Here is a 60,843-nt window from a genome sequence, read left to right as displayed (position 1 = left end):
TCACGCAGGACACAGACAGCAGTGGGATTAAGATATCCACCATCTGAGCCCTGGACTGATCCAGGATCAGCACATCATCACATCTTTCAGGCTCCTCTATAACATGAAATAGAAAAGCTAGTTTTAAATCACCATAATAATATTTAGCTTGTCAAGCTCTTCCAGTTCATCAGATGCTTCTGATAATGGAGGATAGAAGCTGTGATTGCTGGCAGAAAAAGCTCATTATAATTTTCTATGGATGATCCTAAGGAGCCCTGAGTGATAAAGTCTTCAGTCAAATTACTATTTCTTACCATTCAAAGTGGCCTGACATTCACAGACATAATTTTGTCCTCCAGATTCACATCGCATTAGTTCTGTGCATATCACAGACAGGCTGACTTGCCAGTGTGTCACATTATATTGATGGAGGAGAGTGTGTTTTTCTGTGTGGCTCTTTGTTTCTGTTCTTGCTCTGATACTTTGGCACGCAGGTTGTGTTCTTGTGGACAGGCAACCTCTCCCTAGACAACACAGCTACCCTGTTCTTGGGAAAGCTTCATGTTCACACAAACACACACACAGACACACACACACACACACACATAAACATCCTCGCTTCAGAGCTGGTCCATGTGACCAGGCGAGCCAGGCAAGTTAATGTCTTGCTCCTATAAAGTCAGTCTTCTTCAGTTGAGAGGATAACATCAGCCGAGGGTAGAGTCTCGGGTATCCATGAAAGGATTAAAAAATAAACAACTGAGAATTTGAGCCAATCCTTCTTTAAGGAAATACACGTTTCACCAAAAGCAGAGTGTATACCTCTCTGAGGCCCTTGATAATGATAGTATGGGAACGAGGTCAACTTCATTCATATGTAATGCATCTGTTATCGGTCATTCTCTTATGGACATGAGAGTAGGGTTTTTCCAGAAGTTGTATATTAAGATCTTCACATTAAAAAATAATAATAACATTGCAGCCAAAAACACTGCTTTCACAGTAATTTCTAGACTGGCATTTGAGTGTGTTACACCATTAAGTGTTTGACGGGCAGACCTGCTGATTACTGACTTGGCCTACAACTTGGCCTTAGGGTGGGAAACTGACAGGGCAATCCAGAGGGAAAGGATCAATAATCAGCAGCAAGTACAAACAGATTCAAACCTGCCTTGCTGTGCATCATTAAAAGCCCCCACAGCACCTGCACAATTGCCAGAAGATATAACACAGTCACAAGGAGGGAAGAAAATGTGTACACCTGTGTAAATGTAATATATGTTTTATATGATATAAAGACTGTACAACACATATAAAAATGGGATACACCGGATAATACAAAAACACAGTGTAAGCAGTCTACGAAAGAACCAAATTATCATTATAAGACAATATACTAATATCATATTATAGATAACAATGTATTACATTAACAAACTTATGCAAATCAAAGGATTCATACATTCATTTTCAGTAACTGCTTTTAGAGTTGGGGTACTTGATCCCGGACTCAAACTCGAGTCCAATTATGAACGAACTCAGACTTGTCACGCACTTGGGTAATTTTGTACTCAAACTTGAAACGGACTCTGAAATTTTGGACACTGAAATTTTTCTGAGTACAGTCGAGTCCGCACCATATGTAACATGAAAAGAAAGATAAAAAATAAATAACAACATAAAATTAAGATAATAAGAAATTAATTAAGGTCTCCATGCCTCATCATGCAAGTAATGAATTGAGTTCTCTTTAGCGGCTTATTAAAGTGGCTTGGACAGTCAAATAAATACACACACATCATGTTAAAATGCAGGTCTGGCTGAGTATGCATTCAAACACAGTCGGCTATATCTTAAGTGAATGTAAACAGTTGGGAAAAAATGTGAGGTGTGTCAATACAGTATATTGGATCTGTGAATTAGGTCTTAAAGTGACTGTCTGTGTCATTAATGTTAATCAAACAACAAAACACAAAGAGAAAATCCCTCACTCACTCATTTGACTGAATAATTTCAGTAAATTTAATAAGATTCAGTGTATATGTCATACAGTGAAGTTTAGTTTATTTTATATTTAATTGCTTTATTCAATAACACTAACTGCTTTATCCTGGTCAGGGTTGTGGTGGATCTGGAGCCTATCCCAGGAATATTGGGTTTAAGGTGGAAATACACCATGGATGGAACACAAGTCCACCGCAGAGCATACATTCACACCTGGGGACAAGAGTAGCCTAACCAGAGAACCTGAATGAACCCTATGCAGGCATGATGAGAAGATGCAAAAACTTCACACACACAGTAACCAGAGCTGAGGACTGAACTGGGAATCATGGAACTGTGAGGTAGCCACGCTACCCACTGCACCACTTTTAAAGCATTTAATAGTCTACAGTTGACCATGCACACAAAACACCTATCTGTCACCAGTAAAGCAGAACAAAAATTTATCTGTTACTAAGGTATATAATTGCAAAGCCTTTCTAGATAATATTACATTTAAGAAGTCTATTAACTTATACAAGATGTGGCTTACGATGACTCTGCATGCTCTGTATCCTCCATAATGTTCTCTTGACATCCTGCTCTGGAAAAAGAGTCTGTATGGGTGAGCTTGTCCCTGTGGACTTCTGAAATTACCATTTGGATCAGATAGCACATTTACCTTGACTGTATCCTTGATTCTGAATATCTGTTGCTCCCATCAACCCAACAGCTCTGTCTCAGAGTTTCCTCTTTTTAGGAAAAAGAGAAGAGGGAATAAATTGCCTGTACAATGGTATCATGAGATTAATGGTAAGAATATGTACTATATTGTATCAGTGTATATAGCTAGATTATACCATGTAAAGCCTACCAGGAGGTGCAAGGTTTATTTTTCAGGGCTCTTTATGATTTTAAACTTCTCCCTGTTTCAACTGTTTCCTCAAATATCCAATGTTTCAAATTGAGAGGAGCTCTTTCTGTAAGCTAGACTCTCTCAATCAAACACGAGATTTTTACAACATACCCACTCAGTTCTTTATGCTGAGTCCTTTGTCTGAACACTCTAGCTGTGGGGCAGATGTTCCAGTTCAGGGTATTGAACTTGGTGTAGTGAAGGCCCCATTGCATATGGTTTATCTTCGTTCTCAGGTTGTGTCTGGGTTCGTTAAGGTTGCAGTTCGATCTCAGTTGCCAGTTAAGGGAGTTTCGTTTATTTTGGGTAATGATTTAGCTGGTGGAAAGGTTTTCCATTTACCTCCTGTAACAGACGCTCCCGAGTTGCATGAGAGCGATGAGCTTTTACGTGAGTTTCCCTCTGTCTTGAGCTCCTGTGTCGTGACACGCGCCCAAGTTCGCAAAATGAAAGGTGCTGTCGATATTTTAGACTCTTTTATGTGTAGTGACGATCCCTTGTTTGAAAACCAAGATTTGTGCTCTAGTCCTGGGGTTCTTCCCGAATCTAAAACTTTTTCAGTATTGGAAGAAGAGTGTGGTAAATGGGGTGGTGGTCGAGAACAGCTTGTGGCTGCCCAGAAAACAGATGTTTCGCTCTCTCACTGTATGGCTGTTGCTGTAGATAAGGCACAGTTACCTCAATGTTCTACAGCGTATTTCTTTGATGGGGATGTATTAATGCGTAAGTGGACACCCCCAAACTCTGAGCAGGATTGGAGGTCAGTTTTTCAAGTTGTGCTTCCAAAACCATACCGAACCCAGGTGTTGAGTATTGCCCATGACCATGATCTCGCTGGTCATCTCGGTGTGAGGAAGACGTATGACTGTGTGTTAAAGCAATTTTTTTGGCCTGCTATGAGGTCAGAGGTTGCCAGGTATTGCCACTCCTGTCATGTTTGTAAGGTTGCAGAGAAACCAAATCAGGTCGTTCCCCCTGCTCCACTTCAACCTATACCTGTTATGGGAGAACCTTTTGAAATAATTTTAATAGATTGTGTGGGTCCCCTTCCTCGAACCAAGTCTGGTAATTCATACCTACTAACTTTGATGTGTGCTGCTACTAGGTACCCTGAAGCTATATCCCTGCATAGCATAAACTCCCGTGCTGTCATCAGAGGTCTTGTCAAGTTTTGTACCACTTTTGGTTTGCCAAAATACATCCAGCCAGACCAGGGTTCACACTGTATGTCTGCTCTGTTCAGGAAGGTTATGACACAACTAAACGTGCGTCATCAGGTTCCAGAGTCCCAGGGTGCATTAGAACGCATCCACCAGACATTGAAGTCTATGCTTAGGACCTACTGTTTAGGTCAGTGAAAAGATTGGGATGAAGGGATTCCCCGTTATTATTTGCTATCCGTGATGTTGTACAAGAGTCACTTGGTTTCAGTCCGGCCGAGTTAGTCTTTGGGCACTCTGTTCGTGGACCTTTAAAGGTTTTACAGGAAGAGTTCCTGTCTCCAAGTCCGGTGAAACCCCTAACTAGGAATGTCCTAGATTATGTTAGTTCCTTTCGTGAGCACCTACATACTGCTTTTGAGTTAGCCAAAAGTTCTCTGGCATCCTCTCAGGCCTGTATGAAGGCTCGTTTTGATAAAAAGGCTGTGGTGCATACATTCCAAGCGGGTGACAAAGTTTTGGTTTTACTGCCATTACCCGGCTCTGCTCTCCAGGCTAGGTTCTCAGGTCCTTACGTTATTGAGTCTAAGTTGAGTGATACAGACTATGTTGTGAAAACCCCTGACTGGAAACGAAAGTCTCGTGTGTGCCATGTGAATATGCTCAAGCCTTATATCTCTCGTGCTACCATGGATGTTGGCTCTTCAGTTCCAGTTGTCATGTCAGTAGCTGTTGCCTCTATGAGAGTGCCACCGTCTGAGTATTCTCCTGAGGTGGATGGTCTCAGTTTAGGTAGGGCTTGTTTTCCCTGTGCTCAGTTACCAAACTCTGAATGGCTGGAAAATATCCAGTCTAAACTTGTACACATGTCCGAGCCAGCCCAGGGTGATTTAATAAGTCTTCTAAAGAAATATCCATCACTTTTTTTCTGATACCCCTTCTCGTACTACAGTCCTCAGACATGACATTGATGTTAATAATAATGCGCCAGTTAAGCAAAATTCTTATAGGGTTAATCCCACTAAACATGCCATTATGACAGAAGAAACCCACTACTTGCTTGAGAATGGTCTTGCTGTGCCTAGCTGTAGTCCCTGGTGCTCGCCATGCCTACTAGTTCCAAAGCCTGACAAAAGCTATAGGTTCTGCACAGATTATAGAATTCAATGCTTTAACCAAAGCAGACTTGTTTCCCCTCCCAAGAATGGAAGATTGTGTTGACTGAATCGGAAATGCAAAATTTGTCACAAAACTGGACCTTCTAAAGGGTTACTGGCAGGTTCCACTCACACCAAGTGCATCTGAGATTTCTGCTTTCGCTACACCAGACAGGTTCCTCCAATATACGGTCATGGCTTTTGGTCTGAAAAATGCTCCAGCTACATTTCAGCAGCTAATGGCACAGGTATTGGGAGATGTAGAGAACTGTGAAGCCTACCTTGACGACGTGGTCGTTTTTACAGACACCTGGGATAGTCATATTTGTGTGTTAGCCCGTGTGTTTGCTCGTCTCCAGACAGCTACTCTTACTCTGAACCTCACAAAATGTGAGTTTGGTCATGCCACCGTAACCTAACTCGGTAAACAGGTTGGACATGGTACTGTTCACCCACTGGATACTAAAGTTGAGTCCATTACCACTTTTTCTGCGCCTAAGACAAAAAGAGAACTTTGACGCTTTCTTGGGATGGCTGGGTACTATAGGAGTTTTTATAAGAATTTTTCGGATGTTGTGTTGCCTCTCACAAATCTCCTCCGTGACTCAGTTTCTTTTGTGTGGTCTTCTAGCTGTAAGGCTGCTTTTGAGGCTGTTAAGATGTTATTTAGTGCACCTGTTCTTTCTGCTCCGTCTTTTGTGAAGCCATTCAAACTTGAAGTAGACGCCAGTGGTACAGGTGCCGGTGCTGTCTTGATTCAGGAAGATGCTCAGGGCATAGATCACTCAGTTAGCTTCTTTTCGCACAAGTTTAACCGTCATCAGTTGAACTACAGCACTATTGAGAAGGAGGCCCTTGCCCTTTTGCTTGCGCTACAGCATTTTGAAGTTTATATTGGTTCTAGCGCTGACCCTGTTACTGTTTTTACAGACCACACCCCCGTAATGTTTTTACATCGTATGTCAAACAGCAACCAACGGCTCATGCGGTGGTCCTTGATTGTGCAAGGGTTTAACATAACCATTCAGCATAAGAAAGGGTCTGAAAATGTTGTGGCTGACTCACTATCTCGGTATTATTTTAATGACAGTTGTGAACCTGACGTTCACTCTTAAGGGAGGGGGTGTTACGTTATCCAATGTATTCCTGTTTGTTCTATGTGCCATTTGTGTGTCTGTCGGTGGTGGGATGGGTTTCTTTTTGTCTCCTCCATCTTCTCTAGGCCCCGCCCACTGCATGCGTCACGTTCCGGCTTGCTAGTGGATGATCACGTCTTGTCCACGCCTGCTCCGGTCTTGTGCGACAGGATTGGTTGTCTGCATGTTTCCGGAAGTGTACTTAAGCCTCGTCAGTCTCCATCTTAAGGCAGATCATTTCCTTTGCGTTGTGTGTAGAGAGAAGTGATTTTCGCCTGTGTATGACTCTATGCTTGATTTGGCTTTGTTTATGCTCTGCCCCATTACGATTCGTGTGAAACACTTGTGTGTATATATGTATATATTATTTTGTTAATTAACACACTAATAGTCACCTCTGTAAATAGTTGACAGTGGTTTGTAGGAAGTCGGCGCCATTTGTGTTGATTCTTCTGTTCTCCTGGTTTTGGGTTAGTTAAGGAGTGAGGGAAGACGGTGTATTTTTGTTTTCTTGTAGTTTAGTTAGTTTTCTTTGGTAAAGTTAGAGGGTATTTTTGTTTATTATTTTGGCCTGGCCGGCTTCTGAAGAGTGAACCACTATATATATATATATATATATATATATATATATATATATATATATATATATATATATATATATATATGTAGGTGCTCCGTAGCGGCCCGACCTAGACCGGGTCATAACAACTGACAGATATGTAATCACACATACCAAACTCATTAACAACTTTAATCTCAACGTGTAAGCAGGTCATCAGGGGCTCCCAGTCTACACATTGATTATTTGTTCGGTTGCGTAATTTGTGATACTACGGCATGTGCCTTTCCTTAAATGCATCAGATAAAGAATGTATAATAATAATAATAATAATAATAATAATATAGTTTACACAAACTATATATACTTATATACTTGATATGCTAAAATGTGTTTTATATTATAAAGCCCTTGTTTTTTTTCTCGTATATTAAACTGTTTTTTTATTATTATTATTATTTTAGAGCTAAGATTAATTATATATACAGATGTATTAACATTTGTAGTATTATTCTGGTTAAACTATTCTTTTCTATGCTCTCTCATGTTCTCTTATAACTATCTTCTAACATCATCTGAGAGTCCATATGAAGACAGAAAAATGATCACATGGGTGAGAGTATCATAAAAACAAATCTAATATTAGAGTTAGAGCAAGCCTATAGCAAGCATATGCAGCAAAAGTGAAATTTATATAAAAGGTTATCAGCTCCACTAGCAAACTCCTGTCTCAACCTCAGGCTTTGAATTTAAATCAGTATGCTTTTCTTCTGCACACTGCATAACAAGTGATTAAGACTGATAACATTGCTTATAATTTCCTATCAACTTGAGGCTTGTGTCATCATGATTTGGTTTTCAAATGAAGACACAGATGTGGAAAATGAGTCATTGAAAGTGAGCAATGATGGGCATAACCACTGAGCCTGTAGTGCTATTTCACACAGTGAACATTCAGGAGTTTAAGACATACAGACAAAACTAGGAAAATGAGTTTTCTACACAGTAAGAATAAACAGTTAGAATAGTGGTACAGCTTGTTTGCTATAAATGAGTTTAAAACTGACAAGTAATTATTACTTGGGTAATAATTGAAAGGTACACAAGAACACCTATAGGAGATGTGGTTATACCTAAATAGAAAAGAAATCGAAAGCTAAAGCAGAGGGGTGTGGGCGGTCAGTGGGGGTTTGCGACTGGCACAACAGCATTAGATGACAGTGTTAGATTACTGAGTAAATATGAGATTCATAGAAGCCTTGAGTAATTTGAAAACCCTGAAAACAATTTCACTTCACACTCCATACACATTCCTCTAATAACTCCAAAATTCTACTACTGAGAATAGAGGAACAAGATGAAACATGAGCTCTGAAATACACGATGACGATATGGTGTTTTTTCAGCGTTTTCCCCCCAATGAAATCATTATCAAAATCAAAATCTGCATCTCTCCAAAATCATCTCTCTGCAACCAAACAGTAAAGACTGTATACATATTGTCTTCTCACCTGTCCTGTGAAGGTTACCTCAGGTCAGCTTAAACACAAACACATACACACACCCCATCTACATTACTGTTAATCCAGAATAGTGCCCAGGTATAACCAAGGCATGTTTGTGGGTCTCACTAAACTGGAATAAATGAAAGCCCTTGTGAAATATGCAGTCGCCTCAGGGCATGGGAGATGCCAGAAGAATGAAGATAGCTGTAGGAGTATAAAAAGGGGGGGGAGAAACATTGATTCCTACATGACATTAATCAGCCTCATACACACCCCTTCCACTCAGACTGTGAGGCTATCTACAATATGACTTCCTGCCAACATTTCTGGAAAAAAAACAGCTTGTGACCTCAGCTGCCTTTGAGAGAGAGAGAGAGAGAGAGAGAGAGAGAAACGACTGGGGAGACTTATATATGCACAGTATGTTGTCTGTAAGCAGATATAAATGAGAATGTGTGCTGTGTAGTGCACTCTTTATAAAATGTACTCACTCATTAGCTTTTCTGTATGCACAATTTATCTTACCAGATATAAAAACTGTGAAAGGTGTTTTCTGAATTGAATCCATGCTGCATATGGATGCTATAATGCTGTGGCTATGAAATGAAGACAGAAGCATTTCTCTGGACAGAAGCAATAAGAAGATTTTGAATGCATGTGGTTACCCCTTAAGAAAATGTATGGGTGGTGCTATGCTTTGCCTACATGGAAACTTTACATCACATACTAAAAATGTTCAGGGAGCAAGGACTCGCCCACATTTTCAGTCATATGCCAGTTCGATACCAGGAAGGCTATATGAGGTGGAGCCAAGTGCATAGTCTCACATGTTGATACACGCAAATACTCATGCCTGTGGTTAAGAATATAGTCAGCGAAACGTGAAGGACTCAGAAGGACTACAGAAAAATAGAAAGGTTTATCCAACTGAAATTCAGAGTTCTGCTAGTGGAGAAACTGGAGTGACTTGCAATTTGCTTTAAGAAGTTCTTTTAAAATCCCCTATTTAACATGCTGACTTTCTGAGAAATCTGTACATTTCTACAATCTTAGAGATTTTAAAGACAGAATGCTATCTTTAGGTTAAATAGTCTATCTTCAGTTAAATATAAGGTTAAATAGTCAAATAAGGTAAAATGAGGTTAAATATCTTTAAATAGTTAAATAGTAAACAGCTACAGTGTACCTTACAATTCCTATCATGAATTATAAATACTCCAGTTGTTAATAATTCTTATCCATGAATAGTTTTATACACAATACACTCCCATGAGGTTCTACATGCACATAAGCTCTAGCTATCCCTAGATCCAGAAAAAAAATTGAAACAGTAATAAAATAGTCCTTGTGAAAGAAGATCCACCACACCATCATTCATCCCTATCGTCTCCTACCTCAAGGTCAAGGGCTGCTATCTCTGTCACTTTAACTTTCACTGTTTTGGGAAAGTGAAGGCATGTTGAGATAAAGTAGAATTTAAAACATGAAGAATTACCAAAAAATGCCTGAAACACAGTTCACATGAAGTCATGAGTGTAGCACGTGTACTGAAATCAATGAGGAGACAGTTTGGAGAATCACTGTCACTCTGGCTGTCAACATGTAATTTCTCTCAACTAAAAAGTAAACCTTTTTTTTTTAATGTGGAATGTTGAAAGAATGTTGATTATGTAACTCCTAGAAGTGAATTGGCACCTACAACAAAATAAATATCTGACTGTGAGCTCAGGCAATTTAGTGTATATTAACTTCAGTGTAATGATCCAATTGTTCTTTGAAATTCTTAGTAATAATAAAAGCATCCAAGAAAGTGTTTAAACTTTTGCAACAACATTGGATACAAAGTGTCTGAGTATCACAGTGGCTGCTTGAAGCATTTCCCAACAACTGTTACATAACCAAATCACAATCCAACTATTGCTCAACAACAACCTTCAGAATTACTGTACAGTCACCACTTACTGATGTGTACTTCCACCAAGATCACATGTATGATGTTTATTTACCTTTTTTTTCAAGTGAGTTTAAAAATGTTAATCCCTTTCTTATTTCAGTCTCACATCTCTTCTGCATAGCTGCAATATTCCCTATGGAAAAGATCTCACACCACTGAGAGAACATCCTGAGGATATTGGCTACAGAAGAAAGGACTTATAAGGCTCTTGTCAAAACAGTTTAAATAAAAGGCAAAGAATGCAAACACACACACTGAGTAACTGTTGTTAAGGTTATGGAATTTTAGTTTGTCTTGTGACCATATGTTATTCATTTAAACGTATCTTTAATTTGGCTAGTAGTTTTAACCTGTCCTAGGAACTAAAATAACTCTGTTGGCATGGGTTTTAGAGAGTGATGCATTTTGCTACATTCAGGTCAGGCTTACCATAATGCATTCTTGATAGCGATACTCTCAATAATTTTTTTTTAAAAGAGGCACTGTAGAAATGTAGATCAGTTCACAGCTCTGCAAGTTTTATTACTCCTATGCAATTTGCGAAGACAGAATTACTCATATCTAGCCCTTGTTTATTTTCATTGTGACTGTAGTATTGTAGGTATTTTGACCAACCCCCCTGAATAGCAATATCAATATATCAACTATGAAACAAATACAGTAAAGTTATAATGTGGTTAATCAATTTGCACCAAGGAACAAATGAGATATTTTGTAATTGCATCCTTGTACTCTACATAATTATGTTAATGTGTAAAAGCCTTGACAGGCCACTGTGTACATTGTAAATGTTAAAGTTGAATCGCATAAAGATAAAATTTGTCACACATATACCGCACACCTTGCAACACTGGACCTCCATCTCCATAGTCCATAGTTCAGGTGGAGTCAAGTGCTGTGTGTTTTAATGGAAGCAGTGGGTTCATATTGGGAAACTCAACAAGCTGCAGTGCAATACTAATACCTGGATGATGTACTTGAACCAATGAAAAATAAAGTGTGATATGCGAAACACTTTTCGCATTTGTGGCTCATCGATGGATGTTCTATGGATAAGACGAGAAGTAGCCATCAGTCTCCACGAGGCTTTAAATTTTCTAAATGGACAATGCATCAAGTGAGAACACTGTTTCACCACCAAAACAAATAAGGAGCAAAACATTTAGGATGAACATCTTTGATTTTCATTCCTGTGGAGGCTGTCCTTGTGAGCTTCGGTGAGGTTAGCTATATATGATAATTTGGTCTACAGGTATTGTGCATAATGTGCACTTTGAGACATATTTCTCAATTTATATTAGTAGCATTCAGCATTTTTTATATTTTAGGGGTGTTTACATGATTGTGGTGCCATTTAAAAGAATTTTATAGTGAATATAAGAAAACCTGCAGTTAAGCATTCAAAGATGTGTTAATACATTAGATACAACAATTTTTACAAGGTTTATTTTCAGACACTGCTGTTACATTTGGCTGTTAAATGGGTAACATTTCACAAAGTAAAAGTGTTGAGCTTTTAACATGAAAAAGGATATTTCAAGCACATTCATGCAAAAAAAAGTTTTTTGAAATAATTAGTTATTGTGGAATGAGAGCAGCAAAATTTTGTTTTCCAAGTGCCCTGCTGAAAAAACAATAGAAAACTTTCCAGAATTTGTAATGGTCATAATGGGAATTGTATTGGTTTTAATGGAAACTGTAATGATCCCTGTGGGTTTATACTGGTAATTTGTTGCCTTCTGTTAGTGGTATGTTATGTCGAGTAGATACCATTAAGGACCAATAATGGTAATGGTAATGGTTTAATGTTAGCTGATGGTTTGTAATGGTATTTGTAGTGGAAGCCATTAGAATTTCTATGATGGTTTCTATAGTTTTGTTTCAGCAAGGTGTTGTAGTGTAGAAGGACACTTTGCCAGTGCTTAATATGGCTTTTACTTTGCTTAACATACATAATTGTAAATGTAATATCAGTCGGATGGATAATGCACCCCATGGAATCACCAAATTATAAAGTACCTTACTTGAAACTACAGACCGTATACAAGATACCATATAGTTGACATGGTCCATCATGAAAACTGGTTTAGTCCAGTACAGCACTTTAAAATGTAGTGCTGTCACGTGGCATCTAAACAAACCAACTTACTGCCATTCTGCCCCCAACTCTTTTACAAAACATTTCTAATCAAAGCTATGTCTGGAAGCCAGAACAGTGCACCCTCAGTTAACCTCTGTGTGCTGACATGACCTCAGTGCTCTCCATGTCTGAAGCAACAGCTACATTTCTTTGTCTTATCCCTGAATTAAAAGCAAGAGACTCTCTCTCTCTGCTCTATACTTCACCGGTTTTGTTTGCGCAAGCAGCCTGGCAGCAGAACTCGGATCCTGTCCAGTATCCACAGTCTCTATGGCTGAATGAATCATGTAGGCCTGTGATCATGTAAGGAAAACATGCCATTCACTTATTTTTGTAGGGTGAAATAACACACAGAACTATGGTAGCCTACATACTACTTAATAGACAACTGTACTGTGATCAGGTAGTTTTGAACGAGAATCAGGTTAATAGCTTAGCATTTCTGTAAGTTCAAGTAGTGTGGAGTGTTTCAGGGAAAAATAATGAGACTGCAACAAATAGTGAATGCACAATTGCAGAGCAAATCCAAGTACTGTAAGGCCATTTAGTATGTTACATAAACAGGCCCATGTTAAGGACAAAGTGAGCTAAGACAGGCAGTCCTCATAATTCACTGAAGAATTCTACATGTATAATTTAGTCAACATGCTATATAGTATGTTTTGAGTAGAAGAAATGTAGTGTTTGGAACATTCTCTACATTATAGATTATACAGATTTAAAGGAGCCAACTCTTCAATGCATGCTTGAAGACACACTTTTGTTTGTTTATTTATTTTTTAATGAATGGTATTAAATACAGATTTGAATTTAAGCATTGTAGAAACTTCACACCATTTTGAATGATCATGGATACCTCAGTAATAAAAATTCTAATAAAAACAAAAATGAAAAATAATAAGAAATCTGAACATAATGCCCACTTTTCCACCTCAAAGTAAAAAAAATAATTCATCAGATCACTGTGCATAACTTCTCAGGTCTCAGAAAACACCTGATCTTCTTATCCCCATCCTTGGCTCTCAGGAAAGGATAAGGACTTTCTGCAGTGCCTTTGTGATGTATAGTTTTTCCCCAGGCTGAGTGTCAGGTATCATCCCTGCGCTCCGCTCAGCGAATAGTCGAACTCCAGGCCTCTTCTCTCTGCAAGCCTGCAGCCCGGTGTGTGTTACATTCCTGCAGAAATCCACCCTCACTTCCTGCAGACTGCCTCCGTGGGTTACTACTGCCTGCAGCACAACATCCGTCACGCGGCAGCAGTTCTCTAGACACAGTCGCTGCAATCGCCTGCAACTGCTCAGCACATTGATCACGTCTCTGTCTGTGATGTGTCCACAACCAGACAGGGTTAGGGACAGAAGGTTTGGACACCTTAAGAGTGAGAGAAAGGATAGTCATGTTAGAATGAATGAGAATAGAAACATGGATGGGTGTTAAATAATGCACATTTCTTCTATGAGAAATAAGTGCAGCTCTTATTCCCATCACACATCAGAAGTAGTGGCAGTGGTATAAGCAGCATTGTTGTGGTTTTAAGACACCTTTGCATACTTACTGGATATTTTAGCTCATTTTTTCAATGTACAGTTTTAGGTATTTGTCAGTAGCATTCATTATTAACATTGTTACCGGACTATTCCTGAACACATTAGTGACACAGAAGTGTTTATAATCCCAAACAACTCTACTTCACCTGGTACACTTCTAACAGTGCTTCATCCACTATAATGCTACTTACAACCATGTCACTGTCACTGCTTTACCTAGAACAATGCTTCACCCAAATAATATATGGTCAGTGCACCTGTATTGCACCTATATGGATGATGTGTCTGATAAAGCGGCCAACTGCATGTATTTGTAGCAATATAGCAAATATAACAGGATGGCACAATGATGCAACAGGTAGCATTGGCGCTTCATGGCTTCAGAGTCCCTGGTTTAATTCTGAGCTTGGATTACTGTCTATGCAGATTTTTGCATGTTCTCCCCATGTATGCTGGGTTTCCTCCAGGTTCTCTGGTTTCCTACCAACTCCAAAAAACATGCCATAGGAGGATTGGCTACACTAACTTGCCCCTAGGTGTGAATGTATGTGTGTGCATGGTGCTCTGTGATGGTGACGTACACTGTGGCTCATGCCCAGTGTTCCTGGAATAGCAGCCAGATTCACTGCGATCCTGAATGAATGAATGAATATTATATAACAGAATATAGCATGCATATTATGGCATGGAAGAATTACTATATGAAAGAAAAGCAGCCTCCAGAGGAGCTTTGGCATTGATTCAGAATCTTTGATCAGGATTTGTTGTTGTAAAGGAGTTGGTTTTTATTGTCCTTTTGAATAGCATTTTTTGTGTGAGATGATATGCTTTTGATTGAATGCACATTGGAGCACTTAGTTCCTCAATGAAGGCATCATAGTGGTAGATCTAATCCACACACCTTCACTAGGATAGTGAATCACACTGTTAGTAACATATGAAATCCAATCCAGTTTCTTTGACGATAGACAGTAACCTGACAGTAACCTCTGTGGTTCACGAGAGATTTCTATATAAACAAAAATCCCAACAAAAGCTCAAAGTTTCTGCATCAACTCTCTACAAAATCAAAGTCTATCAAAGAGTTTATTTTCTGTGTATAAAATTAGTGTCTTTTTATCTAATACTATGTAAAACACCACTTGTAAGGACTTAGTACTGTTCTCAAGAAGTCTTAAAGTCTTCCTGCCATATGGCTCCTCCTAGTGCATTCTCTTACTATAGCGGGAATGGATGTGCTGATTGAACTGCACGGGGTTTGCAAGCGCGCACACACACACACACACACACTGAAGTCTGGCTACACTCACAGAGCTGGGATGTCATTCACGTGTACTGATGTGGATTACATAAAGGCTTACATAATCTTACCACTTATATGTGAGGCTGACACATTTGAGTATCATCAGAGCCTTATGGTTCTGTCCCAATATCCATGGACATGGGGCGGAGCACTTGAATCACATGCCACTCATTTTCTTTCTTTCTTTCTTTCTTTCTTTCTTTCTTTCTTTCTCCTATACTGGAGCAAGCTGAAAACAGATCTGTTAGAGGGGAAGGAGTAATACAACTGAGAAGACTCCATTTGACATTCAAGCTGATTTCAGTCATTATTTCTCAGCAGGAGATGTGCTGATTTTATATGAGTGAGAAACAATGAAACTATATGTGTTTCCTTATTTCCCAGTTCCATGCCCTCCTCCCTCTTCCATGGCACCACCTTCCTTTTGTGCAGAAAAAATGCGGCAGTATTTTTCCCATGGAGCAGCCTGAATATTAGTATTTCACACCACTTTCTTTCCTTTAATCTCATTTGCTTGCTCCTTATGTCTCTCTGTCTCTCTGTCTCTGTCTCTCTCTCTCACACACACACACCTATCTGATTTTCTGCTGAATTGTGAAAGAGGCTTCATTTCCGGGAACAGACATGACTAATATTTTCCAAAGCGTAGATTCCTCTGCTCACATGGGGTTTTAGGAAAAACATGTTGTGTGACTGTATATATACTGGATGCTGTTCCAGGCCTACTTTAAACACAATTTTACAGTAACCAGGTAATACCAATAATAATGCACAGACTTACTAAAGAACTGCCATATGCTGATCTCATATCATATCATCATAGGTTTCACAGTCATTTCCATGATCTCACTGGTAATGCATGGCTAATGTGGCACTAAATATGTTGCCATGACCTCTGGGGTAGTAACATACACACACAACAAGACATACACAAGTTGTTAAGATCCAGGCTACTGTAATGACCAGCTCAGGCCAAGAGTATCACAAAACAAAACAGAGATATGGAACAGATGACTGCAGTCATACACTGCTATTTATTTTACTTTCTTTTCATTTTTCTTTAGATACACCAGGAAATATTACCGACTTTATCTACAATTCACTTATTTTGATTTAAAGGTCCAAATTTTGCAACTAATGTGTGCAAATCAATAAATCAGGTCAAGCCACACTGTTAAACAAAGGACTGTGTATGAGTGTAAACAGATTTGTCCGGCTGCAATAAAGTCACTCTGTATTTCTCTGGTGTACACTCTTACAGGAAAAATGTTTCTTCATGGGTTTCTTCTTCATGGATAGATCTTAGATGATTGTCTTAGACAGTTAGTAGGGTTCTCTAGATTCAACCCATTTTCTAAGAGACATGTGTCAAGTGATATGTAGCAGTGAGCTGAAGTAAAAAGAACATAGGGATTTTTATGAGAAATAAAAATGGATTAATCTTTGAACTTAGACATAGGTAAGCCTTTCCTAGTTCCTCGCCAGAACAATCAAAGTTTTACAGATTTTTCTTTATAAAACATTGTTATGACACGGTCAGTCCATGTGTGTGTCAAAAAGAGAGAGACAGAGAGAGACATGTGCAGTAAACAGCAATTTAAAAAACCCTGTTAATTGTAAGCACCACCTGCCAGTATAAATCTTGTGAGGAGAGCAGATGAGGAAGGACAAGACACTTCAGATCTTCTTATTAATTATGCTCCTTGCCTCTTCCCTCAAAAGTCACTCCAGTTTTTGTTTGGCCAGCTTTCAAATAAAGAAAAGGCGGTTTGCCAGAATCTCTTCTCTTTCAATCACAAACTGGAAAGTGGGAGGTTTTATAAGACTCTGCAGCTTCAACACAGAGATAAAGCATCGTGGCCTGGCAAACAGAGCTTTAGTACGTCTACAGTCATTATAGGCTGCCTGGGATAGCATGTGCAGACCTCTTATTAAAACTCCAGCCAATAATTAATCTCTGCAAAACACTTTATGCTTCTCAGACCTTGTGTCATTTATAACATTGAGAAACTTTGCACCCAGGTAAATAGCTGGTTCAGGTCAAAGCATTTCCAAATTCCTTTAAGTCCACTGGACATCAGGATGTTTCTGATTAGATTGTTGGAGTGACTGGGAATCATTCGATCTTTTCTAATTAGATCTACAGTTTTATTTGTGTTGTAAAATCATTTTGTGTTCTTTTGCTTCAAACGGCACAGTTTAGAAATGCAAACAGATACTTAAATGACTTCCACATGCTGTTCATATTCAGATGTCCACATGAATGATTGTTGACTGCAATTATGAAATATTTTTATCCATGCCTACAGGCACAGTTTGGTTGTTTGCCACTGAGCTTGTTTAAAGCAGCAAAAGTGGCAGTCATTTGCATCTCTCACTAGAAAATGCTCCTGGGGAAAAATAATTGCATTCCCAGTTGAGTATGTTATGGATGTTTTTTTTCCCCCCCAGCTAAGAGATGCAAGAGTCAATCCCATGGTTTCCTTGCTTACAAATTGAACTATTATATAGTCAAAAGAACAGTGAGTAGTACACAGAATTTGAAAACATTCAAGCATAGGAAGCAACACTGATCATCACTGCTACTACCATTTTTGCCTCCTCCCAATCTGCAAGATCAAAAACATGACGTGGACAATACTGGGATGGTGCTTAAACAAAACAAAAGCACTCACATGTGGCAAACACGATCCAGGAAATGGCTGACCAAGCTCGCATGCTTGCTGCAGAGGTCCCTCTGGAACGTCGTCTTCTTAAAGTCTTCAATGTTACACACTTTGACCCTGCTGGAATGCCAGCATATATTCAAGTACCTCAAAAAGGGGCCAAGGATAAAGTTGTTCCTCATAAGTTCACTAGGGGAGAAAAAGTTGAGCAGAGACCAGAGGGCAGGGTCCAGGAAGGCTACTCGGAGACGCTTGCAGGTCAGAGACAGGTTCCGCCGACTGTTTTTATCCAAGAATGAAAAAAGATGAAGCAGGCACTCCTGATTAAGATCTATGAGATGCATTGCAAAGAGAGTGAAAGCATCAAACAGGCTTTTGTGTGCTGGGCTGAGATCTAGCCTTCTGATACACACAGCGCAACAGCAGTTGCTGGGGATGCAGTCTGTTCTGCAAGGCCTGGATACATGATTCCTTTGCGGGCAGGCTCTTCCTCACACACAGTAGCTGTGCACATATAAGGTCGTAAAGAATGGGAGTTATTTTGAGAGGACAACTCCAAGTCAAAAATGGAAATGTGTGAAGGATGTGCACGCACACACACACACACACACACACACACACACACACACAAACAGAGTGCTAGTCCATCTGTTGGGGCAGATGTTTAGATAGCAGTGGCTTGTGTTTATCACTCACAGCTGAAGGGAAAAATCAAGGCAGGACTTTCACATTCACTCACTCAGGCTGTGGGCGGAAGTGAGAATCTGGTTTGAAAGCTTCCCAGAGTTCAACGCCAACCTTGGTTTCACTTCCTCATATATGCTGATCTACACATCCATCTGCAAAAGCAGCACAAAAACAACATGTGCTAGTGGCCAACCTTGAAGTGGAGGAACACTGTGAACCGATTTCACATTTATTTCCTGGGCACAGCACACGAAGTACATCAGATAGGAAAGTATTCAGGGAAAATTAAGGGGGAGACAACAGCCTTCAAAGGAACAACTATAGAGAGCATTTTAAATATATAAAATATATAATATATAAATATTTAAATAAAAAACCTCTGCAGACAAGCAACTCTGACCTCTCAGGCAGGTATCTGGTATCATTAGGTACACTGGTACGTGCCACGACAAAGTGATGCCCTGCAGAAGTGAAATTTCAGCTTGTACTCTGACTCATTCAAACTGAGTCATAATGTGCTGGCAACACATTAAGCAGCAGTACAGGGCAACGTGAGCTTATCAGCAGCTGTGGCCTGAGCTCCTGGGCAAGGGTGATAGAGAGAGAGGGATAGAGAGACAGAGAGAAGAAAGCCTGTTGGAGGAGGCAGCTGCTCAATTTGTGTACTTAATGAGGATATTATTCCAGCCTTAGACTGGCACCTGTGCATGTGCAGGGGAGGGTCAAACCAGACTCAGTGAGCAGTTGTTCTTCCTCAGAACACAAGAGGCCCTGTTTCTTTGGTTCAGCAGAGCTTCTGTCTCGCCTGCCAGTAGTTAGAGAAGGCTCTGTATGTGCGCTGCCCTTACAGGCCGGGTACGTGGGCGAAAAGTGTTTGATATGGGGGGAAAAGAAAAAGCCCAGCAAGAGCACTTGCTAGTACAGTGGCTTTAAGTGGTTTACATCATCAAAACTGGTCACCATTTACCTTGATATTGAAATTAGTCCTGCATTCAAGAAAAAAAACAAACCTGCCAGTATCTGATAAACAGGCAAGGTTCCATAGGAAACATATGTGCATGCACACAAAACAAAGGCTACTGCCTCACCCACATTTTCAAATGTACTTTGAGGCTGTAATTACACATCCTCCCTTATGACTGCACTTAAAATGTGCAATTTATCTTCTCTCAGAACAGAACAGATAACATAAAGCTTAACTACAAAACCATGTGACCAACAAGACTGTTGTAAAAGTGGAACTTGCTGGAAAATTTACTGATGCAGGCATCATTTTAAGCACAGTGTTACAGCAAACATTATCACATCTGTCAAAACTTAATAAACCATTCCCATGACTTCATCTTGAAAATAATTATTTGAAATGGGTGATTTTCATGAGCAGGAAACACTTGGAGAATACAAAGTCCTCCCTTCTCTTACCTATCACAAGATTCACATGAGACACTGGGATTTCATAAAAATTTCATTACAGTTTAAAGTAGTCACTTTCTGATTCAGAACAAAGACAATAAGTGATCAGTCTAAACTGAAGATAGGAGAGAATTCAACTTCACTGCAATGTTAGTGAAGATCTCAGATTATTTTTTGCACTTCAATGCTCCATGTTCTTAAAAAAACTGACTACATTTTTATAACTGGCATTGCTCTTTAGTGCTTCTATAAACAACCACATAAAATCATGAGTGCTAAAATGTCATGATGGTAGAATCAAGGTTTAAAAAGCAAGAGATATGGTTACTCTCATTAAAACAGTATGATCAAAATGTAATGGCCCCAACATTTTCCCTTTCTTCAAATGTCTTTCAGATTTATGAGGGGATACTGTTTGTAAAAGTAAAATACCTGTGCAATACAAACAGGAAAAGATAACATCTTTACACAAATTATGATTGTTCAAGTTTTAAGTTAGAAATGCCTCAATCCCAACAAACAGCAGTAAAAAAAAAATACTCGAATTTAGTTCAGTTACAAAAAAACCTTTATATGAACCTGAAGGCATCTAATGTTAAAAGAAGAGGTGGCCAATATCTGATATACACATTATTAAACAATTACAACACTTTGTCATTTCAACTGATCCAGTTTCTGCAACATTGTCCACCAGTACACAGGATGGCCTTTGTACAAAAACAATGAAAGGAATGTTTTAATATAATAAACACAGCAGCATTTAGTTTTTACTGAGGTGTGATGGTGATGCTATGAGTGAAAGAAGAACTGAAGCTCAGCGTGGAACTGTGTGCAGGAAAGATGGACTATCATTCTGAAGGCTTCATGTTACAGCAAGGCTGATTAAAGCTTCGGCTTGGTCACGGAGCCCGTGTTGTCCTGCTCTGTGTAGAACAGAATATAGGCCTTGGCTTTGGCTACAGTCTCTTCACTGACTACAGTCACAGTGCTGTCGTTAAAGTGATACCAGCAGCCCTCGTGAAGACCATACGCTGTGTAATGACCTGATCCCACCCTGGAAGAGACAGACCAACAGAAAAAAAGGTAAGTTTGGTAAGACAATGGTGAATCTTTCCTAATTTCATATCAAATGGCAAAATAAACAGTAACAAAGAAAGAAAAAGACTCATATACAAATGTACAAATTGATTATTAGCCAGCATGTAAACACATCAAGTTAGAAACAGACAGTGAGGAAGGCCTAATGGCGCAATATCACCACCTATTGGTGGGATTAGGGATAATACTATAAAACGCTTGTCTTGTGGCACAGATGCTCTTTAGTAACTAAAGGAGCCACAAGAAAAACCTATATTTTTATTTTATTAAGGGATGAAAACCACACTGACATCAACAAAGACATTCACGTACCCAGATCCATGATGCACCACTACTGCAGCAAGGTCATACAGGCAACTGTCAGGGAGACTGTTTTCAGACTGAAAACAGAAACATAGACTGAAGCTAACAATAATGCACATTTAAGAACTTAAGACTTAAGTGCAGACATGATGTCCATAACTCACCTCCAGTAAATAGCACTTCAGGTCAAGGCCTCGCAGTGGGAACTCCACATAGGTATCAACTTTATTTCTTAGAAAAGCTGTCCAGTGGAACCTCTTTAGATGCAAACACAGGACCTGCAATAGAGAGAGAGTAAGCCACACCACCAAAGCAAAAGCAATAAAATACTAAAAAAAAAATCTGGGAAATACACCCTACCTTAGGCAGTTCCTGGATCCAGAATTTCTTAGTGGACTTTTGTCGTTTTTTACACTTATGGCACATGTACAGCTCTGTTTCATCGAGTTGCTCCAGGTCAGTGAAACTAGAAAGGCAGTCTGGGGGGGGGAGAGAGAGAGAGAAAGAGAGAGAGAGAGAGAAAACCAAACAGACAACAATTCAGCTGTTTTACAAGAAACCATTCCTCAGAAGTGTATTATACTGCAGTTCTCAAAAGGAAGTACCCAATAGTACAGGAGGAGAGAAAGACCAGTGTGAGAAGGGCATTTAATGTCAGCCATTATATAACAGTTAGTTCTGACCACATGGACAGACTGGGTGAAACGTGTCCGAGCCATACTGTTATATCTGATAATGGCACAGAGAAATTTCTCTCCGATACTCTGCACAAGGCCTTCAGCGTACAAACCTCTGCAGAGTGTCAGAGAGAAACTGCCAACATCGGACTGTAACACTTTTCCCACACAAGTTGTAACACCCATGTTTACTTTGTAAGTAAGGTGATGCTCAAAGAATAGAGTCATGGTTGGCCTGTTTCTCCCAAGTTTGATCACTAACGTGGGCAGGCTAAAGAGTTTCCAGACTTGCCACTAGTTTAAAAGCTCAGCAAATTTTTCATGGGGCCAAGCACAGAAGGTATGTAGGCACACTATAGTGATTGTATATGTTTTCGTCCTCTTCTTATTATTACTATACTTCCACATGGGAGTCTATGGCAGCCCATAGAACGCTTTGTATACTTATGAAATTTGGCACAGTAATAGAGGACAGTCTCAGCTACACTTTTACATATTGACAACCTTCTCACATAAATTTAGGAATGAAATCTAAAGTTAAGAGGGAGGTCTACTGAAAACAGGAAGTGAAGAAAATTTCTTAGCAACGGCTTGATGTTTTGCCTTGGCTTCTGGTCCCAATGGCTTCTGGTCTTACTCAGTCATGATGGGTGGGGACAAAGTACTTGGCCCTCTTAATTGCTGCTTGCAGATATATATTAATATTATTACTTTGTTGCATAGCAACAAGCCACCTGTGGTGGGACTGCTTTTCTATTGCAGAAGAAAAGGTCAATATTAAACAGATATTTTAAACAAGGTTAGTCATTTCTTTGTTTTACTTTTTTCTGTTGTATAAAACAGTACACAACAGGACACTCAAATGTATGTGTTATTGTGAATAACATCACAGCAGTAATGTTAATCAATAACAGAACACAAAAACAACAGGCTCCATTTTCCATAATGTACAAAAGACACAAGTCTGAAAAACAAAATGTATGAAGACAGGTTCTCTTTTTAATAACCTTCCTGCAATTTAAAGTAAACTACACAAAATGATTAGCAACACTTCATGTGCCTATAGTCAATTAACTGTAATTATGTTTCATACCTCATAATTCTGCTGAATGCCCTAATATGATAATATGTACAGTATATACAGTGCATCCAGAAAGTATTCACAGTGCTTCACTTTTTCCACATTTTGTTATGTTACATCCTTATTCCAAAATGGATTAAACTCATTATTTTCCTAAAAATTCTACAAACAATACCCCATAATGACAACATGAAAGAAGTTTGTTTGAAATCTTTGCAAATTTATTAAAAAATGAAAAACAACAAAAAAAGCACATTTACATAAGTATTCACAGCCTTTGCTCAATACTTTGTTGAAGCACCTTTGGCACCAATTACAGCCTCAAGTCTTTTTGAGTATGATGCTACAAACTTGGCACACCTATTTTTGGGCAGTTTCTCCCATTCTTCTTTGCAGGACCTCTCAAGCTCCATCAGGTTGGATGGGGAGGGTCGGTGCACAGCCATTTTCAGATCTCTCCAGAGATGTTCAATTGGGTTCAAGTCTGGGCTCTGACTGGGCCACTCAAGGACATTCAGAGTTGTCCTGTAGCCATGACTTCATTATCTTTGCTGTGTGCTAAGGGTCCTTGCCCTGTGGGAAGATAAACCTTCACCCCAGTCTGAGGTCCAGAGCGCTCTGGAGCAGGTTTTCATAAAGGATGTCTCTGTACATTGCTGCATTCATCTTTCCCTCGATCCTGACTAGTCTTCCAGTTCCTGCCGCTGAAAAACATCCCCACAGCATAATGCTGCCACCACGATGCTTCACTGTAGGGATGGTATTTGCCAGGTGATGAGTGGTGGCTGGTTTCCTCCAGACATGACGCTTACCATTCAGGCCAAAAAGTTCAATCTTTGTTTCATCATGGTCTAAGAGTCCTTCAGGTGCCTTTTGGCAAACTCCAGGCAGGCTGTCATGTGCCTTTTACTGAGTGGCTTCCGTCTGGCCACTCAACCATACAGGCCTGATTGGTGGAGTGCCGCAGAGATGGTCGTTCTTTTGGAAGGTTCTCCTCTCTCCACAGAGACACGCTGGAGCTCTGTCAGAGTGACCATCGGGTTTTTGGTCACCTCCCTGACTAAGGACCTTCTCCCCCGATCGCTCAGTTTGGCCGGGCGGCCAGCTCTAGGAAGAGTCCTGCTGGTTCCAAACGTCTTCCATTCACGGATGATGGAGGCCACTGTGCTAATTGGGACCTTCAATGCTGCAGAAATGTTTCTGTACCCTTCCCCAGATCTGTGCCTCGATACAATCCTGTCTCGGAGGTCTACAGACAGTTCCTTGGACTTCATGGCTTGGTTTCTGCTCTGACATGCATTGTTAACTGTGGGACCTTATATAGACAGGTGTGTGCCTTTCCAAATCATGTCCAATCAACTGAATTTACCACAGGTGGACTCCAGTCAAGTTGTAGAAACATCTCAAGGATGATCAGTGGAAACAGGATGCACCTGAGTTCAATTTTGAGTGTCATGGCAAAGGCTGTGAATACTTATGTACATGTGCTTTTTTTGTTTTTTATTTTTAATAAATTTGCAGAGATTTCAAACGAACCTCTTTCACGATGTCATTATGGGGTATTGTTTGTAGAATTTTGAGAAAAATAATGAATTTAATCCATATTGGAATAAGGCTGTAACATAACAAAATGTGGAAAAAGTGAAGCGCTGTGAATACTTTCCGGATGTACTGTACAAGATTGAGTACACAAAACAAAAAATTAATGCTGTGAACAGAATAACACAGAATAGCTACTTACCACCCAAAGTGCATGTTGGCCCTGGTTCCTGGTCCTTTGTCCTTTTTACCCTGAACTGGCTGGGAATGTCCAAGGAGAGGTCTGAAGGAGAGAAGTATTACTCACCAAGGGTATTTTAAAACTGCAGATAGGAAATACTGGTGGAAAATCTCACCTAAAAACGGGTCAAATTTCTTAGACTCTGTGCCGCATATCAGGCAGTTTACTTCGTTGTGCAGGACACCACCAAATACAGCAGTGACCATAGTGGGAGTCCCATTACTGAAATAGAAGAGAATGAAACACAATCATCAAACATCATAGGAACACTTTCCCAGAACAGGCATTGTGTAAGGCGTGTCTAGCCCAAATCGTTAATCCTCTTGTTTGGAACAGGATTACACTGCCATATCGCTTCAGACAACTCAATGGCCATGCCATAACAGTGCCACTCTGGCAATACAATCACCAAGCCCACTGATACTGCTGCTGAGCATGCTTCATTTGCTCAGTGTATCTAAGCCAAGACTGATAATGTCATCACAACTGGATGGCTCGTTTCCAGCAGTGAGATTTGTCAGAACAGCAGTGTGACTGTGGGTGTGTGTGTTTTGGCCGGGGTCTGTGCAGTTTTAGCATTACTGTTATTATTATTATGCAGGAACAAACTGATATCCTGACTATAATTATCCCTAGAATGACAGAGCTTGAGATGAGTCTGTATTTTTTAATATTTGCAAATTTAATAGCAAGTTAGATACATAAGATTTGGGTGCCTAGCACATGCTGGGAACTCTATGAGCAGGTGTATGGCCATCTGCAGGTTATGAATGTTTACTCTCAATGAGAACTAACTGCAAGTCTAAAAGCTATTTACCCAACAGTTTATTTTTTCCATACAGTTTAGTTTTTACTCATGTTTTAATGAAAACATGTCAATTAGCAACAAAAGTCACAGGACAGCACTCTCATCATCCCAAAATAGATATCTAGCTCACTGCTAACATGTCAATGTGCAGTATTTTTTTTTTTAGCCCAGTGTAAAAGTGTAACTTATTTGTTGCTGTGAAGAGATTTTTCTTCCATGATTTTTCTTCTTTGTAGTTGAGCTTTAAAAAGTAAGTAAGAAAACAGCTGGCTTAACTACTGCCATGTTCACAAGTGTGTAAAGTTCAGTTTAAACATGGAATATCATGTGGCTCAACTAAAGGCTTGTGTCAAATGTTATTTAGATAATACAGTGTCATCTGAGATTATGTGCCACTAATAATTTATTGAAAATTTTCCAAAAACAATATAATACAATGCTGATAGTTTGTGTTAGGCACAATAAAGATGATGGTGGTGCTGGTGGTGTGCAATGTGTGTATGTCTTACATGCTGCATTTGCTTCCTGAGTTAATGTTAGGGATGTCTGGGAGCAGGCTAGGTCCAGGCAAACCGTTCTTACTGCCCTGCAGCTCTCTGTGGAGATGATCCAGTAGGTACCGCAAGAACTCATGGGCATCCTGCTGCTGATAGCCCCTGCAGAAATCATAAAGCACAGTACAGAGAGTACAGTTGGGGCTAGGCCTGGAATAATAGGACAACCCAATGCCTCACCTTCTAGTATGTCACAAGACACAACCCCATAAAAATTCCTTCCCTCCTATCTTAGTGAATCATAAACAGCTAACCATATACACTCATCGAACACTTTATTAGGAACAGCTGTACACCTCGGCCAATCATGTGGCAGTAGTGCACTGCATAAAATCATGCAGATACGGCCAACAGCTTCAGGTAATGTTCACATCAACCATAAAAACTGGGATTTTGCCATGGCATGATTATTGGTTCTAGATGGGCTAACTGCTGATCTCCTGTGACTTCCAAGCACAACAGTCTCTAGAGTTTACTCAGAATGGTGCGATAAAGATAAAACATCCAGTGAGTGGCAGTCCTGCAGATGGAAATACTGTGCTGATGAGAGAGGTTGGAGAATAGCTAGGTTGGTTTGAGTTGACAGAAAGGGTACAGTAACTCAGATAACCACTCTGTGCAATTGTGGTGAGCAGAAAAGCATTTCAGAATGCACAACACATCGAACCTTGAGGCGCCAGGCTACAACAGCAGAAGACCACACCGGGTTCCACTTCTGTCTGTAAAGAAAAGAAAGCCGAGGCCACAGCGGGCACAGGCTCACCAAAACTGGACCGTTGAAGACTGGAAAAACGTAGCCTGGTCTGATGAATCTCGATTTCTGCTGAGGCACACAGATGGTAGGGTCAGAATTTGGCACCAACAGCATGAATCCATGGACCCAACCTGCATAGTGTCAAAAGACCAGGCTGGTGGAGGTGGTGTAATGGTTTGGGGAATGTTTTCTTGGCACACTTTGGTCCTGTTAATACCAATCTATCATCACTTGAATGCCACAGCCTATTGTTGCTGACCATGTGCATCCCTTCATGGCCACCATTTACCCGTCTTCTAATGGCTACTTCCAGCATGATAAAGCACCATGTCACAAAGCAAAACTCGTTTCAAACTGGCTTCATGAACAATGAGTTCAGTGTTCTTCAGTGGCCTTCCCAGTCACCGGACATGGATCCAGTAGAACACCTTTGGGATGGGGCTGAACAGGAGATTCACAGCATGAAAGTTCACTTGTAAACTCTTCAGGAATTGCATGATGCAATCATGTCAACATGGGCCAGAATCTTAAAGGAATGTTTCCAATATCATTTGAAATCCATGCCATGAAGAACTGAAGCTGTTTTGAGAGTAAAGGGAGGCCCTACCCACTGTTAGTATAGTGTTCTTTATAAAGTCCATAGTGAGCATATATAAAAATGATCACATCAGAGCACTAGTATTTTTAGTTATCTCCCATTTGGGGGTTTCTCTCAATGTTAGTTAGCTAGTTTTGTTTTATAATAAAAATTCACAGTTAGTTATATTGCTGATATTGCTCTGGGATTGTTGATTCACTTAGATTCTCAATAAGTCTGAGCTACAGTTTGCTCTCTACCAATTTCCTGTTTCATTCCTCATTAAACTAATTGGCAAACACTAGCAAGGGTAAATGATTAAACTAGTGTAGCATAAAGTAAGGATATTTTAGTTAATATTTTCTTATTGTGCTGTACCATCATGATTTACTGTCACATCCCTGGTTAGGAAAATCCAAATTGATTTCAACTAGTTCAGTATGTTAACTTAAATTTACTTGAAGGACTAAAACCTTCACAGAGTATCCTGTCACTGGCTGAAAGCCTAATGAAAGTCAATGATTCCTCTTTTGTGTATACATTAAAGCACCTTTATATTCAAGGTAACTTATTGCCTTTGTCAGATATAACAGTTGGAAATCTCTGATTACATTTACGATTACAACAAGATAAGAAAAGGCAGCTTATGTTTCTCAATCCTCAGGAGGCAGAACCACAGAAGCAGCACGGCCCAAAAGGAGTCTGAGAAATGCTATTGCACTATAGCGTAACTCCTACAGTCACAGACGCAGACGCAGACAAAGGAGCCTAAAGTAGTGCAGGTCATGGACAAGTGTCACATTACCTGAAACTTGGCATTATTTTCCAGATGACATAGAACAGAGCATCTGGGCTAAAGGCAGTCTGACTTCCCTGCCATAGGGAACAAAGGGTTTTCCTGAGCTCCTCTACCAGGGACCTAAAACACACAGAGAGAGGAAAACGTTTAGCATATAGTCACAGCATCCAGTCTCAGATAATTATAAATCCAAGAAGGTTCTAAAAATGTCCAAAATCTTAACATTTACCATTTTATTGTTTACAGAATACACAAAAATGAACAAATAGTCTAGACAAGATGCTGTCTGCAATGATGTCTGAATAAGGCACAGTTTAAGAGTGAAATTGAAAAAAGTCAGTCTGCCCAGTTGTATACACCGCTTACAAAGGGATTAAAGAAAATTCACTATCAAATTAACATACTATTATCATTTTAACAGTAACACCATCTTTCAAGAAATCATTACACTTCATGGTGGTTTAATCCAGACAATAGAAGAGGTGACCCATCCCAACCCCCCAACCTCCCCATCTACCGAAGAGGACCTTACACACTGCTGTCTCCCTGGCTTCGGGTGTGGTACATTCTCCTTCCTGCAGTTTTTCCGCTCCGCAGTGCCACTGCCGGCAAGTCTTTAAAATAGCAACTAAACTCAGGAATATTACTGAAAGGAGAAGGAAAAAAAAAAAAAAAAAAAAAAAAAGTGTTTCAACTTTAAAGAACAGACACTCAATGTTAGCAAACAAAGCCTTTCACTTATGTCAGACTAAGAAAAATAACTGGAACACATATTTAGAGGTGTAAAAGCATTCATACACTTGTTTGTGTATTAGTTAATATAAGGGATTTGTTTGTCCTTCCCTTAGAAATTGACAATTTTGCTTTGATACACCACAACCTACCAAAAAAAAACCCAATTTGGTCCTCGAATGGGGTGCAACTTTTCAATTTTCGATGCCCCAAAGAATGTCGACCCTGCCTTGAAAATAAATCACTACTCTTGGTATTTTTCAAAGATCTTCTTTGATTTATCTGTATAGATGTATGCAGCTTTATATTGTTCATATTGCTGAGTTACATAGGGTTAAATATATTGTTTGGATGAGTTGGGTTTATTTTCATCTTTAGCAAGTCTCTAGCACATTTACATCTATGGAATTTGGCAGATGCCCTTATCCAGAGAGACTTCCATATCGCATTTATACAACTGAGCAGTTGAGGCTTAAGGGCCTTGCTCAAGGGCCCAGCAGTGGCAGCTTGGTGGTGCTGGGATTTGAACGCATGACCTTCCGGTCAGAAGCCCAAAGTACTCAGCAGCACACTGCACATTTATCGGTTGTGTAGAAAAAATAGGGACTGGCACAAATTAAGGGCGGACGCACTCTTTAAGACTCCTGTTGTGCTTCAAACAAAAGAATTGAATAACAAAACTTCTGCCAAACACACGGTTGTCAGTTTGCCCAAGAACTCTGAATGTCTTTCTAGTACACTCTGCACCACTAGTGAGTGCAAAATGTTTTGAAAACATGTAAGCTGAACAGACAGATTTTGCTACAGAAATCTGTCTTTTTAATGCTGCCTAGTCAAAATGTACTGCATGACATTACTTTTAAGCATTACAATGAATTTGCAACAGTAGCCATGCTGTTAGATTTGAGGCTTGAATGGGGCATATATGGAGTATTAGGCTCTTTTTGGCCTGCATTTTTTAAGCAGGCACGGCACCCCAGTCAAACCGAATGAAAAAACAAAAAAAAGCAGCAGTGAACAAGGCATAAACATTGTCAGTGGTGTTACATTGAAACCAGACACCATGTGATATTTAGACCAATCTCAGGAAGGGGAAGTGTCAGAACCAAAGACACAGCGGTTAGGAGTTCTGTTTGGAAGCTTAAACACACCACCGCATATAAACTAAAACCACTGTGTCTGCTCACTCAAACAAACATCTTTTTGTGCCAAACTCTCCTTAAATTTGAAGTATAAGCTTTTAGGAGTTTTCCATTAATTAGAAACAAGAACTACTCCAATATATTCTTACAGCACACGATGCCAAAAAACATATTTTTTAAACTTGGTCACTGAAATATATTTCAAGTTTTGGCCTTGATAAGTTCTTGATCATGATATGAGCTTAATGACTCATGTGGCTTATAGCACTGGTTGTGGTTTAACAGACGAGTCAGCTGGCGTGAGCAGTCAGCCGAGTGTTCTTGGCATCCATTAGCGCCAGCTGACTGGACAGAGTCCCTGCTTTCCTTCTACACAGCTACACAGAGGCCTGGGCTCCATTCCAGCTCCAGTGTACAGAACCATGCTAGCCATGCATCAGTACAGACTCCAGAGAAGCCCATACCCAAGAGACTGGAGGATGGCGTTCATGAAGCACGTGTTACCCAAGTTGCGGAGGCCAGTAGCACTGCGAGCTGGAGGGCCTTCCTGAAATGAGACGGGTAGAAAAACGTTTTATGGCTAGGTCTGTTTACATAGTGTTTACACATCAGAGCAAAGCAACTAATGATTAACAAATGCATCAGAGACGTACTGAAAATCACTCATTATAAAACTTTAGGAAACTAATGGAAAAATTAATTCCAGTGCTGTGCCCTAGAAAATTCTTTTTATCAGATTAAGCTTACAGTCCACTATAGTATTCTGAGCAGGGCTTTATTTTTGCCTTTAAGAGCTCAACATTAGGACTATAAGGCAACCATTTTTACACACAGACACACTGCAACATTTTACCCTCAACAACATCCAACAACAAATCCAAGCAAAATAATTTATCTGTACTTCAGTCAGTACGGTTCGTTTCATTTCTGAGAGCAAAAGGAACAAACAAACAAACAAACTGACAATGTTTGCAGCTTACACTTACACCATCTGCTGACATCCTGAGGTCAGGAGAGGAACTCCCTGAGAGTTTTCTTTTCCTTGGTCTGTCAGAATTAATCACAGAGCTGAAGCAGAGGAAATACATCCATGTGTTATACATTTAAAAACAGGTCCAATTTTCAGAAACATCATCAATACATATTCCATTTATATCAATGCATCATCTGCAAGGTATACATCTTTCAACTCTTATAGAAAGTGTAATTACACTTCACCATTGAATCAGCCATTGTGCTGTGAATTCTCTCAAATAGAAGTGTTTTCAGAGAAATTGTATCCTTTGCTATTGATATGCTTTAATCCTGCTATGTAATCATGATGTGTTCATCAGGGCTGCAACTAACGATTATTTTCATAGTTGATTTCATAATCAAAGGGCTAAAATGCTAACTCGTTTGTGTTTTAGCATACAAAAATGACATCATCCCTGCACCACTCTATTTGAGATGATACTACCCTTCTAAAATTCATACACTAGACAGTAGCATACATAATGCATAGTGTAAGTGTATAGTACATCATTTCAGACACAACTTTAGTTTTTACCCTCCGATGTATGTTTTCGCAACAGAAGTAACACAACGAGTAAACGTGCCATGCGCAGACCAACTAATCGATAATGAGATTTGTTGACAACGATATTCACAAGCGATTGTTAGCGATTTTATCGATTAGTTGTTGCAGCTCTAGTGCTCAGGTAGTATGTCCACAGCAAGTAGGACCCAATACTTACTTTTCCAAACTCTGAAGATGCTCCCTCACCCTCTGCACCTGGCCCAGTTTGGTGTCGTTCACCACAAAGTCATCACATCGGTAACTTAAAACATTACACACAGAACGGTTATTATGAGAATATAAAACTGTTTAACTAATAAGGTATACGTCTGCTTTAATATTTATAAAGCGTTCAGCTTTGAATGTTCAATGTGCGAACTGGACTTGACATTATACATACCAGAATGTACTATAACTGCTGCAGTCCATGCACACAGAATGCTGTTGAAACTTCTCAGTTTTCTTCTGTCCAGTTGCTGAACAGTGAACCTCCTCAAAATGCTTCTTAGCATGGCCATTCACATACCTTATATATAGATACACATAAATGAGCATTCCTTGCACTACAATATCAACAGTAAGTGAACTTTGAATATTTTCATTGTTATTTAGAAAAGACACCACAGAGGCTCAATTAGTGACTCAAAGCAAAGTGTTACCTTCCACAATGCACATTCAAACAGGTGAGGCAAACCCAAGGACTTTTATTTGACCGGCAAACTAGCAAAGAGGAAGAGAAACACAATATGTCGTTTTACTTCTTTTTTTTAACCTGTGAAAATGGTACAAAAATTAGAAAATAAAAATAATAATCCTGACTATCATTTAAGCAGTGTCATGCAGGCCCAATCACTTTCCTTTCTTCGTGTTTAAACGTTTGCCTGATTTTTTAGCCTTTAAAAAAGATTTACAAATAACAATTTCGCCGTCTACAGGAAACTGCTGAGCGTTAATATTAAGTGCAATTACAAATAACAAGGCAAAATACTCAAAACAACCTATTAAAAAAGTGTCATCTGCAGATCCTTCGAGAAAAGATGTTGTAACTTAAACACGTGGGTGGAGCGGGTGTGCAGGACAGCACGCTTCTCTCAATCATTTTAAATAATCCACCAACGTCAGATTAGGTAACCATTCTGTTAACTTAAATACATACGCTAAACGAATTTTATATAGACATAAAACAATAATAACACAAATATATACACCAATAATAGTCATTTACTAGCTGTGTGAAAGTAGAAAGTTGACTAGCTAGGTGAATACTTTGGCTAGGTTAGCTTGGTAAAATGTTTGCTAGCTAAGCTTGCAGTATCTGCGTCTTTTAATCTGCAGCTAGAGCTTAATAAAGAGTTTGATCATCAGAAGGGTTTAGTTGTTATTCAGCACTGTTTTACTCACCACTGCAGCACCATGAAGAAGGTGAACCGTGAGGGAAGCGAGTGGGATCCATCGCTACACACACCGTGGAGCTGAGATGAGGACACTCCATGACAAGAAGAAGAGCTAACTAGGAGACCAAGAAAAATCAGTTCTGAAGCGTTTCCGCTAGATAGTTCCCCGTTAAGTGTAGATAAAGCTAGCTTGTCGATCCAAGAAAGACAATGAATCAACACAGCAGAGAGAATGCCGTTAGCTGGAGGGGAGACTGGACTAGCCAGCGCGCTAGCTCACAGGATAAAGGTCCGAGCACAAACTCAGCTCAACCGCAGCTGGATACACTGAACACACCAAATTACGCTAAAACAGTGGTGTACTTTTTTTTTTTTTTTAAATAAACAAATTTAATTAATAGGACTGCCTGGTTCTTTTGTCACTGCTACGACCATAATGAAAGATAAACCGACCCACAGAAAGAGGTAGCGAGTCGACTGGGAAGAGGCGCCATCTAATGACGTCACGGGTTCAGCAGGGTCGCAGGTTCCACAAGCGGGACAAATATGGTACTTTAATGATACCGTTTAAAACCGCCAAATTCTTTCCTGTCGTTAGTCTACACATAAACACGATGTTTGCTATTAAATGTATGATGATTTTTCTCAAACCAGTGCTGCTGGAGAATAAGTTCTATGGAACTTTTAACTGGTTGAACCAATCACTTATTAAACCTGTGCAGTGTGTCGAAACGCTTCGGATGACACCTGGTGATTCACTCTAAAGGCTTTGGGGAAACGATTCTAATGTTACTTTTCCATCCATCCATCCATCCATACATACATACATACATTAATTTCTGTACTGCTTATCCTACCCAGGTGCACAGGGGAGCCTGGAGCCTATCCCAGGGGACTTGGGTACAAGGTGTGCCCATCCACCGCTGGTCTTAATCAGACACACACTACGGACAACTTGGAAATGGTCATCAGCCTACAGCGTATGTTTTTCGACTGAGGGAGGAAACCCCCGAAGCACGGGGAGAACATGCAAGCTCCACGCACACAGGCCAGAGACGGGAATCAAAGTGCGAGGCAACCGTGCTAACCATAGTTAATATTCTAATACCTAATATTAATACATTGTTAATATTCTGATATAAACAGACCCTGAATTTTTCTAAAAATGTACTCATTGTTTCACAAGCAGCTGCATAAAGCTCTGAATGGCCTCCCCATTTCTTAAACAGGCTTTTAGTTTTTCGTTCAGGCCCCACTCTTTCTCACTCTGAAAATGAAATACATTTTAAATAAATTTGAGACAGTATATGGTGTGAAAACTGACAGTGCAACGGTTTTACAACAGTGCACATTTTTAAAAACAGGAGCTGAAAATCTAATTTGAAAAGCTATGTTAGTGTTAAACACATGACAGGCAAATGCTAGTGCTTCATAAAATATGAGAGCCTGTAATGTCCATGCATAATGTTGCTTGACTTTTGGTATTACACCAGTGTACCTATGGAAATGGTTAAGGGAATTTCACATTGGTCTGGATTTCTTGATGGAAAAAAGTGAAGACATTTTTTTCAATGGCTACATTAAACAACTGTGTTTGTGACTATGCTTCTCTAAATTATGAAATGATGTTTACCTCATTATAATTATACAAGTTATATAATTATAAGTGGCAGTAGTGAAAGTCAGTGAGATCTCATTTTTCTGAACTGAAAAGATTCAGGATTTGGAATTAGATTTTTTATTAAAATGTTTACCATCAACACCCTTTACAAAACAAAGTTTATTTACCACAGTCATTACCATGAGAGAACATTGTTTGCTTTGTAGTGTAGCTTAGTGCCAAAAATTAACAACATAAAATGTACACACCATCAAAATGACAACATTAATAATTGTACTCTCTTAATTCTTCAGTGTATGTATATGTGAATATCCCAAAGCTCACTTTACATTATAAACACATTTCCAATCTGGCCAAATATTCAGCTGTGGCTACCTACACTCAAAGGTGGCTGTCCATCTTGGGGGGGCAGGGTGGGGGGCCTTAAAGTTTCTAAGTAGTGGTAGTTCGACAATAATGTTTCCCAATCTGAGAGCTTTGCAAGTGGAAACCACTTTAGGAAGCTAAGAAACTAAGACAGATGAACCCTAACAAAGACCGCTTGATGAACCATTTTTCTAATAATGTCTTGTTCTGATGTGAAGACTTGATATGGAGTTATGAGAGGTATTAATGCTGCCGCTGGCTGTTTGTGGTCCATTACGCCTTTTCGGTCATTTGAAGAGGTACATCAGGTCCGGGAGAGTTTGGGTCTTCTTTCACTTTTGTTTCCTTTGCTTTGGTTTTTCTGCTTTTGTTAGGCCTATGAAAAAAAAGAATTTAAAAATTACATATTTGGTTATGAAAACAGAATAGAAATTAGAAAAGAAAAGTTTTTAAAAAACCACTAACTTCTTCAGTGCCAGAACAAGCACAACTATGAGAATGATGGCTCCAATAACACCTAAAACAGCTCCCAAAATGATGCCTGTGCACACCAAACATTATAACAACATTATAGTAACACTGGAAATGAGCTACCCAATCAGAGGTTGTATATTTCAATAATAAAAAACAAAACAAAAACAGTTCACCAGTTGGTGTGTCTGATTCCAGTTCACTGTCATTATCGCCATTATCATCTTGATCTATTCATAGCAGACACATAAATGCAAGTAGGCATGACTTTCACTGTTTAAATAAACATACAAAAATAAAATTATTGTAATATATACGCACCAAATATTCCAAAACATGTGGCATTGCAATGCTGTAAATCCAAGAAACGGTTTCCATTGCCCACACAGCCAGTCCAAGAGAATGTTGTGCACTTTCCATGAGCAGCATCATAGTAATATCGTATATAATGACCTAAACAGTCACCTGTAGCCTTTCGCAAGGTGCAAGCTTTAGTTCCTGGGGGGGGGGGGGGGAAATACATTAGATTTTATACATTAGACATTGCAATTTCTTTATAATTTCCAATTGGTGGTTCATGTCTGATCCCAAAAAATTATTTTCTACCATGATGCAGAAAGACAAAGGAATAGCAGTGGTAAAAAAAAATACATCCAATTGGCAGCTGCAGTATATTACAAAGGATAAAGCTAAAGGAAACTCACGGTCTGTAGGATATAGTTGGTCAGCATTGGCGGAGCAGTTTCTCATGCAGTAAAACTCATAATTGAATCGGTTTTGATTTCCACCCTCTCCCTTGTAGCGGAATGGATAACACTTATCTGCAGTCTTGTTGTAGTACAAGTAGACTTGAATATCTTTGTCAGATTCAATACCTTCATCTTTCGGCAGGTCACAGTAATCTATAGTTGGAAAAAGAAGAGCTTTGATGGATTGTGTCATTGTATCAGCAAATCACATTAAAAAAATGCATTTGCAGTTAGCCCACACCTAGTTTTTATGGTGGCTATAAACTACGTAGGCTACAAGGAACATGAAACTCTGGTTTTGGTTATGGTAGCACGAAGACTGTGTTACAGTTGTGACTCACGAGAAACCGAAACATGTTCAGTCAGACTATATATCCCTGTTGATTTGCTTGATATTAAAGTTAATATTTCAGTTTATCTTAGATCCTAATTCAGGTGTCTTATGGCTTTAAATAATCTGGCCCATGCACGTTAAAGCATTATCTATGTGGCAGAATCTTTTATCAAAATGAACAGACATACTTTAGGTGGGAATGTGACATTGTAAATTGTTCAGATAATAATCTTGTGAGCTTAATTTATCCACTGATATCTTTTAATCTCCTAATACTTTGCAATCAATCTTTTTTTTTCTTCCAGTAAATGGTATTCAAAAGCTCATTTTATTGAAAAAAAATTCCATTGGTAATATTGGTTGTTAAATAATTAAGTACATACATACATCCCACCACACCACACCACACCACACCACACCACACCACACACACACACACACACACACACGCACACAAAAACAAGTGAATTGTCTCTGAATAATAAATAATTACATAAAAACTGAAACTGAATAGAAAATAGATCTGATTGATTTAATAGTACACACAGTGCATAATAAAAATGCACTTTTAGGACCAAACATTTTACATAAGCACACTCATAGTACAAAAGATTCAACACAAAGAGAAATTGTTTAGAGTATATTCCAGACAATGGATCAAGAATTTACCAGGTATTGTGGCCTGTCCCTCAATCAAATAAAATACAGCAAAAATGAGGAAAAACATGCTGAAGTTCCTCATGGTGGTGTGTTCTCTGATGATGAAGCTGAAGCAAATGAGGGCTCATAAACTGCAGTTGAAGAACGGAGAACATGCTGAACTTTGTACTTGTTCATGACAATAAAGCAGTCAGACAGTTGACAAAGAGGAAAATGGTTTATTCAGTTACAACAAATGCATGCTGGAAAAAGTATAACTCTGAACCAGTGATGTTTCACTGTAAATTGTTGCTTTAAATAAATCTGAATGAAGAGTTTCTTTCTAGCATATGCTTTTAAGCATTCATTATCATACAGATTTGATCATAATACATTGTATCGTAATACATGCAATTGCTTGACATAGTGGGTTTGTTAATGATTTGTTCAACTCCTCCCTTACCCTACAACTACCCATCTGGATGTTGACACTGAAGCCAATGTCTTTGAAACCATGTTCAAGACATTTCCCAATTTTTATTTCACAAGCTATGTTCCATTTTCTTTATGATATTCTATATTGCAGTGGCTCTCAAAGTGTGGTATGGGGACCCCCAGGGGTTCATAAAGTATAACCAGGGGTCTGTGAGGCAAATAAGTTCAAAATGGACCTAATTTGCTCTGTCAGTGGAACATTCTTGAACAAAATGCTCTATGGGACCAATAAATAGTCAGAATAGTTTTGTACAACTTCAGATAATGAGCATAATGTAAAACAAATCTGTGCTGACGTGGTCCATGGAATTGATTTTACAGCGGTCTCTGGCTGCTATGGTATTCATTAATATGGTCAATAATAGGAATATAATTTTTTACTTTGTTTTTAAACAAAACAAAGGAAGCAAACAAAGCTTTTTAAATTCAGCATATTGCCTTATAATATGGATTATATGGTTGCGGCCTCACTGCTTCAGAGTTCCCATCTATCCTGAGCTCAGGTTACTGAAAATGAAAGAATGAATGAATGCATGAATATGCACAAAATGAATGTAATCCAAATAACCAGCCATCATGTTCATTCTCAGAAAAATGGTTCTAAACTGTGCCTTTCCTTGTTGCTGACATGGTACCTTACCTTTTGTACCTATAAAATGTGGATACATATGAAATGTGGATACATAATTGTATATAAACCTGTGGATATAATTATGTACCTTAAAAATGTAAGGTACATAATTGTATGTTTTTGAGTCATCCTAATTACATTTATCACTCGCTGTCTAACTCTCACTCATTTTCAGTAGCTGCTTTATCCTGGTTAGAGTGTTTACGATGGATCCAGAGCCTATCCTGGATGGGATACCAGTCCACAGCAGCAAACCATATACACACAATCACACGCTGATTCTCACACATAGAAATAATTTATCTTATCCGTTTATTGGCCTATTTGGGAGGTGGGAGGAAACCAGAGGACCTAGAGGAAACCCATGTGGACACAAGAAGAACATGGACAAGAATGCAGGCAGCCACTGGAGTCAGACTCGAACCCAGGACCCTGGTGTGTTCTCTCTCTCTCTCTCTCAGGGGTCCGCGAAATGTTGTTTTACAGTTAAAGAGGTGCCTAATTGCAAAAAGTTTAACCGTTCCTGTGTAATGTCCTCCTCTCTGTCTCCCCCTGTTGGCTGCAGCAGTCGCGCGCTCCAAACTTCCACTTGTCCGTATTTTTCCCCTTGTTTTTTCTCCTCAGAGGACTCGACACGACGCATCTGGATCAAATTCTGATGTAAACTCTGAGGTAAAGATTTCGCCTAATTCCCGTTTCTGACATAATGCTTTGTTTTGCCTCAGTGTTGTTCGTCTGTCTGAACCTAATTAGACTTCTATGAGGTCACACGCGCTCCTAAAAGCCGGCTGAACTAACGCGGTCTGTTCCGACATCGCGGTGACGTCACGCCCGAGACAGCATACAGAACCATGCTTAAGTATATAAGGCTCTTCTGCACACCTTAGTTATGATTTCTTACATGAGACAGCAAACAGAGGAGAGAGCGAGCAGATTTACTTCGTTAGGCTATAATGGGCATCATGTCGTTTCCTCTCCTAATAATGATTCTAATAGCGTTTCCACTGTCCTCCAGTGGTAAGATTTTTTTTTTTTTTTTTTTTTTACAAATATTTTACAAGGTTGGGATTTTCAGATATTCTGTTTTGCATGCTTTTATACTGCTTGAGTGTTTTGCCTGATGTGATGTTGCATTAAACCTAAGCTATATTCTGCTTTTAGACTGAAAAGTGCATGTATTTGTTTCACGCTACGTTCTGTGTAAAAACACATAGTTAAGAGTTGTGGATCTCTGAATGTGCTGATATGGAAGTTAGTAACCATAGAAACAAGGCTCTGATACAGCATGAAGCTGAGACTTTTGCATGAGCAGACTGCGGTTTACATGGGCCAAAATACAAAAGCATTGAAATTAGCTTCCATTAAACAATATAGCAGAAGTAGTGCTGAATATATATGGTATTTCAACTGCAATAATGTTGTGATCTTCCCGAGACAGAGGTGAAAGCAGCAGAAATAACTGTGGACTGCAGTGTTTTTAGCATGCTATATTGTTAGGATTGTTGATCGGGAAACTTATATTAGAAACATAATTGGAATGATAACAGTTAAGAACACTCTCATGCTCATTGATCATTGTTGTCTAGTGGAAATTGTGACCAGTGCCATTCAAACCTTTTTCCCCCCTCACAGGCTTATATGTACTGATTCACTTTTAACTTTATTATTATCTGTATTATTCCTGCGTTATGACTCATGGTTTTGGTCTCTCAGTAGAGAAGTGTGGCTCTCAGCCCTTACTGTACATTAACATTCTCTATTAATCTCCATGGACCTCTCAGTGAACACAACTAGGTGTCAGACACTCAGCTGGAGACAGGATTGACTGAAACATTTGCACTAATCAGGCTGTAACCACAGACACTGGTGCGGCACTGGAATGCATTATTTTCTTTGATTTAGGAGTCTCTGTATGCATCACCCAAGTAGATCAGAGATGTGAGCTCAGAAATAATGACCCTTATATTGAGTGTAATAGCTCGTTCCCAGACTTCATTTAAAATTGTTTTTGGGTTCAGAATGTTTTATTGACTATTTCTCTCTCTCTCTCTCTCTTAGGTGTAAAGTGGACATATGATGGTAAGTGAAACAGTACAGTATTATCTGATTTGCTCAATTAAAAATAAAAGATGATGGTATTATGCTTAGCTCTATAAAGATCAGATATTGTAGTCTCTTTATTGGGGTCTCTCCAGGTCAAAAGTCATCTGGTTATGGATAGAAAAGTCACAAAAGTCACCTGGTTAGGGATTGAAAATTGAAGCAGAATATACCATAAAGACTGTGGATAAGAATCTTTCCCCTTCTCGTTTCACCCAATGACTTTAAAGAATGACCGCTCACATTAGGCATTTCTTGCTTAAAAAGTACAATTTGTATTTTGTCGTATATTTAGAGTTTATTGAAGCTTATTTCAATTCAAACATAATGCACTAAATGTCCGGTTCTTGTTCATGCACCCTGTGAAGACAAGTTTCATTTACCGAAGCACTGTACAGTTAACTAATACGGTTAAGCAAATGTCAGGTTAGTCAAGCACTCTCTCCTATCCACATGACTATTATTTGACAGTCAATTTAGCTAACACAAGCTATCGTAACAGAGTATTTGAGAGCCAGTGACTGTATAACACAGATGCACTGAAATGTTGCTTTTACAGTTTCTGGAATTAACCATTCCTAAAGCTGTCCCCTAATGAACACATATGAACAGGATCTTTTCCATTCATATAAAGCTAAGTTGAGTTGGCCATCAGACCACTGGCTCTCAGGACCTGCTGGGACCAGATGAGTAAAAAAAAACTCCTCTCTTTCAAGCTATGTGGATGAATACCATTTTACCTCTCAATGACAACGTCCACAGGAAACACACTAGTAGTTTGTGGCTTTATACTGTATATCTGAGCCACGTAAACCATTGAACTGCTTGTGACTGAAAAGTTCTGCCTTTTAGCTTAACATGCTAAGACTTTAGTAAGAGCATTCTTGCTTTTGCTATGTTGTCATAATTTGTGTCCTTTCAGATATTTACTTCATTTAGTGTTTGGAATTGCTTATAGGGATCTCAGAATTTATGCATTCATGGTGCCATGTCATCTGTGCCGGGTTAACCATAAGTACTTTGTGTGATTACAGTGCTGTAACTAACCCAAATTAAATCGGCAAATGAAATGAACAGTGAGCAATTATGCCCAAAAGTGAATGGGTTGCTTTTAATAGTCCCAGTTGCCTGCCTTTAAGAGAACTTACATCAAGGATAATGATGTCAGCAGTCAGCTACTTGGAGCCAATTACTTGTCTTCTCTTCTTATTTCTGCATAGGCCTTATTTTATTGGTTTACTATTTTGAAGTATATTTTGTTAGGAAATTGCCAGCAAATTTATTTGCTATATGTAGTTGGATTTAATACTCACTGCTGTTCAAACCCAACCACCCCGGAAGCTGTGCAGCCCTGGGCTCTGGAGGGTTTAGTGACTGACATAATGTATGACAGAAAAGAAAAAAGACTGACTATATATGTATGCAACATTGAATATTGCATCAGAATGAGTTACAGTTCGCTTATGGATTACAGTGTTTGTGTGTGTGATGGGAATTATGGCTCTTTTCAGTGAGTCAGATCATTTGGATCAGCTCACCAATTAGAGACAACTCTCTTGGCTCCCATCCAACAAATTCCCATATATTGCCACGGATTTCTAACCTGGACAAAGTTTGTGATTATTTTTGACCTCAGAATACATCTGGTTTTTCAATCTGTGATTTCCAGCAGTCTTTAAAGGTTATTCTCATACATCACATTGTATGAGAATGTGCGATAATGTTCTCCACGTCAGATAATAGGATGAAGATCCTCTAATGATAGACCTGTGATTAAAGAACTTTTCTTTGTTCCATTTACATCATCAATCAGCATGATCAGGAAACACAATTTCCAGCTATAGTTGCCATCACCAATACCATATTGGTAGCTGTCCTGTGAGTTTAGTCTTATCCTATGCCGTACTCCTTTTGGCGGCTTTTAGATGCTTTTTTTATTAATTTTTTTTACGATGTGTGATTTTTGCCTGTGACCGAAAAATCAGTACACCAGATTGCATAAACAGATGGAAAAACAACCCAGTTCATATATGTGAGTCGGCTCTCAAAGCAAGCCTGGTTGATGATAATGAAATACACTTTAACATTATATATGTTGGTTGCAAAGGAAAAAAAAGGAACACAAGATGTAAAATGTTATTTGAATGTCAAGCTACTGTTTTTCCCTGCTGCTGTTATGTCCAACAATGTCACATTTGGTAGTTCATCTAATCGTATAATTTTTTTATAAATGATGCTGGAGTAGAAAGAGACACCACCATTGGCAGTGACACCACCATTGGCACATTATGGACAGCTATTCCTTTGTCACACTGACTGACACACTGAGTTACAGAGGACATTTTCATGATGGTGAATGATAAAACCGAATATCAGGCTCTTTTAGTACTGTTTCATTGTGTCTCCATTGACATTTGTTCTTTCAGTTATTTATGAGCATTGCGGTATAGTTGGCAGCTTCTGGGCCTATGGGCTATTACAAACACCAGACTTCTTTTTTGGTTTTGTGGTTAGGCAGCTGCATGAGTCTAAAAGAGATGCCCTCTTTTGGCAGAGAAAACAGTTTGTCATATGTTACCATGTTATGATGTCATACCTCATTTTAGTAAACATTTTGGAACAAGCTAACAAATTCCTCTCCCTCTATACTACGGTTAATTCATGACTGTTTGTTTATTTTAGTGACTGGATATATAATATATAAAGTTTTGTTTGTTTGTTTTTGTTTTATACAATTTATTAATTTTGGAATTTATTCAGGCTAACTAGCCCAGAGCCAAGCAATTCCTGGAGCTTCTGTTCAAAATCCAAACAAACCCTTTTCTGTCTGCAGGCTACATGTTTGTCTTCTCAGTTTTGAATCAGCCTTGTATATGCAAGATCAGTGTGAACCATACACAAGCAACATGTGCTGGAACTTTAGAACTGATTATTTATTTATTTATTTATTATTTATTTTGGGCACTTCTTCTACAAGGTGACACTTTGAACATGCATTGAGCTTTATTATAGAAGCAGTTATGCATAAAACACAATTTCCAAAAATCTGACCTAGCTAAAAAAAGACAAAAAAAACAAACAAAAAACAGCAGTTCAGAGAAAGTTCGCAGTCATAGTATCTGACTAAGTAACTTCATCTAAGATTTACCACAGCATGGTATAATGCATTATGAGGGAAGATGTGCATAATTCTGGCATACTGCTGTTGGTTTTAGGGCCTGACGGAGAGCACCACTGGTCCAGGAATTACCCATACTGTGGAGGGACATTCCAGTCTCCCATAAACTTCCAGCCTGAGCTGCTGAGATTTGATCCAGATCTGCTGCCCATTCAGCTGCAGGACTACAACCTGTCTAGCAAAGAGCAGCTCACCCTTAGCAACAATGGACACTCTGGTATGAGAGATCTCTGTTAAACATATCTACATTTAAATTAACATTTATAGTAACATTTTGGTAAACTTCAAGAAATTTAAATACTCTAGGATTAGAATATCTAAGTAAGAAATGTGAATTATTTATTGGGGGAAAAAATCTAGATCCAAGTTGTAGCACATAAATATAGTAAAGCATATACTGCAGACCTGCAACATATAGAATATTTGCACTACAGTTGATATTAACATTCATATATCAACTGTAAGACAAATTTAGGCTTATTGTAACTTAGCGTTATAGTAACCACTTCACCAAACAAGTGCACTTGCCATTAATAAACAACTCATTTAGAGTCCCTTTTGAAATCGGTGTGTGGACAAGTCTATAAAATACAAAGATTATATGGATCACTTGATATTTATTTATTCATATTTAAATGGCAACAGTGGATAAACTCTAATGGCTTCAAAAGCCTTTGACTGGCATTGTATGCTCAATTCATTCTCACTTTCCATGCTAACACTTTCTAACTTTCATAATAAATGCATACACAGACAAGTGAAATGTTGAACTGCCATTAAACTAGTGGAGACATGTCCATCAGCCACAACACTGAAGATATTCTTTCTTCTCAAGCCACGTTTCTAGTTCAGCATGGAGAAAATGACAACGTGATTTTTTATTTTTTTTACATGTCAGGCACAGCAATTTTCTGTAATCACCCTCTTATTATGATAACTGTCCATGTGCACAAAAGTAACAATCAGCTCATATTTTAGGTAAGTAAAGTATGGAGTGTTCTTAGTCATGACTCACACAGCAGCTAATCTGTTAAACAAAAAAGTGTGTCCCATCTCTTAGATGCGTCAATCTCATTTTCAGTTGTATATTAAGTCTAAAGCATAATAGTAGCCCTGGTAATCCTGGTTAAGAAAATAAATAGTACCACATAAGCTACATGATCCGATTTTTATTCTATGTTGCATGCTTTGTGTGAGCATTTACTTTGCAAATTGTTACTTTTGTGCATTCTCTTTGAATTTGGGCATTTTCTAATCAGGCAACATACACTGCTGGTCAAAAATTTAGACACACTCATTCTTTATTTTTATTTTTCCACATTTTATAATAATAATAAAGTCATCAAAACTCTGGAATAACATAAATGGATCGATTGGAGTTATGTTTTGAAAAAAAATCCCAAATAAATCAAAATAATTTAATATTTTAACATCTTCAATGTAAACACCCTTTTTGCCTAGAATTTCTTGGCATTTTCTCATCCAGTTTCTGGAGGAATCCCCCTGAGATGCTTCTTAAACAGGATTAAAGGAGTTCCCACCTATGCTGGACTCTTATTGGCTGCTTTTTCTGAATATTTCACTCCAAGTCATCCATTTAAAAAATATATTTTTTGTAAATAAAATGTTAGTTTTCTAATGAAAGAAATCAATATATTGGTACAATTATATTTTTGTCTACAACACCGATTTCAAACATTTAATCATACACCTTCAGATCAAAAGGTTTTTGAGATCATGAGAAACATTTCAGTCAAGTATCTCCAAACTTTTGATCGGTGGTGTATATGCCTATAACATTTTAACGCACACTCACAGACCTGCACTGGTGTTCAGGCTATGGCAGTTAAAACTCTCCTCAGCAGCTTAGAATAGAGAGGCGTTTGTGGTGTGACCGATGGATGCTCATCTCATAGCAACCTTGTGGTTTCAGTGGTGCTTGTGTTATGGCACAGTAGAGGCACACTGAGCTTTTAGATGTTAATGAGACGGACTGGATTTATGATAGTGTATTTCTTTTGAGCTCCTTACTGTATACATTGCCACATACCTACAGTGACGTCATTGCATTTCACATAAGCACCTGTGTGAGTCAGGTTATATGTGTGTTTGTGTTTGTGTTTAATAACCACAGTGCAGCTGTCTCTGCCATCCCGGATGCATCTAGCTGGTTTGCCTTATCGCTACTCCGCAGCTCAGCTTCATTTCCACTGGGGCTCCTCTAACATGCCGAACGGCTCTGAACACACGATCAACGGCAAGCAGTTTGCTGCTGAGGTGAGACACTAATCGCTTTCTTTCGCTCTCATGGCATACACCCATTAGTAGAGACAAAGAGCTTATGGCTCATTCTTACTTTATAATTGACAGCGCATTTGGTGTCTGGTCTTGCGTCTTGGATTCCATCACAACCCATGATAATATTTCACCCAACAGAATATGTAACATTATGATTTTAGGCTTACAGACATTTGCAACTTAATGGGGTGGTCACACTAGGCTTTAAGCATGCATATTTTTGTTGGACGCCACTGCGAATAAGGACGGGAACGGGATGTAATTACATTTTACAGTAGTAAAATGTCAGATAATATTTGAAGCAATAATAAAAAAAGTATGTTTCCATCTGTTAAATATACCTTCTTTTCATGTTTTCAATGACACCACAAACCAGGCAGACTTTTTTTTTTTTTTATAAAAAAGTTGTTTTTATAATCTTTCAAAGCTGTGTTGTAAAGTACAGGATAGCTCGATACCGCTAAAATTAGCACTTCCATTTTTGAATTTCTTTTTTTCTTTTTTACTAAAAAAGGTCACGCAGTGACAATCATCTATTGGTCACATGTCTTCACGTGATATGATTACGCAGGTCAGAGTTCACCAAATTTGAACATTAATGGGGTGGTCACACTAGGCTTTAAGCATGCATATTTTTGTTGGACGCCACTGCGAATAAGGACGGGAACGGGACGTAATTACATTTTACATAATACAAAATAATAATGCATAATACAAAAATTCAACGCATGAGCTTGCGTTTCCAGTCTGCCATTTCGGATGCATTTGAATGGACGTCAATGAGGCGCTAAAGCCTAGTGTGACCACCTTTTTAAGGCTGAGAAAACAGGCACTTGCATGTCTTTATTTCTGAAAGAGTATAATGATATGAGGCAACATTGCCTTATATCATAGGTTATATAATAGGTTGACTTACAATGTTTATAATATTTGAGAATGCATTGGGGATAGCTGATTAGGATGAGGAATATTATTACTAATATTAGTATTTGGAACACCACCTGCACATTTAGTTGTTTTCAGGTATGAATGAGTGTCCACGTCATCTGCAAATACATCTGGAAACAGGACCAGTGATGTCTGTCTTCTCAGGGCAAAGCAGAGTCATCCAGTAATTTATGGTGGCATTTTTACTGGACACGTTTGCCTCTCTAGTTCACCAAAAATTTCTCAGGGCGGTTCATGGAGAAACTCTGCTTAGAGCAGCGAGAATCATTTTCAAATGAGCACCTTACTAAATGAGTGGAATTCACCTTTCTTAAGGCCCTCAACCAGTCTATAAATACTTTTACCAGAATATGCATTTTAGAAAATTGCCTTCAACAGCACAATGCATGATTAGCTTTTTTAATTGCAATTGCTCATTGTTTCAAATCTTGACTTGTCAGTATTCATTCAACTGTTCTCATCTGTGGTACGCGCTCTTATAATAATAAAATAAAATAATTTTTGTTTCTCTAATGGTTCACTGGACATTTAAGGCAGGTTTCTTAGCCTTCAAAGAGGTTTCTACCCAGAACTCTGACAGGGAAACTCTCCTAGCATTGTAGGGATCTGCATAAAGGTTCTTCTGCAAGTGACAACATAGCATTCAACTTCAGATCAGTTATCACTGAATGTGAAGATCACATGCACATTAAAGCGATAGTTCACCCAAAAATGAAAATCAATTACTTACCTTCATGTCGTTTCAAACCCATAAGACTTTCGTTCAAAAATTGGGAGGGAAAAAGGTTTTGGGATAAAATTGGGGTTAAACCACTAGAGTCACATGGATTACTTTAATGATTCCTTTATGTACTTTTTGGATCTTGAATGTTTTGGTTACGTGGACATTTACATATAAACGGAGGGGCAGAAATCCCCCAGGTTTCCTTTAAAATGTCTTCAGTTGTGTTCCGAAGATGAACGAAAGTCTTGTGGGTTTGGAACGACATGAGGGTGAGTAATTTATGACAGAATTTAAATTTTTGGGTAAAGTATCCCTTTAAAATTAAGAACTTTCATAAGGAATGTAATGCCACTTAATATATAACTGTGTTAAGTAATATGAAGTGTACCAGGAAATTTTATTCAACATTTTCCTCTCTGGTTTTCTCAGATGCATTTGGTTCATTTCAATTCTGCCAAGTATCCCAACATCTCCCTAGCAGTGGACAAGTCTGATGGACTTGCTGTGCTTGGCGTTTTTATTGAGGTGAGCAGATATTTCAAAAAAATACTTTATTGTAAAGGTGTAAAAGTGCTCCATTTTAATGTTGTTTGTTTGTTTGTTTGTTTTTAATAATAAAGGTGGGAGAGTTCAATCCTGCTTTCGCCCAGTTCCTCAAATATGTCAAAGGCATTAAATACAAAGGTCGAATTATTTATTTATTTTAAAATTTAGGATTTGCAATAGTAAGAGTTCATTAATGATATTATATACTGTACCTAACTTCAGGCTGAAGCTCACATTTGTTCTGCATTTGTTCTTATTATATGTTACAGATCAGAAAGTGCAGGTGGCAGGTTTCAATATCCGGGAACTGCTTCCTGCTCGTCTGGATGAGTATTACCGTTATGATGGCTCTCTTACCACTCCCCCCTGCTACCCCAGCGTGCTCTGGACGGTGTTCAGGAATCCAGTCAGCATCTCTCGCGGACAGGTACAACTGCAAACACCAGACACACCCTCACTTAACTACGACTAAGTGCAGAGGTTTTTAAGCTTTTCCTACTTAATGCTATAATAACACAGCAGAGGGAATCAAGATAAAAAGGCTAAGTTTTCCAGAAACATTGAAGCAGAAAGATCATCTTTAAATGATTGTGAGCGTCACAAAGAATGTTTTGTCATCCAATTAAGATGATTAACTAACTCAGGCTTTTAAAAGAAAGCTCTTTATAGAAATGCAGAAAGTTAATAATGAGGTATTAAGTTTCAGCTATAAAACCATTACAGCCATCTCTGATTAATGCTATGTTTCTGTTCTTGCCATGTGTTTTTACAGTACTTGGCTTTAGCCACTGCTCTGTTCTCTTCTCACGCTCAAGAATCATCACCAATGCCTCTGCTTGGGAACTACCGTAAACCCCAGCTAATGGACAATAGAGTGGCTCTGGTCTCCTTCCAGCAGGGTGAGTACTGCATGGGTTACTTACTTTGGGGAAATGTATGGTAAATTCACATGTTCAGTGGCTGTTTGATTAATTGCTTGGTTTGATATGAGAATGTGGCTTGTTCTAAGGCCCCTCTTCTTGCACTCATTGCTTATGTGATGCCCTAAAGCCTGCTGGCTGCATGCTTTCTTGTACTCTTTGTCAACAAGCTTTTTTTTCCCTCAGTGGATTGAACTACTGTGCGTTACACTTCAAATTAGATGCTTCAATGGACATAAAACTGACATTCAAACTCTGGTTAGAACCACGAGAAAGCTGCAAATGTTGTATGCTGGGATGAGAGTATATATAGTAGTCTAGAGAAAAGGCGTTATTATACTAGCATGATCAAAGATAAAATCACTTCACTGCTACAGCATTCTTGGTATCTTTCCCTGCAAATGAAGATATGATGTATAGGCATATCCCATTTTCACCTGGTTCTTATGGTTCTTTCTGCATGGTGCGTTTGCTTTCTTCTGAAGCTGAATTTTGTGATTATGTGAAAAGATGATCAGTCTGCAGCACTACTGCTTTCCCAACCTGACATACTGTACATGGTTTGAAGAAAGCCTTTACAGCTGAGGTAAAGGCTTTGAACTTTTTTAAACCTTTAAAGTTTGAAGTTTGAACTTCTTTAAACCTGTGTGTGGTGCAGGTTGGGGGCTGTATGGTACCCCTTCATTGGCGTCTCCCATGCAGAGGAGGCTGGTCATCCAACAGCTACTGAATGGAGACCTTGCAGATCTTGCAGATGGAGAACTGCACCATCTTTTGCCAAAGCTCCAAAGAAAGCCTTGGGCTGTTAAAAAGTGGAGGAACAATCCAAAGCAACAGCACTTGGGCCAAGTCACTGAGAAACATCAGAAGAACAAGAGGCTTTACACCACTGGAAACAATCCGTCGGTCTTGAAGTACCCCCATGCAAGCTCCTATATGGGGATGTTTGGTATAAATGATGATGCGTTGTGTTTTATAGCCCTGGAAAAAAATGTATCTGTTTGGCTCAGGAGGCATCATGCAGATGCTCAGTTGATCCGAGCTCTGAGAAAAGAAGTGTTTCCAGAGCTGAACCTGAAGAGCTACTTAAACTGCAGGTCTGATTTGGATCTGCAAACAATCAGATACCTTCTTCGTTCCAGACCTAGTGATGAGGCAAATGAGCTGGATCAGGTCCTGACCAAAGTCAGTCAGGGGCATAAGCAGAGGCCCATGACCCAGCACCGGGTCTCAGCACTGACCAAGCTAACTAGGCAGACCCAAGCTGCTGTCCGGAATAATAGCCACAATATGGTGCCTACTAATCACAGACTGCAGCCTATGGAGTGGGAGGATTAAAACCCCACTGAAGCCATAAACACAGGCTGCAGAGCGCATTATAATAGTCATCAAAGACCTTCTATCATGCAGGCTCTGAACATTTAGTTCTTAAAAACCTCTGTTAAATTTTAACCAGACTTTTAGTAGTATTTATGCGGCTGTGGGTTTATGGGCTCAGGAGGTAAATGTTACTTTTACAGAAAGAGACAGTGAAAACTACAAATGGCAGAATTAGTGATATTTATGTGACAATTGATTCATAGGCATTTATATAGTTATTCTGTACAGGTGTGGTTTCAGCATTTTAAACAAATCCTTCTAAATATCCTTTCAAATTTGTGTGATATTGGTATGAGCAATAATTTGGATACAATTATTCCCTGTCTCCTACAGTAGAATTTTTTTCTTTTTTTTTTCTTTTTTTTCTTTTTTTTTTCTTTTTTTTCCAACTAGGAAGAAAGTGCAGATCACGTGAAAAAAAACGATTTAAGACAGTGTATATAAAATTAATAGAATATGACTCTTTCTTGGTAGGAAGATATTTTTGTATTTTATTGGGTTTGGTTCCATTCTATTTGTGTCACAATAATTACATAGTAAAGCAATTACAACCATACAAAGTGGAAAACTGTAGCAAAACATGAAAAATAATGGTGCTTAACTACATAAACATTCCTGTGTTTTCTGTAAGAGTGTCAGGCGGCTTTAGATGTGTGTTTAGACCAAAGCAAAAGCACAAAGGAAGGACCTTTTGTGGATTGCAAAACAATTTTGAATGGAGTATCTTGATCATGATGTGTAGAACAAAATACAATAAAGCATTTAAACTGCATACGTGTTGCTTATCATTACATTTTCACTTCTGGTGCTTTTTAAAATTTTTGCTTTATAAGGTAGTTTCAGTATTTTCATGTATGAAGTATGAGGTGCTATAGTAGTATATTAATAGTACATAATTAAAATGATTACACATTGTAGTCTATTTTTTCTGCAACAAAACTGTAACTTCAGCACAGTCCTCTTTCTTTCTTAAGGTGTTTTTCTTCTTCTTCTTTCCTCTTTTTGTCTCAATAAGGTGACTTAACTTGGAGCTGGGGTATGTGATATGTTTTAACATCAGTAATGTTATATGTCTTCTCTCTCACCTCACTGACATCCTCATTTCTAATGACATGCAAGACCTATTGCACTGTGTGTATGAATAAGGTATAAGGCAGCGGAGTGATGCATGGCCATTGAACTGTACCTCTGATAATTTACAATTCATCATTCTTCCAAGGCATTATGCATGCAACCAAAATCACATTTTAATTTGCTTAAGTGTGTACATATAATACCACAGTGGCTTTAGGGTTTTGCATGGTTCACTCACATTTCAATGTATACATATCATCATAACATTTGCTTGTCACAAGTGGTGTTTATGGTGTTTATGTGGCTGGCATTACCATAACATTAATCATAACTAAACAACATGTTTTACTTTATTCAAAGATTAAAACATAAATGTGATTCTACAACGATACCACAGTGAAGTTCTACCTTGTATACTATATAGGTACATACTGTTAATTTTATACCTTGGAATCTTAATAAATCTCATGGTTAGTGTGTTACTTACATCATTTTTATACACATAAAATTGATTCAAAACCAGATTCCACTGGACCCTGGCAAAGTAACCACACTAACAGTTTATTTTGATTCTTCAGAGCAACTCATCCAGAGGGAAAATGTAATGGTATAAGAAAAGATTTCTGCATAGGACATCATAAACTTCAATCGTATGTATGAACCTCATTTCAGTGCTGTCCATTAATGGAACCTACACTGGCTTACATAAATACTAAACCCCCTTGTGGGTACTTACAGTGCCCTCCACTAATATTGGCACCCTTAGTAAATATGAGCAAAGACGGTTGTGAAAATTGTCTTTATTGTTTAAACTTTTGTTCTTTTGTTCACCTGTGAGGTGAACTGAAGAGGAGAGTAAACAAAGCATGGACGTCGAAATTTGAAGGATCTGGAAAGATTCTGTATGGAGGAATGGTCTCAGATCCCTTGCTGTGTATTCTCCAACCTTATCAGGCATTATAGGAGAAGAGGTGCCATGAGAGCAGAGTATTTTTGTGAATTATTTTAACAAAAGATCAAAAGGTTAAACAATAATGTCACAGCCTTCTTTGCTCATATTTACCAAAGGTATCCATATTAGTGGAGGGCACAGTATGCAAAGTTCCCTTGAAATTTTCTACATGTTCAGTTACAACCTAGAACTGCTATCTGAAGTCAGATAATTAGTTTTCTGGAGTCCAAGTTTATACAATTAAAGTGTCATGTGATCTCAATATAAATACACCTGTTCGTGGAAGGCCCCAGAGTTTGTTAGAGAACACAGGTCTGGGACAATGTTCTTTAGTTATTAAAAAGTCATCTCACAGAGCACTGTTAAATCCATTATTTTAAAAAATGTGCTGTGTGTAAATTATATGTGCTACAGAATATATCAAATTCTAGCCTTTCTAAATGTTAGTTAGAAAGACATGTAAGAGCTTTGTGACCAAAATTAGAATCGTAGGCTTTCTTAGGCTAACTTGAAGAGACTAAATGTTAGCCCACAGATTCTTTGGTACTTTTTCTAAAGGTTTGGTATGTAGAATGAACTACAGCACTTATTTTCTTATAAGAAATCTAAGTAAATATTATATTGCTGTTAATTTCAGTAGAAATTGTCCTCAACTGTACATATAAAGAAAAAACATGTAGACATTTGTGTAAGACAAAATGTAAAAAGTTTATGGTTGAAATTTGTTTCTAAGACAAATGTACTGGTAATGCCCAAGTGTACATTTATTTCTGAATCAAAAAGAATTTAATCAGAATATTATAAAATATATGGTACATATTTTGGCTAGTTATCTATTTTCATTCTCTCAGTAAGTTTTTTTTTTGTAGGTGTCTAATTTCATTTTATTTTTCTTTCAATTCTCAAATATTTTCTATGATTCTATGTGAATTTTATATGTGTACAGCCCATTTTAAGTTCCTCAGAAGAGTTTAGATTTGTTTTCCACCACTGTCCTATTCCAAAATTTTGGATTCCGCTAAACCTTTTGTTATATAGTCCTATTTTCATGCAGAACTGTTCCGTAGTGCATTGAGACCTCTGTAGCATCTAAATATTATTTATATGTGCAAAGTACATTTTGTAGTTTGTTTATTCAGTCTTTTTCATTTATCCTGGTGTGGAATACACCCTGGATGGGACGTTTTACATAGTATGGGGGGGATCTCCTCAACCACCATTAGTGTGTAGCATCCACCTGGATGATGCGACGGCAGCCATAGTGCAGCAGAATGCCCACTACACACCAGCTATTAATGGAGGGCAGAGAGTGGAAAGAGTTATAAGGGTTATACCTCTACTCTTTACAAGAAGTGTCCTGGAGTTTTTAATGACCACAGAGAGTCAAGACCTCAGTTTAACATCTCATCTGAGAGTCTGTGCTGTTTTTATAGTACAGTGTCCCCGTCACTATACTGGGACATTAGGCCCCACACAGACCACAGGGTGAGCACCACCTGCTGGCCTCACTAATACCACTCCCACTAATACCACTTCCAGCAGCAACCTTAGTTTTCCCCAGGAGGTCTCCCATCCAGGTACTGGCCAGGCTCAACCCTGCTTAGCTTCAGTGGGAAGCCAGGCAAAAACTGCAAGGACAGGGCTTTGACAGAGGAATGAAATTGGAAGAACTTGGAAGAATCTGGCTCTAGAAGGAAATTGGAGAACCTGTAGGAAATCTATGTGAACAGTAGCTCTTAAGGTCATCATCATGTAAATTCACCTTTTGATCTTTTTGTCCAGCTCACATCTGAAGTCTTGTTATACACCATGCAATTTTTAGAAAATAGTTCTATAATTTCAAGAGCTGAAAGCATTTCTTTTCTGACCTCCTGTGTACAGTAGACTACATTTGTGATACCTTTTCTGCAGGATGAGTCATCCACGTTTGCATGGCCTGGAAAATACCTGTCATTATTTTCCTTCTTGGGGCCTAATTTGATCTTTCATAGCATATTACTCCAGTGTATAATTAAGAGCTAACTGTTCTGTCTGTTCTATCTGTAGGCTTATAATAGGCTTTAAAATAGACACATGTGAAGAACTAAACTACACTCCTAAGCAAAAAAGTTCCACAGAATGCAATCAGAACTAAAAAAAAACAAAAAACAAAAACAAACATCCTCACACAGTACAGAAAATTGTGTGCATTACGATGAGTAGTCCCTCCAGGATTTTGCGATCGCAGAAAAGAACACATAATCCAACAAATGCTGCAATATTTGTAGGAAATTGAAATTTTTCAAAATTAGCACAGATTTTCCGCAGATTTGGGCCAAGATGCATCATGTGACATCATCGCAACATGCTTTCAGCCAAAGCCCCCTTCGATTAACATGTGTCGAACATGAGGACAGCTAAAAGGTCTGTCACTGTGAAAGACTGTGCAATTTTACCAATTCAAGTAGTTTTCCAAAAAACAGCCACCACAAACTCGAGCATTTTTTGCCATCACAAAAAAAACCTCCTGTACAGACTGAATGAGGGTCAGACACCACTGTTTCTTTGAATATTTAATTGTCTAAAATATATTTATTAAACTTTTTTTACATAGTATTGGGTGATTGAACACTACATTTTAAACATATTGTCTTTTAAACATATACTAATAACTGGTAATAACATCATGGTGATGAATTTGTGTGGGCAAAATATCTCTAATGTATTTACTAAGCTATGTATCAGATGATTAAACCACTCTGTTCTAAATTACCATTCACCAGATACTTTTATCCAAATTCACTTACAAGTGAGGCAGAATAAAATCTGACTAGCAACCTCTGTGTATTTTCCATAAAACGCCTTTAGATGCATTATTCTGTAACCATTAACCATTGATGCACACTTAAACACATCTCACTCTCATGTCATATTGTGTCTCAGAACCATGTATATATACACTCACAATTGGTACTCTTACAGGCGCTCCGATCTCTTTAGTAGTGGCCTCTGGGTTGGGCGTCCTGCTCATCATCACACTCATTTGGTGCTTTTTAAAGAAAAGGTAACGTAAGGACATTTTTACTATGTTGCTTGTTGTGAAGTGAATTTAAACCCAAGGTTATTGTGTAATTAGTAGTTACTTAACAAAGACTTGTTGACTAACTTGTGAGGTAATGAGATAATACCCCCATGTATAACAAAATCCATATGTTTCACTGTTATACAGCCAGAAATATCAGTGACTAAATTATGTAAAGTAACTTTTATGCTGACAAATCTGTAAACACTGTTATTATTGAAATGCTAGCAACACATAAATATCTAGGATTATCTAGTTTGCTCTTAATATAAAAGTGATGAGGAAATAAATTAAATGTCAGAGCATGAGAAAACCTGTGACAATAAAATGATATCAACCAAACACACCCAAAATATGAATATGGGGTTAATATGAAGGATATTTTATTACAGAAAAAAAAGAACCTTCTGTCTAAAACTCTGATGTGATAGATTTAATAGAAATGGGACAAAATTGAACCTAATGTGTTTATTCTACAGCACCTAAGTAAGTAAATTTTATTTATTGTCTCTGACCAAAGTGCTGTATACAGTGCAATAGTTAAACAAGATCAAAATTGCATCTATAACACTGTCCTTTGTAAGAACGAAAGCTAACATTTCTACCTAATAACCTTATCAACCTAAAATATTTTATGTCTTTTACTTGCAAAGATGATTTTCATGATACGCATCCATACCTTTTTACAATAAACAAATACATTAAAGGGGGAAAAAAAGAAATAAAATGCCATAAGATGTATTAATTACTATAACACTTCTGTGCATCTCATACTGTGCTTTTATTTATCATATTTGCAAAATGTATTAACAAGTAAAAGTAAATATGAAGCACCACCTTGAAAAGTGGTGAAGTCACAGTAGCAAATACACAGTGGTCAACATGACTGTGACTCACACACCTCTTTAATGAAATCATACAGACCATTAACCTTAGAGCTGTGTCAGCAACAATCTGTTTAAATAGACAACCACAGACCACCACTGCTGAATCACTGATTACAAAATATACTCACAGCATTTCATGTAATATTATTATTTTTTGTAATAATCTGACTAGAAGGAATGAATTAGAGGTCACTCACAAATTATGGCACTAACAAGTAGAGTATGCAGCATGTCAATTTTATGCATGAAAATGTGTCTTCAGGTCAAAGGCTGACCAAGAGACTATAAAAGCTGATGGATGCAAGCCGTTGGAGGGAAAAGAGAAGAGCACAGGCGTGTAACACAGTCTTTGCAACCCCACATCTGAAGACCTGGGCAATGAAGTTACTTCAAATTTAAACCTTTGAAAAGTATACATGAAGCCGAATCCTGGGAAGAACACCATACATCTTTTATGTTTGTATTTCTGACCTTGACTTAAGGGTTTATATACAGTACTGTGAAAAAGTCTTAAGCACATGCAAAGAAATGCTGTAGAGCAAAAATGCCTTCAAAAATAATTAAATTAAATGTTTCTACATACACTATAAAGAGCAGTAAATAGTAATAAATGAAACTAAGTCAATATTTGTTGTGATGACCCTTTAAAAAAAACAAAATTGGTAGCCATGGTACAATGTGTGCAGTTTTATAAGGAAATGAGCTGTAAGTTTTATTGAGCATCTTGCAGAATCAACCACGGTTCTTCTGGAGACTTTGTTGCACTTGCATCTTATTTTTGTAGCAAAACCCAGCAGCCTTCATTGTGTCTTTGTCTGAAAAGTGTTCTCTTATATAATATGCTACTTTCTTTACTGACATACAAACATTTTTCTTTTAACATTTAATTTTGTGCTGGAAAACTGTTTGGAATTTAGAAGTCGTAAAATAAAAATCTATAACAAAGTTTGTACTAAAAACAAAATAGGTTGCCTAAGCCTTTTGCACAGTACTGTATGTATCTATGTATGTATGTATGTATGTATGTACGTATGTATGTGCGTGTGTGTATGTGTGTGTGTATATATATATATATATATATATATATATATATAATATGGTGTATAGTATATTATATAGTGTATGTGTGTATGTGTATATATATATATATATATATATATATATATATATATATATATACTCATGTATGGATGGATGGATGACTGGGCCTAAGCATGCATGGATTGCTCTCGTTTGCTCAAGTTTTCTCCTAACCACATTCCAGCACGGACTTCTACCTTTGATTTATTTTTGAATAAAGCTGCCAAAACCCCAAAAGCCAACATAATTCTGAGTGGGGATACAGTGGGAAATGTTTCACACAATATAGCCTATGCATAAGTATGGGGTTAAACGACTTCTTCTCATTTCTTGCATTCGCTCTCCACAACAATCACATATACTGTACATAGACAGGAGTGCTTTTTTTTGGAGTTCATGTGCAGATTTAAATGGTCTCATGTTGGTATGTTCTTCATCTGTGTGTGGTTCCCCTAGACCATGACATTTGTGTCTCCCCATCCATCCAGATGTAGGTAGTGGAAAAGCTCAGCCGCTGTCCGAGTACATTATGGGTCACTGTTAATCTGGGGTGGCGTGAGACGGGTAGTTAGGTTGGTTCCACCCTGTGTTTAGTATTGTGCAGCTCCGTTGATTCGAATAATGAAAGGGCACTATGCCTCATGCAAATAGAGCACAATTCATTCCCACTGAACATGGCACAGAAATGCCTCATTGTTTCTTAGGCTGCACGTGGGTTCACCTTTGACCTCAATCCTCCCAACCAATCACAAGACAAACTCCCATGCATTCCCATTGCTAATGTACTAAGAGAAAGTTGGTAATGGCTTCTATGGGAAAGAAGCAATACTGACTATAACTGTGAAAAAGGTATTGCTGGAAGTATTACTTAAATATTCTAGTACTACGGTAATTTTATCACAACTCACATGCTTTATATTATCATACTGATCAAAATTAAGTATTTCACAGTATTTTATACACATAATGACACATGTTGGATTTGATGCAGATATCATCTGTGTTAACCCATGTCTCAAAATTCAATATGCATTCCCTTCATTTAAATCCTTCAATTCCAGAGATTAAGCTATACATTCCCTGAAAGTATTTGTACAATATCAAAGTTATGGAAATGACAGATACTATGTGTATTTGTGTGTGTGTGTATGTGCACGCGTGTGTGCGTGCGTGTGTGTGTGCGTGCGTGTGTGCGTGCGTGTGTTTGTGAGAATAATTTCACCATGATGTTTAGGTTAAATATATGGTGGAACTGTTATTATATTGTTTCAATGAACATGCTTATAATTTCAGGCAACTTTTGTTTAAAGGAAAGTGGCAGACTTAAAAACTGGAGCAGCATACATGATTTATTTTTTATTCTACACAAATTTACAGCCACTCAACTAGCAGGCTACAGTAGGCCTTGCTACAAAACCAGGAAATAGATTTAACACAGGGTATAGCACACATTAAAGTTCTGTTCAAAGCTGCATTTCAACTCATAAATGAATCTGTGAATGAGAGATGATGAGAATCTGATTTATAAAGACATGACACTGCAAAACAGTCATTATCTAGTGTAAGACATTACCTACAATCCAGTGGCAAATTTAAATGAGATAAACAACCATAATAATATCAGTCATGCATCTCACATAAGATGTATAAGCTGAGATTAGAGCAGGACATCATGTCAGATTCTTAGACCTTAGCATGAACGTCATACACTGATGTCACACTGTCTGTTAACTTTCATGTTGTTATGAATCACTGAACATGGGGTAGGCTAATGAAGAGCTGTCCTGCTCTCAAGTACATCACTGGTGGCAGTCTGCCAACTCAAAGTATGCTCTTGTATTTGATATAATGTACTTCTGATGTCCTTGACTTTTAAGGGGATGGAAAGGCCAGAAGTGTAAGATGAGCTTCAAAGGTTAAATAGACTGAGGCTACTGGATAAAAGTGCACCGATTACATGACTCTGTCCTAAAATTACTCTTATCTCACAAATATAGAACCAACCATTAGCCTCAAAGTGAGATTTTCAAATTCAAAATTAACAATTAAATTGATATAAGTTGCTGAGCTGGTAATAGGCCAATCACCATTCTATCGCCAGTGTTATAGATATTGAGAGGGTAAGAAACTTACATCGACTAGAGGAACTGCCAAACTGAAAACGGTGACAAAGAAATGTAAAAGTTTGAAACATTAGTAAAATTTGTCCTAATCCATGATCTTCTCAGACCCACAAGATCTGCAAAGGCTGCAGACATAGTGGAAGTAACTGAGATATATACAGTATAAATTAAAATAGTCTCTTCTTTGCAACTTAAATGAGGTTCAATAATTATTATTATTATTATTTTATAATAATTACATTGGCACCCTGTCCAGGGTGTACTCCGCCTTGTGCCCGATGCTTCCTGGGATAGGCTCCAGGTTTCCCCATGACCCTGAAGGAAGGATAAGCAGTATAGAAGATGGATGAATAGATGGATGGATATAATAATTACAATGTTATAATTTTAATAATAACTTTTGTCAGATGTATAGTAATTAGCAAATTTCAATGCTTATATGATGTATGTATGATCAATAGTTCCAACAATCCAAAATCCATTTATAGAGTTTTGGGCTAAAAATATACTTTTATATTTAAGACCTTGCAACACCTTAAAGAGTGCCCTATGGAAGTATAATAGTGCCCAATGTCAGGCCCTCTACAGCCTTTTGAAGTATTTTGACTCTTTTTAGGCAAAGTCCCAAATGTCTTCCTAATGATTATATAAAGCACTATGTAGGGTGTAGATTAACTAACCCCTAAAATTCCAACCCCACTTTATTTAAAAAAAAATAAATAAATTCTTACACCTCTACTCTGCACACTTTGCTTCTCTAGAACTCAATTATAAATCTTGCATGGTAGCACTACTTGTATTGTTCTCTGCTTGACATATCGCTTTGTTTGTATTTCCTCATCTGTAAGTTGCTTTGGATAAACACGTCTGCTAAATTAATAAATGTAAATGTAAATGTAAA

At 38.3% G+C, this 60,843-nt stretch overlaps 4 protein-coding genes and 1 long non-coding RNA gene across 6 annotated transcripts; 2 read left to right on the top strand and 3 right to left on the bottom strand.

Annotated features, from left to right (window-relative positions):
- Window positions 1-13,120: 13,120 nt before the first annotated feature.
- fbxl22 (F-box and leucine-rich repeat protein 22) lies at window positions 13,121-18,718 on the bottom strand. Its single transcript, XM_053642116.1, has 2 exons — window positions 18,018-18,718; window positions 13,121-13,863 (listed from the first exon to the last, which is right to left on the bottom strand). The coding sequence occupies exons 1-2, from the start codon at window positions 18,350-18,352 to the stop codon at window positions 13,515-13,517; spliced, it is 684 nt and encodes a 227-aa protein (XP_053498091.1). The 5' UTR covers window positions 18,353-18,718; the 3' UTR covers window positions 13,121-13,514.
- A 544-nt stretch (window positions 18,719-19,262) lies between these two features.
- On the bottom strand, window positions 19,263-33,510 carry usp3 (ubiquitin specific peptidase 3). Of its 2 annotated transcripts, none has more exons than XM_053641995.1 (15): window positions 33,373-33,510; window positions 32,631-32,691; window positions 32,372-32,497; window positions 32,150-32,233; window positions 31,394-31,481; window positions 30,878-30,960; window positions 29,072-29,185; window positions 28,546-28,659; window positions 26,365-26,511; window positions 25,163-25,269; window positions 25,009-25,089; window positions 21,870-21,988; window positions 21,674-21,787; window positions 21,519-21,586; window positions 19,263-21,162 (listed from the first exon to the last, which is right to left on the bottom strand). In XM_053641995.1, exons 1-15 carry the CDS (start codon window positions 33,461-33,463, stop codon window positions 20,991-20,993), a joined length of 1,569 nt encoding a protein of 522 aa, XP_053497970.1. In that variant the 5' UTR covers window positions 33,464-33,510; the 3' UTR covers window positions 19,263-20,990. The 2 variants fall into 2 exon arrangements, with proteins under 2 accessions (XP_053497970.1, XP_053497971.1); XM_053641996.1 differs by having other exon boundaries at window positions 31,400-31,481.
- Window positions 32,708-33,713, top strand: LOC128618414 (uncharacterized). Its single transcript, XR_008387720.1, has 2 exons — window positions 32,708-33,098; window positions 33,381-33,713. It is a non-coding gene; the product is annotated as an uncharacterized LOC128618414 (long non-coding RNA).
- Window positions 33,714-35,127: 1,414 nt separating this feature from the next.
- On the bottom strand, window positions 35,128-37,684 carry si:dkeyp-73b11.8 (BPTI/Kunitz domain-containing protein). The gene is made up of 6 exons (XM_053641997.1): window positions 37,576-37,684; window positions 36,528-36,725; window positions 36,145-36,321; window positions 36,000-36,053; window positions 35,818-35,893; window positions 35,128-35,728 (listed from the first exon to the last, which is right to left on the bottom strand). The coding sequence occupies exons 1-6, from the start codon at window positions 37,646-37,648 to the stop codon at window positions 35,626-35,628; spliced, it is 681 nt and encodes a 226-aa protein (XP_053497972.1). The 5' UTR covers window positions 37,649-37,684; the 3' UTR covers window positions 35,128-35,625.
- A 1,024-nt stretch (window positions 37,685-38,708) lies between these two features.
- Window positions 38,709-52,238, top strand: ca12 (carbonic anhydrase XII). The gene is made up of 10 exons (XM_053642257.1): window positions 38,709-39,688; window positions 40,730-40,750; window positions 43,987-44,166; window positions 46,084-46,226; window positions 48,349-48,444; window positions 48,540-48,603; window positions 48,735-48,892; window positions 49,238-49,364; window positions 50,044-50,167; window positions 50,204-52,238. Exons 1-10 carry the CDS (start codon window positions 39,625-39,627, stop codon window positions 50,721-50,723), a joined length of 1,497 nt encoding a protein of 498 aa, XP_053498232.1. The 5' UTR covers window positions 38,709-39,624; the 3' UTR covers window positions 50,724-52,238.
- Window positions 52,239-60,843: the final 8,605 nt, after the last annotated feature.

The sequence above is a fragment of the Ictalurus furcatus genome, chromosome 14, assembly GCF_023375685.1.
Source record: "Ictalurus furcatus strain D&B chromosome 14, Billie_1.0, whole genome shotgun sequence".
In the NCBI taxonomy this organism is placed as follows: domain Eukaryota; kingdom Metazoa; phylum Chordata; class Actinopteri; order Siluriformes; family Ictaluridae; genus Ictalurus; species Ictalurus furcatus.
This window is presented reverse-complemented; position numbering and strand designations above follow the sequence as displayed.

What these genes read in the sequence shown, in the direction of transcription:
- fbxl22 (XM_053642116.1), bottom strand. Translation starts at nt 18,352, where the DNA reads ATGCATCTCATAGATCTTAATCAGGAGTGCCTGCTTCATCTTTTTTCA. An exon ending in CTGGATCGTGTTTGCCACAT is followed by an intron (nt 13,864 to 18,017) that starts GTGAGTGCTTTT and finishes CTCACTCTTAAG; the next exon opens with GTGTCCAAACCTTCTGTCCC.
- usp3 (XM_053641995.1), bottom strand. Translation starts at nt 33,463, where the DNA reads ATGGAGTGTCCTCATCTCAGCTCCACGGTGTGTGTAGCGATGGATCCC. An exon ending in TTCTTCATGGTGCTGCAGTG is followed by an intron (nt 32,692 to 33,372) that starts GTGAGTAAAACA and finishes CCTCTTTGCTAG; the next exon opens with TTTGCCGGTCAAATAAAAGT. An exon ending in GCCATCCTCCAGTCTCTTGG is followed by an intron (nt 29,186 to 30,877) that starts GTATGGGCTTCT and finishes TTCTCCTTTCAG; the next exon opens with TAATATTCCTGAGTTTAGTT.
- si:dkeyp-73b11.8 (XM_053641997.1), bottom strand. Translation starts at nt 37,648, where the DNA reads ATGAGGAACTTCAGCATGTTTTTCCTCATTTTTGCTGTATTTTATTTG. An exon ending in GGGACAGGCCACAATACCTG is followed by an intron (nt 36,726 to 37,575) that starts GTAAATTCTTGA and finishes TTCCAACTATAG; the next exon opens with ATTACTGTGACCTGCCGAAA. An exon ending in CCAACTATATCCTACAGACC is followed by an intron (nt 36,322 to 36,527) that starts GTGAGTTTCCTT and finishes CCCCCCCCCCAG; the next exon opens with GAACTAAAGCTTGCACCTTG.
- ca12 (XM_053642257.1), top strand. Translation starts at nt 39,625, where the DNA reads ATGGGCATCATGTCGTTTCCTCTCCTAATAATGATTCTAATAGCGTTT. An exon ending in TGTAAAGTGGACATATGATG is followed by an intron (nt 40,751 to 43,986) that starts GTAAGTGAAACA and finishes TGTTGGTTTTAG; the next exon opens with GGCCTGACGGAGAGCACCAC. An exon ending in TGCTTGGCGTTTTTATTGAG is followed by an intron (nt 48,445 to 48,539) that starts GTGAGCAGATAT and finishes TTAATAATAAAG; the next exon opens with GTGGGAGAGTTCAATCCTGC.